This window comes from Ailuropoda melanoleuca, chromosome 13 (genome assembly GCF_002007445.2).
Source record: "Ailuropoda melanoleuca isolate Jingjing chromosome 13, ASM200744v2, whole genome shotgun sequence".
NCBI classification, from domain to species: Eukaryota; Metazoa; Chordata; class Mammalia; order Carnivora; family Ursidae; genus Ailuropoda; species Ailuropoda melanoleuca.
Genome location: NC_048230.1, coordinates 57,913,291 through 57,984,586, shown reverse-complemented (window position 1 = coordinate 57,984,586; position 71,296 = coordinate 57,913,291). Strand labels below are relative to the sequence as shown.

At 49.3% G+C, this 71,296-nt stretch overlaps 2 long non-coding RNA genes across 10 annotated transcripts; one reads left to right on the top strand and one right to left on the bottom strand.

The window, feature by feature from the left end:
- Positions 1–14,538: 14,538 nt before the first annotated feature.
- On the bottom strand, positions 14,539–40,579 carry LOC105234695. Of its 9 annotated transcripts, none has more exons than XR_004619719.1 (5): positions 40,158–40,579; positions 39,275–40,060; positions 26,526–26,719; positions 18,336–18,390; positions 14,539–16,101 (listed from the first exon to the last, which is right to left on the bottom strand). It is a non-coding gene; the product is annotated as an uncharacterized LOC105234695 (long non-coding RNA). The 9 variants fall into 9 exon arrangements; XR_004619717.1 differs by lacking the exon at positions 26,526–26,719 and adding an exon at positions 37,763–37,932 and having other exon boundaries at positions 14,540–16,101; XR_004619720.1 differs by lacking the exon at positions 26,526–26,719 and having other exon boundaries at positions 14,540–16,101.
- A 27,033-nt stretch (positions 40,580–67,612) lies between these two features.
- On the top strand, positions 67,613–69,964 carry LOC109488512. The gene is made up of 3 exons (XR_002141507.1): positions 67,613–67,714; positions 69,399–69,497; positions 69,736–69,964. It is a non-coding gene; the product is annotated as an uncharacterized LOC109488512 (long non-coding RNA).
- Positions 69,965–71,296: the final 1,332 nt, after the last annotated feature.

The following is a 71,296-nucleotide window of genomic DNA, read 5'->3' as shown; positions in this document are numbered from 1 at the left end:
AATTGAAATTAAGCTTTTTAATTTTTTGGAAATTTCAAATGAATGTTATTGGATCTGGACCTTTTCTGGGTCCATGCTTTCTCTTCTCATTATGAGCTCAAAACATTCACTCTAGTTTAACTTTTCATTCCTTCTGAAATACTGGCTTTATTTCCTGGGTGGCCCCATTGTCTACTGAAGACATTTTAATATGATACGTTCAAGGTTACTGATAATGTTTGAAATATTTCTTAAAACTTGTTTTGCTTTGGCAAGATTCGGAATCCATAAACACATTCTGTTAGGCATTCTCTCACTTAGTGTTTACATATTTCTTTAAAAAACAGTGATTTTCCTTCTGTCTTAGAGTTATGTTCATGCCTTTCCTTATTTGCCTCATAGCCTGCTGCGAAGACACAAAAATTTGTTTAAAAGGCAAAGAATCATTCGTATCTGCTTCCCCAATGGCCCCTAAATAAGTATTTTCCGCCAGTTGATGTATCTGCTATTACCGTATGAAATCTGCTTTTATCCAGAGGCGCACAAATGAATCCTTGCAATACCTATCACAACATGTGTATCTTAGGGGAAAAAAAAGGCCTTTAAACATTCATATCTTCCCAAGCAGTGGTTTTCAGAAGCTGAAGTCACAAGGACCAGGGTTGTCTTGAGAGAAAGATAAGGCAGAGCCTTGGCAAAGACTGTAAAATCACTTCTTCACTGAACCTGGAACTTTGTTTAACGGGAATCATGATGACTCCCCCTTTGTGTGACTGACGGTGTGTGATAGAAAGAAGCCGCCCGTGCGGGTCTGTGTGCACCTGCTCCGTTTTCATCATGTTCTGCCCCGGGGAGAATGTACGATTACCCTGCGGCCAGGAGCCCCGAGCTTCTCCACGCAGGTCGCCCTTTGCTCCCAGATGCTGTCGGGAGGCACGTGGAGGAGCTCCTGCCCCGGGCCGGTGGTAAGGGAGGGGAGCGCCCGTCCTCTTCCTCTGCTCCTCTCCACCTGTGAGGTGGCAAGGTGGGCAGCTGCCGGGCCCGGTGGGTCAGCGCAGGGACCTCACCTGGGGGCCCAGGCGGCGCTCCGCTGTGCCGGGTCCCTGCTTGGACTCCATCCAGAAGTTGAACTCGTGACAGAAAGCCAGTCCTGCCCTCCTGTGAACACTCTATTTATGTCTAGTTATGTCCCCTGAAGACCAAGTTCAACCAGGAGCGAATCATCTCTGTGCCCAGAATGTGGAACACCGGCTCCTCAGGCTGCCTTCTGGAAGGAAGAGGGGCTGGTGGATGGGGAGGTGCTGGGCTCCCATCCCTCTCTCCAGGCCACTGTCCCCAGGGAAGTTGTCCCTGTCCCTTCATGTTCCCTTCCAGCTGGGAGAGGGGCTTCTAGCAGCTCCTCCTTCTCCGAGCTCCTGGGGGGTCCCGTGGCTGACACGCGCAGAACATTTCCATCGGGCACACAGTGGGGCTCCTGGGTCTGGACTGTTCCTATGTAGGTAATCCCTAAAGCCAGAGCAGGGGTTTCTGGTGCCGATTTGAGAAAGTTACCCACGTCCCCAAAGGCAAAATGCAGGCAAGGGCGGTTCTCAGGAGGACGTTGGCCCCACACCCAACACCAAGCAGCACTAACGTCACAAGCAAAGTTGGCTGGTGGCCTGTTCATAGCCCATCGGAACGGACCTGACACTCCCGTTTCTCATGTGGACGCTAAGAGTCCTCTCCCTCCTTTGTCCCCTCTCCCCGCCTCCCTCCCTTTCTTTCTCTTTCTGCTTTTTGTTCACATTGCACCTAAAAATGCCTCAGTGGCTAATAGAGGCCCGAGCTCTCTGACAAGTAGAGGAGCCCGTCTAAGGGAGAATGGGTCCTTGATGAAGATGAGTTGCTGGGATCTTGACATTTTTCTGCAGGAAAGTTCCCCCCGTTTCCAGGGGTGGGGCGAGAGAGCAGCCCAGTGCATCCACACGGCGGGGTGAGGTGTTCTGTGCAAACCCACCGTCTAATGACCCCTCTGCCTGTGGTTCAGGGTCGGGAGGATCGTGACAGGGGAGGGCTCCTGGAAGGGTCGCTGGCCCCTCAGTTTCCTCCATGAATCTGGGGCCTGGCTCTGCCCAGGCAGCCACCCGACACTGGGCTTTGTGCTGCCCCCATGTCCAGATCAGGGTCAGTCCTCAGGCCGAGGCCTGGTCTGTGGTGACCGCACGTGGGTCCCTGACACGCACAGCCTCCTGGTCCCCTGGGCCCCGAGGGAGGCGTCCCCGCTGCTCCGTAGGCAGAGCCGCTCCTGCTTCCAGATCTGGTGAGTTTTCAGCACAGGTGCAGAAGACCCCGTGTGCCACCAAATGCCTGTCACTCAGGCCGGTGACCTCCACATGTGTCATCGTATGGGCCTCCCTCTTCTTCCAGCGCATGTCCAGTCCACAGAACTCAAACTAGCCCCTGTCTGTCCACCCTTCCATCCCCCTGCTGTCACCCACGTCCTCACTTGGGTCACTACCACAGCCCCTGACAGGTCCTCCTGCTGCCCTCCTCGCCCCACGCCCAGACCTACGCTCCACACACACCCAGAGTGAGAGCGAGCTCCGTTAGAGACACATGAGACCTGTCACCCTGAGTCAGTGTGTCGGTGGAGAAAGTGGGCTGCCTCCTCATCGCTCCCACAAGGCCCAGCACCATTCCCACAGGTTCCCCCAAATCACCTGCTACCACCTCCCCCTCACTCCCTCCATCACAGCCAACCGGCCTCCTGCCTCCCCCTGCAGACCCCAAGTCTTCCTGCCTCAGGGCCTTTGCACGTGCTGCCTCCTCTTCCCCAAGACCTGCTGTCTCAAGCCCTGCCAGTCTCTGCTCAGATGTCACCTCCTCAGATAGCGGCCCTGACGGCCTGTACCTTATGTCACGTCCCCATTTCCTGTACAGATTCTGTCACCATCTGAAATTGATTGACTCATTTGATGGCCTCCTATTGTCTTTTGCACCCACAGGAATGGCGACCACATGGGAGTGGGAACTCTGTCTGCTGTTGGATTCCCGTTCTGAGAACAGGGCCAAGGCCGAGTCAGTTCTTGATCTGCATTTGCTGAGGAACCGAAGGAGTGAGAAGAGTAATAGAATGGCATGTTAGGAATTCTAAAATACCTAAATCATAGACTATTTGAGTCAGAGGAAGCCCTTGGAAGTCATTTAGTCACACCCATTCATGTTGCCATTGGGTAAACTGAGTCTCAGGCGGACAAGTGATTTGCTGCCCATCTGAGGCCCCGGGGCTGCCGCTCGGTCAGGAGAGGGAACAGCCGCCTGTGTCGGGTGATGAGCGGCTGTCAGGGCTTCTTCTCCCCTTGACACGAGGCCGAGGGAAGCGGACACAGAAGGCACAGACACACCGAAGGCTAAGTGACTGAAAGCAGGGGGTTCGGAGGAGACGGAGCTGGGGGGGGCGGTGGCAGGGGAAGGCTCCCCTGAGCGTGAGGAGGTCAGGTGGCTTGGAGAGCAGGTGAACCCCAAATCTGCTNGCGGTGGCAGGGGAAGGCTCCCCCGAGCGTGAGGAGGTCAGGTGGCTTGGAGAGCAGGTGAACCCCAAATCTGCTGGTCACCCGTGCGAGTGTCTTGGGCAAGAACAGGGTGAGGCCCGTCCCTCGAGAATTTACCTCCCGGACTGAAACACTGCTGAGCGCCCGTCCCGGCCAGAAGGTCTTTCGGAAGGTCAATCAGCTTCTGCCGGCTTCTCCGTCAGCTTCCTGGGCTGCCTCCCGAAATCCCCGCAGGCTGGTGCTCGGAATCATGGAAACGTGTCTTCTCAGAGTTCGGGAGGCCAGAAGTCTGGAACGACGGGGTCGGCGGGGTGGGTTCCTCTGGCGGCTCTGAGGCGGGTCTGCCCCTCACTTCCCAGGCTGGCCAGGAGGACAAGGACTCTTTCTCGTTTGTTCTCTGGTGCGTCTCGGGCCTAGAGCTGGCCTGACCCATCACAGGGGCTCGAGGACACTGGCGAACTTATCGTGAGGAGCCTGCCAGGCCTCGCTCTTCAGGTGAGCTCCGTGCAGCCGCCCTGGCCGGACACCTGCCTTGCACACAGCGGCCTTGCAGGCGGGGAGGAGACAAGCAAACGGGTCCCTATCCCGAGCTGTCATTCCCTGGCTGGGAGACAAAGAGCAGAACAAGCAGGGATTAACACCAGGTGGGGACAGTGGCCCAGAGGCAGGTGCAGCAGGACGGTGAGGGTGCAACAGCCGCTGTGCAGGCCCAACAGGCCGTTCGGGCAGGGACTGGTGGCCACGGGGACAGGGAGTCCCGGCCTGGAAGGCAGGAGCTGGGGGCGGGTGGGTGCTGGGGGCTGGCTGGGGCAGAGGGCTCCGTGGTGCCAGGCCTGGGTGTGTGTGAGCGGCAGCGAGGGCCAGAGTGGCTGCAGGGACATGGGAAGGGGGACGGGGATTGAGGTCGGAGAGGCACTGGGACCAGCGCCTCAGATGACCCTGCCGGCCACTGAGAGGACGCCGGCTTTCCCTGAGCCTGATGGGAGCCACCGAGAAGGTCTGAGCCGATGAGTGTGTGTCACGAGGACAGTGGGACCCGGGAGGGGACAGTCTGCGGGGCCCCTGAGGAGCACGGGGGGTGGGGCAGGCAGGTCCGGTGTGGGGTTCCCAGGGCCCAGCTCGGGCCCCACATGGGAAGGTCGGGCTGGGGGCATCTGCTGCTCGAGGGGCAGAGGCAGTAAGAGCAAAGACGCAAGCCAAGGATGACCCGAGGGCTTGGCCTGAGCCGCTGGAGGACCAAGGTGCTAGCCTGTCAGGGGTGGGGTCTCGGGAGGGGCAGGCGGGGCAGGGAGGGGCCGAGGCGCAGGGAAGGGAGGCTGGTGCTGAGCCTCGCAGAGACACCTTCTGGAGAGGATAGGGCCTGAGCCCACTTGCCCCAGGTTCTAGAATGTCCTTCCTTCGTGCTGCGAGGACAGCCACCTCTGTCCTCAGGGAGCCTGAGAAGCCAGCCAGACTCTGCGCTTGTGTCTCCCTGTGAGGGACAAAGGTCAGTGTCACAGCAGTCAGCTCTGATGCTGGCTTCAGGCCAAGACCCTTAATATTCAATGAGAAATCTGCATTGATGAAATTTTCATTAAAGAAACATTATCCCTTTCACTCTCCTTGTTATTCTGTGGCTTTGAGTATCCGGCTAATTTGGGTTTGATTACCCCGATGATCTGAAGATTGGAGCATTATTAAAAATTTAGATGAGCAATGATATGTCTGGACCTCCCTCTCCTCTCGCAGCCAGAGCACAAGGGGCTCTGCTAATGACTGCAATGAATTCGGGGCAGCCGTAGCAATTAGAGAATTATCTATAGTTTGAGGGAGTTTCGACCCCTCTGCCTTCCACAGAAATGAGCTGCTTGGCTTCCAGGGCACATAGATTTAATTGACAAAATGCATCAAAAGGAAATTCCAGTCCTAGACCCAGTTTTAGGGCTAATGAGCTGTATGTTTGCCTGAGCAGTTCCCTTCCCCTTCCTGTGACTCACACGTGTCCCGTCTGCAGAGTAAGGAGGCTGACCAGGGCAGATGCCTAAAAGGGGTGGTCTGTGGGCTGAAATCAGCTCAAGGAGGGAATGTGTCCTGCACGCTGTTTTGATTGTTTGATTGTTTTGAATGTGTCCTGCACGCTGTTTTGATTGTTTGAAGACCTGCACGCAGGTCTTTCCCAGACCTGCGATTGCGGGTTCTATGTGTTTCGGGGATGTTACCTTGTCTAATTCTTCTATTCATGAGATAGATACACTCATTCCCACTTTACTGATGGGGAAATGCTGGCCAATGTGGCTTAAATGACTTTCCCTGGGTCACCTGCTTGGCAGGAGGAAAGGCAGGATTCGAACCCAGGTGGTCTGGCTTCCAGAGTCAGTGCTGTAAACATTATACATCTGTGCCAAACTGTTGTTTTTACAATTATCATTTTTGGAAGCACGCTGTTCAAAATAATTGTCAGAATTTTAATAGTGTGTATTTTTATATAAAACATAGCTTATGGGGCACTTGGGTGGCTCAGTCAGTTAAGTGTCCGACTCCTGATTTCTGCTTAGGTCATGATCTTGGGGTTCTGGGATTGAAATCCAGCATCAGACTCCATGCTCAGTGAAGAGTCTGCTTAAGGGTTTTCTCTTTTCCTCTTCCTCTGTCTCTCCCCCCGACCCCATGCTCAATCTCTCTAATAAATAAATAAATAAATCTTTAAAAAAACACTAAAAGCAAAAAAACATAGCTTATATGTCAAAATGATCGAGCTCTTTCAATACTCAGTCTACATTTCCTCCTTGCTATAAGCGGCTAGTACCAACATCCCCTTAGGATGCAACATTCTTCTCCAGGTCTGGCAAACCCCCAGTCCCAGAGTCTCCTCATCACTGTGGCTGAGTGCCATTTGCTTATTGAATTTTTCCTTTTAATAATGCTTGGATTGTTGTACTCTTTGACTTACCTGTCCAGTGCTGCTAGGCATTTGGGCTTTTAACCTCTGAGCTTGATGCTCTCTTTGTCTTTGCTTGTTGTTGGACTGTTTGGTTTCATGAGACTATAGCAACAAAACTAATTTACCATTTGTCTAGTTAAGAGATATGCAGATATTCTTCAATTATAGCTTTCTAGGTATTTATGTCTAATGTTTAATATGCAAGAAGGGACCCCTCTCTTTTTAGGTATGATGCAATAACATAGATTAGACCAAGGGAACACCTAGCAAAGCTTAGTAAACTGAAAGAATAGAGCGAGGAAGAAAGATACTTGAAGGCATCAGAAAGCAGCCCAGGCTGCCAGGACTTGGGGGTCCACGATTCCAGAGAGAAGTGATACACACGCAGTGAGCCCTTCACTTCACCCCTTCTCTCCTCCCACTAGCTGTCAGTTTGTAAGTGCAGAAAGGCCCTGAGAGCAGAATGTGGCAGCAGAGAACTTTATGCTAAGTTCACAGATCTGTTGAGATACAAGTTGGCATTTGAGGCTACCAAGAAATCCAGCACTGGGGGCCCAAGACATCAGAGAAAATAAGCCCCTTGACAGTATGTCTGACTTTCTGCAGCACTTCCAAGAAGTATTTGCTGAGTCCTAAGCTTATAGAACAAGATGCCTAGGAAATCAAGCCAAAAGGTGGTTTCAGAGAAGCTAAGAAACTTAGCTGCGTGTTTACCAATACCACATGTCCCTGACAACACATATTAGAGTTCAAGGCTTGAAAAACAGGAGTCCTGAAAAATGTGCAAGTCTTACAGTTGAGATCCTAGAAGGACTTACTCTAAGAGTAAGTTCAAACCAAAATAAACTAGACCTTGTAAAGACTGTCAATATGCCGTAAATGATCTTAACTCCAGACTTGATCAAGGAAATCTGCCCCCATCATTGCGGCTGGTGGAAGAATTTGCTCTCTAGGAGAAGACAACATCATTAAGGGACACTAAATTTTTCAAATAAGACATCCAGAATTCATAAAAAGTTACCAAACATAATAACAGCAGGAGCCAATGACCAAAACCAAGTGGTGAAAAAACAGAAGCTAGGAAAAGACACAGATGACAGGTGCTGGAATATACCAGAGAAGAACTTTGAAATAATTACTATCCATGTGTCAACAGTGGGAACATTTTATCAGAGAAAGGCAGTTTATACAAAGAGTCAGATGAACAGCCTGAAACTGAAAAATAAAATAAGTAAAAATTTAAAAAGCCACAAGAGATTGGCATGTCAACAGTTTAGTTAAATAAGAAAATAAGTTTGTTGAAAATATCCACACTGAAGCACGGAATAAAAACATGGAAAATAAGGAGTATTGTGAAATGTTCTAAGATGTGTGTAATTGAAATTCTAAAAAAAAAGGAGAGGGACTATGTTGCCAAACACAACTTAAAGAGATTTTGAGGATTTTCCCAAAGCTAATGAGGAACCACATCAAGCTGCAGACGGAAGAACTCCTACCATGATAAAAACAGGGAAATACACACTGGATTGCATCATAGTGACACTGCCAACAATGAGGACGAAGAGGAAATCTTGAACTCAGCTGGAGAAAATCCACACATTGCCTTCAAAGGAAAAATGATGATAAACAGCTGACTTCTCAATGAGAACAATGGAGCCAGAGGATAATGGAATACAGCTGAAAGAAGAAAACCTGGCAATTCACAATTTTATACCTGTCGGAAATACGCTTTGAAGATGAAATAGGGCATTTTTTTAGAGAAGCAAAAATTCAGAGAATTTATTGCCAGCAGGTCGGCACTCAAATAAACACTGAAGGGAGTAATCGAGATAGAGGGAAAATGATTTCAAATGAAAATTCAGAAACACATGGAAGAATGAAAAGCCATAGTATGGGTAAAATGTGGGCATGTTTAACGAGTTCACAAGACAATAATAATAATGATAATGTCCTGATGGGTCTATAATCCACATGGAATTAAATTGAGCTGTGATAACAGAAACATCCAGAAGGATGATAAGTGGTGGGACAGTGTCCTAAGAGTCTTTGTTGTTCAGGAAGTGGTAAGGTTCTATTTTAGGGTAGATTCTAACCAGCAAAGGATATATGTCCTAACCCCTAGTACATGCATTAAAATAATAATGAAGTCATCAAAATGAACAGTGTAATTGAAGTTTATAAAATAGAATAATAAAAATAACTGACAGTACAAAACAGGGCAGAAAAGGAGAGAAAAGGTGATACAAATAGAAATAGAATAAAAGAGAAGTCCAAATAGAAAATGAGTAGTAAGAAAGTAGACTTACATCCTAGGAATAATTACATTAAATGTAAACAGAAAGGCTGAAAGGCTGGTCTTGTTTTTTCATCCGTAGAGAAACATGGATCTCTTTCTCACCTACTACAGTGTTTCAGAGGTAGGTGTGCTTGTGAGTCACTCCAGGAGCTTATGGAAATGTGGGACTCCCCAGGCCCAAGTTCAATATTTAGGTGTGGGATTTGAGAAGTTGCATTTATGATAAGCACAGACCCGCCTTATGGTGGAAGATCTCGGATCCTGGGTCATTTGCATGAGGGCAAAGGTCCCTCACTGAAGACAATTCTTTTACAATTCCCTGCATTTATTTGTGTGCTTGTATTTCCCCCTGCTCAGCTCTAAGCGTCACAAGAACTAACGACGTGCTTGCAATCTATCCTCACCCTCCATCTCACCTAGTCAGGTCCTGACCACTCGGCACAGACCAGCTGTGAGGAGAGTCCAAAGTGGGCAGCGTGCCATCCCCGTATTCATCTATTTAGTGATTGCTGGAGCTCAAGCCCAGAAAGTTAATCCAGGGCTGGAGAAGGAACCTGACACTGTGTGGGGACACACGACTCCATCTTGTTCGGGATGCCGGCTCCCCCGGGGCCATCTGTGCACCGAGCCAAGGCCCTGCTGGGGACAGAATGCAAATGGGGAGTTTCAAGGCCAATGGCAGCTGGCCTGGCCACTGGCTCCTGGCTTCCCCAAGGGTCCCAGTCCTTGGCAAATGAAGGTGAAATAGGGATATCATCCTAGGGTAGGAGGCCTCACACCAGCCCTGATGTGTTGGGAAGCTCTTTCTGTGACCGCCCCTGACGTGCTGGCTGTGCTTCCGGATCCACAAGAGTGGACCTGAAAGGGGTGCCTTGAGGCAGAGGCCACACGGGGTTGGGGGCATAGGCCTGTCCTGCCTCAGGCTGCCCAGGGCACAAGTGCTGGGCTGTGAGTTTCTCCTGGTAAGTCTGCCGGGATTGGAGGGGCAGCTCAGAGCTCTAGGCACCACGGCCCCATGTCCTAGGTCTGACCAGGGAGGTATCGGTGGCGGTGAATCTGGCCATGCTAATTTGTCTAACTCCACCAAAAAAAAGGGTGGAATACAGGTGACTTTCTCCTTTTGTCTCTTTTCATTTTTACACTGATAACGGTTTTTCTTTTTTTGAGCAGTTTTAGGTTTTTTTTTTCTTTTTTTCATTTCAATACCATTTTAAAAATACAGCTGTCCTGCAGAGTTACGTTCATTTCAGGTGTACAATGTGATTGGACAAGTTTACACATTATGCTGGGCTTACCACAAGCGTAGCTGCCATCTGTCCCATACAGTGCTAGGACATTACCATTGACTGTTCCCTATGCTGTGCCTTTTCTTCCATGACTCATTCATGCCAGAACTGGAAGCCTGTATCTCCCTCTCCCCCTCACCTGTTTTACACAAACCTCCCCCCCCCCGCCTCCACCCGGAGCAGTTTTAGGTTTATAGAAAAACGGAGCAAAACGTACAGAGTTCTCAAGTCCCTCCTCAACCCCTCCCTTTCTTACTTTGCCTTATTACTAACGTCTTGTGTTGGTGTGGGGCATTTGTTGTAGTTGCTGAGCCAATATTAATGTGTGATTATTAACTACAGTTCCTGGTTTACACCAGGGTTCACTCTTTGTGTTGTATATTCTATGGGCTCTGACAAATGTGTGAGGGTCATAACCCTCATGCAGGGTCTTACAGAAGAGCGTCATTGCCCTAAAAATCCTCCGAGCTCTGCCTGTTCACCCCTCCCTCCTCCAAAACCCCGGGCAACCACAGATTCCCTGATCTACAGTCTCCATAGTTTTCCCTTTTCCAAAATGTCATATAGCTGGAGTAATACAGTCTGTAGCCTTTTTAGATGGGCTTCTTTTATTTTGCAATGTGCATTAACATTTCCTCTGTATCTTCTCCTGGCTTGATAATATTCCATTGTCTGGATGTATTAGTGTTTCTTATCCATTTACCTCTTGAAGGATATCTTTGGTCTCTTTCAAGGTTTGGCAATTCTGAATAAAGCTGCTGTAAACATCCCTGTGCAGGATTTTGTCTGGACTCAGGTTTCCTGTTCCATTACGTAAATGCAAAGGGCACTATTGCTGGGTCATACGGTGAGAGTATGGTTAGTGTTGTAAGCAGCCCCAAACCGTCTCCCAAAGTCTCTTTTGTCTTTTTCAGACTTTAAAATTAATTTCTCTGGACCCCCATAGCGCTCAGAAAAATTAATTTTAGAAGACCCAGCACTGGGGACATCATCATGAATTCACAAAAATCTGGGAGGAAGAGAAAACCCTAGAAGTCTCCAGAGAGAAGGAATTGCTCTCAAATTCAGGACCAGGACTCAGGAAACGACCCTGGGCTTGAAAGAGAGCAGTGCCTTCAAACTTCTTGGGAAATTCACTCCCAGTGTAGAGTGTGAACCATGGCCACATCAGAGATCAAGGGCAAGGTCAGAATAAAGACATTGACCCGCAAGCTCACAGAGAATCAGCTCCTCTGTGCCCTTTCTCAGGAAGCCATGGGAGGAGGATGTGCTGAGCCAGCACGGGGTGGGTCAAGAAAGTCGCCCCTATGGGTCCCAGACAAGGACGCAGGAGATCCTTCCTGGGGGAGAGGGGCGGGGTCTCCAGGACGAATCAGAGCACCGGGGGAACGTCGGGATCACTGCTCTGAAGCGGATCCTGAGAGCGGCCCTTCCCTGGAGGGAGATGCCAAGAAAACCATCACCCGGTCTCCTTACCTGACGGTGTGAGCAGGCCGAGGGGTGGGTTATAGGCAGGGCAGAGAACGTAGGGATGCATTGGGGACAACAAAGTAAAAATCATAGGAAGTAGGAGAAAGTCAATTGCTCATTTTAGAGACACAAAACAACACACAATTGTCCCTTGTGAAAGGGAGAGTTGAATTTCACACCACACAGCTCATCTGTGGACGCTTTTGCTCGACGACGGTAGTGTGAACCGTGCACAGTCCTTCGGCACACAGAGTCTCGATTTGACTGTCAGGATGCAGGGAGAGGGTGAAGGTGTGAGCAGGGCTGCTTTGTGGACGAAATCTTCATAATTCTGTTTTATAGCAGGAAGGCAGGAGGTAATGAACTAGCAAAATTAACAGGCAGCTACGTAAACATATTCCTGAGGAATACAGAAGCAGATATTCCCAGAAACACTAAAATTGCTGAAAATGGGTGTTTCTGGAGCACAGAAATCAGTAGCGATGGGGGGGGGGCAGGGGCCTGCAGGATTTTCCCTCTCAGTCCTGTACTCCAATAATCCTCTTCGACTTTGATAAAAAATTATAATTAAATGAAAAAAGAATCGGTATCTTGGGGTGTAGATATTATATATAAATAAAAACATGCAGTGTCACGGTCCTAATTGCTTTTCTTCTGCCCGGATATGGTTTTGGTTCTCACGTTGTCATAGGCAGTCCAAACTTTCTTTTGTTCACTGTATCGTATTCCTTTGCGATGGCACTGCCACCGTTCTTGATCCATTTGCCCGATGGACATTTGGGATCTTCCCGAGTGTTCGCTCTTATGGACAAGCCTGCCGTGAACATCTTGGGGTGTGTACGCATGTGTGTGTTTTCCCCAAGTTCGATTCTTAAGACCGTCCTTGCTGGATCAGAGGTGTTCGTGGATAATGCCAAGTCGCCGAGCACTTGTCTAAAGGGCTAAAGTAACAGCAAAACATATTAAAAAAAAGTTTATCTGATTCAAGCTAGATTTTCTTTTCTTTTTTCTCCTTTTACTGAGAATTCTATGGTTGATTGCTTCCACCATATGTCTCCTCAACCTGTCTGTACCCTCTATTTATTTCTTCCACAAACACTGACTGATTGCTCTATTTTCCAGGCCCTGGCTGTGACACTGGCCACATGGTGACAGAGGGTACAGGCCCTGTCTTTGAGAACCCGAGGCTGGGAAAGAGATGTGTGAAGAGATGATTAAGGGACAGACAAGGAAGGTCGTAGTGAAAGAAACAACAGCTGTGGGATCACAGGCCCGGGTGACTGCCTGGCCCCCTTCTCAGGGTGTCTCTGTCTCCCTCCCTCCAGCAGCTCCGTCCAGAAGCCTCTGGACCAGAGTCACTCCTCCTTCCTCCCTCTCCATCCTCCCATCCCCAATCTGGCAGCACACCTTCTTCCTCACCCCTCCTCCTCTGCCCCTGCCTGGCCGCTTCCAGATTGTCTGCTCCCTGCAGGGCCCCTGACCTGCCCACAGGTGCGTCACATCTGCCACCCCTCAGCGCAAGGTGGCCTGTGGCTTTTCATCTCCTTCAGAGTAAAAGCCAGTGACATTACAGGGAGTTATGGGCTGAATGTCTGTGTTCCCCCCAAACTCATATGTTGAAAGCCTACCCCCCCCCAACATGACAGTATTAGGATTCGGGGCCTTTGGGAGGGGATTGGGTCATGAGGGTGGAGCCCCCATGAGTGGGATTCGTGCCTTCGTAAGAGACACAAGAGAGTTTGCTCCTCTTCTCTCCTACCTGCCATGCGAGGATACAGGAAGTGTCATCCGCCCGCTGGGAGAGACACCAGAACCCGCCTTTGCTGGCGACGCCATCTCAGACTCCAGCCTCCAGATCTGTGAGAAATACCCTTCTGATGTTGACAAGCCACCCCATCTACGGTGCTCTGTCAGAGTGGCTCCAACCGACCGACACGCAAGGGTCCTCAAAGGCCTGTAGGATCTGGTTCTTTCCTCCACATTTTCTGTCTTGGAGTATGACGCCAGGTCAGTGCCAAGGAGAGACAAAGAGAGGTTGTCTGTTGACCAGAACACGAGAGGAGCTTGCCTCTCCCACCCAAAACAGCCAGAACAGAACATTCTTTTCCTGAAACGGTGACCAAGTGCATGAGGAGATCCCGGCTCTTGCGATCACTGCAAACATCATTATTCTAGAACAGTGAGTGTGTTAGGACTATTGCTGGCTTGTTTGGTGTTTTGACTCGATAATTGTACTGTTTTGAGTGGTAGTTTTATACACAGGAAGCAGGCTACCACCAGCTTCTTGTCTCCCAAGTGTGACGGAAACACAAAATGATGGAGGCTCCCTGCCCTTGGTCACCCGACAGGTGGCACCAAGGTGGACTTGAATCCCTTAAAGACAGCCTTGGAGGAGGAGACGGTCCAGGCTGGAGGGAGCTGACGTGAGGCCGCGAGGGTCTCCGTAGCAAGGCTCACCCACAGCTGAGTCCAGCTCGGGGCCCAAGGGCCCTGCTCCCCACGCTTGGAGCTCAGCTCACAGGGAGCAGGGACAGGGGCCCACCTGTGTAGGACCAGGGCCAGGCCTGAGGACAAGGCGGAGGGCTCTTGCCAGGCCGGCTGGAGCCGTATTCTTAGCTGGCTCCGTGTTCCTGTCATGGAGACTGAGGACAAAAGACAGAAAGCCCAGCAGGGCTTTTCGGGGTCCATGCGGCACGCCCAAGCAGCCCAAGCCGCTTTTCGTCTGGTTTTCTTTCTTTCCTGGGAATGTTCTGTAATGGCTGGAGCCCACTGAGAGCAGTACGGCTATTTTAGGGCTTTTGTCAGGTGTCAATTTTAATATCAAAAGTAATATAAAAATATATTTTATTAAAATGGAAATAGTTTGGAAGTATTTGGGGTAAAAACATCCCCCTCTTCCACAATTCCACTCCCCTTCTCATATTAAACTCTATGATGATTTCAATATGAATTTTTCTAGCCTATTTTGTAGGCACATACCTCTAGAAATGTGGGCATGCAAACACACACGTAAGAGATGCATACATTAATTATTCTTTATTTACTCTTCGCAAAACAGAAGTCTTGGCTGTGTAATTCTCTGGAAGTATGTATTGGCCTACCTCTCTCCTTTAAGCGTTGATGTAGTCATGTGTCGTATGGATGGACCATCAACCACCGAGTTGTAAATCTGTGGATGTTTTCCATTTATTTGTGTATCATTCATTCATTTACTTTCGCTGTTATTAATATTACCATAGAGAACATCTTTGGGCATATATTTTTAAATATTTAATGGCATCCTTCGTTATGCAGAAGTTTAAAGTTTAACGTAGTAGATTGCAAGAGAAACTCAACTTGAACCTATTTCGGCAATTCATATAACTGAAAAATTCAGAGGTCAGTCTCCAGGTACTGATAGATTCAGGGGCTCAAACAGTGTCATCGGGATCCTGTTACTTGCACTCTGTTCATCATAGTGTCATTCTTGGGCTCTCTGGAGTGATAAGAGGGCTTCTGGAAGTTCCCAAACCAGCCATATTTCTAGTCTACTTAAAAATTTGACTAGATTAATGAAACCTCAGTCTAGAAATGGTTTAAACACTGATGCCCCCCACTCCCCCGCCCCCAACACATAGCAAGAAGGCTAAAGGTAGTTAGCTCTGAGTGTGATTCCGTAACAAAATGTGAGGTCCAGGTGGATTTCTATGCAGTTCTGTCAGCCTCTCAAGTGTAGTCCTCACATGGCGGCTGCATCTCTAAGCCTGTTGTGTTCACACATAGCATGCAGTGAAGCAGGCAGGGAAACTTCTCGTCAGCACGTCTCTGTTTCAGCAGATCTGGCAAATCTTTCCCAGGACCGCCCCCTCCTCACCCACGCCCCTCAACAGGTGCTCCTCGGATTCCACTGGCTACAGCCAGTCATGTGCCCATGGCTCACTGCAAAGGAGGATGGGAGAGCAAGTCACGGGCCCCCTCTAGACTGGGCCCCACTTTCTCTCCACTCTGTCATCCTCTCCGAGTGAACAGTGGAAAGGACTTGTTAATGAGCTCTTTTCCTTTTCCTCTGCATTTCCCTTGTTCTCACCCCCTCACACTTGTGCCAAATTGTCCCTTTGTCTGGTAGGAGAGAATTCACGGTCACTGTTGGCCAAGTTGAGTGCCCATTAAAGCCACAAATACTTTTAAAGACCTCACTTCCAGCCTGTGCCTCCACAGGGCCTCTGCAGAGGTCGGTGTCAGCATGAAGGTTAATGACATCTCCCATCTTCTAGCAGAAGTTCTGTTTCTGCTGTCCTAAACGGAAGACATCCAGTGTTGCCTTATTCTCCCTCCCCACCTATTAGCTGCTTTTGAACAATCAGAGCTGCACAAAGGCTTGAAATTCGTGTGTTCAGCATGGGCTCAGCAACACAAGCCATTTGAATGTTCACAGCTTTAAAATGACTTGGCAGTCTGTTTCTAGAATGTCCTGTGGTCTGAAAGGAGGTGAAAACATGCCGCATATGTTAGTGATCCATTGATTGTTTCTGGAGCGAGGTAACCTTTGTGACCAAATTGAGGGAACGACTGGGACCTGAGCAATCAAATCAGCCATTAAGAAGCCTGCCTAGTTCCCAGGCCTGCTGTACGTCGGGATTCCTGGGGAGAAAAATGAAAGGGAAGGCGGTTTAGCCATAAATGCAGGGGACGTGCAATCAGGCTGGACAAAGGTTGGCGAGGTTGAGGACTGTTCATTGCACTGGTGATCTGTGACTTTCCCTAACCCCCTCCTGGGTTAAATACAGGGGAGCAAAATGCAAAGGGACATGGGGACTTGGAGACCAGGAGACACTGTGCAAGGTACCTGTCCTGCCATCTCCTGCCACTGTCGATCTCAGCACAGCAGAGGCACACGCGTGTGGTCGGGCAGATACGGAGGAAGGACCCTCTCAGTTCATCTCTTCTCAGTAAGAGATCCTGTGTCCATGACTTCCTTCAGGCCAGGTCTAAGGAGTCCCTGTTCCCAGGCCAGCCACTAACTGTGACTGTCTAATTCAACAGCAATGTCATGGGAAGAGTGGACAGCAATTACTGGAACTTTATATCAAACCAGAAACGATGGATTAATAAGCGGTAACGTGTATTGAACCTCAGGCATATTGGGTATTTTAGATGAAGTTTTATTTAGCAGAAAGCTCATTTTTACTCTTAAAAATGAAAGCACAATTTTGTGGAATACATCCTTTGTTTAAAAATCTAAATTTGAGGAGTGTCTAGGTGGCTTAGTTGGTTAAGGATCTGACTCCCGATTTTGGCTCAGGTCATGATCTTAGGGTTGTGAGATCGAGCCCCGTGTCAGGCTCCATTCTGGGTGTGGAGCCCTCTTAAGATTCTCTCTCTCTTCCTCTGCCTTTGCCCCTCTCCTCCTCCCTCTCTAAAAAACAAAACAAAACAAAGCAAAACCTAACTTTGAGAAAGACCCACACATATCAGAGAGGTGTGAAGATGTTCATCGAACCGCTGCTTGTTTTACAGAAAACGTCAGGACACATACCAGTTTCTTACTACTGCATGTGTAACAGATTACCACGAGCGTGGTGTCTCAAACACGAATTTATTCTCCCACAGTTGTGGAGGTCGGAAGTCCAGAATGGGTGGGCAGGGCTGCTCTAGGGGACAATCCATTCCCCTCCCTTTTCTGGCTTCCAGAAGCCACCTGCGCTCCTTGGCTCATGGTCCAGGCCCCACGTTCATGCCCAGCAGAGCGGCCTCTTCCCATCTCTCTCCACTTCTGAGGTCACACCCCCTTTTCCTGACTCTGACTCCCCCGCCCTCTTATGAGGACCCTTGAGATTACACTGGGCTCACCTGGATCTTCCAGGTTACTCTTCCAAGCTCAGGGCTTTCAAGTTAATCACACGTACCAAGTCCCTCTTGCTATGGAAGGAAGTGTATTCACAGGTCCTGGGGGTGAGGGTGTGGACAGCTTTGGGGGGCTGTTACTCGGCTGACCACAGAAGAATATGCATCCGTCAGGATAGACAAGATGCCGCCCCAGGAACACACAGCACCCGAGCCCCGGGGCTTAAACAGGGAAGGTCGATTCTCACTCATACTCCACGTCCCTCTCGGGCAGGTGGGAGCTCTGCTTTATGTCGTCCCCACTCAGGCAAGGGAGGGCGGCAAATGAGGCAGGTTCTTAGCGTCTGCCTTGGGGGGTGTGGGACCTGTGCTCACATTTCATTGGTCAAAGTAAACCAGGTGACCGTGACCACCTGCAGAACAGGGCAGAGAAGGGCATGTGCCGTCTGCCCAGAGGGAAGAGAACTGGAAATAGTCTGAAGCAAACGGCCACCTCACAACCTAGACACTCATCTCTCAGCGGAGGCAGTGTGACCTGGGGTTTCTCTGCGTTGTGTGTACTGTTCAGCAGACTGGGGGTGAGGGATCCCTGTGCGGCTGGGTGGACAGGCCTCTAGTGCATGGACCTGAGGGAGGAAAAGCGAAGGGCAGGACCTCACGGGATGGGAGGGGCTGTCTGTGTAAACATGTGTCCACAAAAATACCGTCTTGTCTTTGTGCAGAGTCATGTCTGCAGTATCTGGGAATCCGTTCTAGAAGCCGGCCCTCGGAGAGCAGCATGGTGACCATCTCTAAGGAGGGGTCAAGCCCAGGGCTGGGAATCGTTAGTGAATGCTACCTGTATTTATAACGTTTACATTTTTTAAAAAGGAGACCACCTTCAATATTTCTTATTTAAATAAGAATTAATTTTAACTTGATTTTTCCATAGCCCGAGGAGAATGCAGAGACCCTGCCTCCCATCCCATGGCTTCACCCAAAGCCCCAGCCTGGGGCAGGAGTGCCAAGACTCAGCCCTGCCACTTACTTACTCTGTGTCCTTGGGCAAGTCAGTTGGCTTCTCGGTGCCCCAGTTTATTTTTTCACCTATGAAATAAGATACGGTGGTCAGAATTCTCCATTGTGCCCCATTGCCCTGCCCTGCCCTCTTTCCAGGATCAAACTAGATGTCACATATGAAAGCATTTTGTGCAATTTTGTATAAAGCACTCCAGAAATTATTTTATTATTAATACATTGGTATCTAAGTATTAATAATAATGAGATGACAGTCATCCTCAATCATCCAATTGCATTACTAACATTATTGACAATTATTATTAACTAGGTAAAGGGATGACATAAATATATAACTAGAATGAAATTCAGGTCGAGAACATTGACCTCTCTGGGACAAAACACCTTGTCTGTAAACTCAGCTACTGCCCGACTAGACTCCCTGAATGCGAGTGCATTTCCCCCAAGGAGCCGCTGCCCTGGGCCAGGAACGTTCTGTGAGCTTCCTGTGTCTGCACAGGTGGAAGCAGCTGAGACTCTAGCAGTCGGCCATCTGGGCAAAGATGAGTTCCCGAGAGCCCCCGTGGGCCTCACCGATGACGGACTGAACCTGGCGCGTAACTGGGGGCCCCCTCTGATCCTGGAAGGAAACCCCGTAGGGCCGCAGCTGCCTCGGATCTCCTTGAGCTTGGAGACAGGGAGGGGGCACGAGGGAGCTCTTCCTAATGTAAACATCCTCAGTCCCCCCCCATCCACCACCGTGTTTCTTATTTTCCACGGGGTGGGGTTGACCATGAGCGGACACACCTTCTCCTTGATTCTGAGTAACGTCCCTGAATCGCAATTGTGGCATCTGGCCACATGGAGTCTGGGTGGCATGTGGCTCCCATGGGCTGGCTGGTGGAGGGGCAGCTGCCATCGCAGATAGGGCCCGTGTCTCCCTGTGCCCAGCCCCGAGCCCCTGGCCCACCTGGCTTCTCTCTGCTCAGGACCTGCCCAGTGCCAAGGGTATCGGAACGGGCCACCTCTAGGTTGCAGGTGGCTTCCCACAGTGGTGAGGTCTGAGCTAGTCCTCCAAGTGTGGCATGAAGCCCAAGGGAAGGGTCAAAGCTCGTGCATAAAGGCACAAATGCACGGCTGGATGACAGCCACTTAGAAGGATTATGCCCCAGCCATCATTTTTAAAGTGTTCTTTTAATTTTGAAATATTTTGAACAGATAAAGATAAACTCAGCCAAGTGTTAAAAGTTAAACAGAGAAGAGGCTGATTTAGAAATGTGGAAAGATTCACACTACTGATATTTCAGTTAAGTTCTGGGATCCTTTGAGGAAAAGTTTGCTGATAAGAGTTTCTATAATTTCATTAACTCTCGGGAGACAACTAATATAGATGTGATCTTCCTCTTTCTTCCTCTTTTATTTCTTATTTTTTTAAAGATTATTTGAGAGAGAGAGAGAGAGAGAGAGAATGCGCATGCAAGTGGGGGGAGAGGAGAGGGAGAAGAATCTCAAGCAGACCCCACACTGAGCGCAGAGCCTGACTCCGGGCTTGATCTCACAACCCTGAGATCATCACTTGAGCAGAGATCAAGAGTTGGCTGCTTCATGGACTGAGTCACCCAGGCGCCTCCTCTTTCTTCCTCTTCCTCTTTTAAAAGAAATAGGTGCTTTGCGCCATCCCCACCCCTGTCTCCTTTGCATTTGGGTTCTTGGGAAGAGCCCACATCTCAGGGCCTGCAGAGAATTCCTTTTCCACTGCCCGTGTCACCTGTCGTGTGGCGTTGTATGAATCAGGCTGAGACAACGACCCCTAGCTATGGCCTCCCTCCATTGAGCGCTGGTGGCTGTGTCTTGCCTGACGCTGGGCCGGTGGCAGGTGGTTCCCTCCTGCCCAGCTCTGGGGTGGGCCTCTCAGGGAACAACTGGTCTCCAAGCCCCTCCAGGCTGCCGTGGCATCAGTCTTTCAGATCCCCCAGATTCAGGGGCGCTGCCGCTGTTAATGTCGCAGATTTAAGCCATCGCTGATACAATAAGCCAACACCCAGGGCACAGAGTGACGCCCATAGAAGCAGATGCGCCAGGGTGACGTCGAGGCGGTGGAGCTCGTGACTCTGGAGACAGGCAGCTTGGGTTTGAATCCCGATTCTGCTGTTTCACTCTGTGACCTGGGGCAAGAGAACCCCTCTCTGCACGCCCTGGGCCCTTGTCTGCGGAGTAGGAGAGTAACAGTACCCACCCGTGGCATTGATAGGTGGCTTCTGGGAGATACTTCTGAGAAGCAGGCTTGCCACAGGGGGTACGTTATATAAGGTTTGTCAAGAGAACCCCCAAGTCGTCTTGTCTCCTGTGTGTTACTGACCCTTCAGCGGCCCCTAAAGCAGAAAGGTCTCTCCTCAGTGTTGTTTCACTTCTCCGATCCAGGGAGAGGGCAGATGGGGCCCCTGCCAAGAGCCACACAGCTGGGGTATAGGCAGCTGGACTCCAGCCCAAGTCCTGGACCCGACTCCACAGCCGTGACTTTCCCCAAACATGCACCCCTCCCGCTCCCCCACCCCCGTGTTATTCCGTCACTCTAAGAAAATAAATAACAGAGCCAGGCAGAGCTCGCTGGACGCCCTCCGCTCTATCTGCTTGCCAGCATCTGCTTCATAAACTGTTGGACGTCCATGTTCATTTTCCTTATTGCTGTTAACCTCGCCTTCCAATTATGCAAAACGTTCGGGCACAGCAGCCCCTTATTCCCGGGGCCCCGTCTTTGGCTGACATTTGCTGCTGTGTATCTTGGCCTTGACTGACAAAGGCAGTGACTTCTCACGTCGGCCTCATTTTCTTCAAAGTGCAAGCGACTCCATGACCAGACGAGTGTCTGGGGGGCCCAGGAGCTCCAGAGGCTGTGGAGCCAGCAAAGGAACACTTAGTAAAAAAAAAAAAAAAAAAAAAAAAAGTCAAGGCTGAAACTCTAGGTTTACTTGGTTTCTTCAAAAAAACAAAGATGGGGAGAAACTAAGGGAAAAAAATGTTTCATGGAACTCTGTGGTTTTGGCTCTTTTCCTTTTATGGGCATTCTAAAGTTCATGTGACCCATTTCACTTGGCATCTGAGGCTCCCAGGATGGCTCTGTTATACCTGGTTTCCCAATTAAACCTTGAATCATTCATTCATTTAAGATCTAGTTACGACTGTCATGTTTCAGCCACTGTTCTAGGCTCGATGTATAAAGTGGAAGACCGATGAAAGTCTTGACACTGTGGAGCTCACCTTCTGGTCAAGGACGATCAATAAAAAGATGACATGTATCTAGAGTGAATCAGGAGTAGGCTGGTGCTAAGGAGGAAAGTGTGGCAGGGAATGGTGGGGTTGCAGTCCAAGGGGGACTCCTCGGAGGAAGCTGACATGGAACAGAGACCTGAAAGCCGAGAGGGAGGGAGAGAGGCTAATGTCTGGGGGAGAGAGTATATTCCAGGCAGTGGGAACAGCAAGTGCAAAGGCCCTGGGACAGGAGCATGTCTGGCATGTCTGAGCAGCAGAGAGTGACCAGTGTGGCCAAGCAGAGTGAAGAGGGAGACCGGTGTACAGAAAAAGCCAGAGGGATGAGGAAATTAGACCACACTGGGCCTCGTAGGCCATGGTGAGGATTTGGATTTTATCTGAGTGAGGAGGACTTTGGGGGATTTTGAACAGAGGAACATGTATGAGTTTTCTATTATTGTGCTATTTGTTACCATATAGCAAATGACCACCAATTTAGTGGCTTAAAACAACACAAATTCATTTTCTCGGTTTCTGTGGCCTGGGAGTCAAACGCTTTTAGCTGGATCCTCTGCTCAGGGTCTCACTAAGATGAAGTCAAGATGCCGGCTGGTTGCGACCTCATCTAGAGTATGTATTAGGAAACGGTCTGCTTCCAAACTTCCTCAGACTGTTGACAACATTAATTTCCTTGTGGCAGAAGGACTGGGGTCCCTATTGTCTTGCTGTTAGCCGGACACCACTCTGAGCTCCTGGAGCTTGCCGTCAGGTCCTGGTTACCTGTCCCCCTCCATCATAGCTCATATCTGCTTCAGGGAGATCCTAACACCTTTAAAGGGCTGACCTGATTAGGTGAGGCCCACCCAGATCCTCACCCTTTTGATTCATTCAAAGTCAATGGATTAGTCACCCAATCATGCGATGCTATCCCACCATCTTCCCAGTTTTGGCCCTACTTTAGGGGAAGGGATTACATACCAGGGAGGCAGGAATGTGGGGGCCATCTTAGAAGACTTCCTGTGACAGAATGAGTGATTTGACTTAAAATTAATAGGATCACTGAGACCATTGCATTAAGAGCAGACTGGTGGAAGGGCCAGGGCAGGGGGCAAGGGCAGATCCTGGGAGATCAGTGAGGGAGAAGAGAGTTGTAACAGTGGCTTTGACCAAGGTAGTAACGATGGGGTGACAGAAATGGTTGGAGCCTGGCTGTAGAGGTTGTGAAATGGATTGGATATTTTTGTAAAATAGATTGAGAAAAACGTTAAGTCCGACGCGAGTCTCAGGGACGGCTCCAAACTCGTTTGGTCTGAGAAACTCGAGTTTTGAGCTGTGACAGCTTATCAAATTTATCAAGAAGTCTACAGGTTTCCAAAGGGTTAGTTTTGTGCTCAGGGAACTCGAGGCAGATCCTTTCTCCTGCTTTGCGATTTCTTCATAAAAATAGCAATGTATTATCTATGCAGATGGAACTTGTGTCATTAGGGTCCCAAACAGCCATTTTCATCTTTTAGGAAAACAATATAGAAAAAGTGAGATCGCCTTCAACTTCATCAGGTGTCGTTCCTCCCCCCCTCTCCCCGCTCACCCCCCAGCTCTTGGTTCCTGAAAAAATTGCCGCACAAGACAATCAGTGACAATAATTCGGGGAAGAGCTTCAGAGAGGCCAGGAATTGGCTCGCTTTGCTGGTTTTGACTCGAATTAGATGGAAGACAGATGAGTCGAATCAGGTCTGTTATGCAGCAGAAAGTATTACGATGGCACATGGAGCGATAAAGGTGCAAAAATTGAGCAGAAACATATGTTCTTCCGAAATTAGCTGTTAGCTACGTACCTTTCTCTCGTTGATGTTATCGCTTTGAAATCCAATATTATCCGAGGGAAAGGCAACAGGGCCGCTGGCCGTCGGATGACGAGCTGTCTTACACTTCATCGGATCCACTCATGGACTGGACACGCGGCTTGTCCTGCTCAGGACGACAAGAGGAATGAGATCTCTGCTTTTCCTCATGCTGCATTACAGAAGAGGGGCCAGCTTGGTGCGCCGATCGCAGGGTGTGCGGCCGTTCAGTACGGGCAGGACGTCGGCACAACGTTCTGGGTTTTTCCAAGTACAAAAGGCAGACGGCTAAAGCCGACACCACCGCTCTGGACTCTGGCGCCCACGGCTTCCTCCCATGACCACGAGATGTTTCCTGGCAGACGACACGGCGCCGTTGCTACCTGATGTCTTCTTCTCTTTGCAAAATGATGCTGCTGTATTAATTTCAGACGCGAGTTTGTTAAGGGTGCACTTGGCGATCCACTGCACGTCGGGAGCACGTCTTAGCAAGAGCGGATGCGGCCAGAGCCTCTCCCTCCCTCAGAGAAGCCTGCGTGCGCTGGGAGAGGGGGAGGCTGAGCTGCTCTTTGTTCCATCCCCAGTGTCTCCTTGACCCGCAGATGAGGGGTTTCCTACTCTGAGGCCTCTGGGCTGAAATTCTAATAGTAAAGGGACAGAAAGTAGCTCAAATATTAAACCACAGACGGCCTGCCATGTTTACTCGAGTGCTGGAATTTCTCAGTCGTGCCGGAGGAAGGGAGGAGGTCAAGTCCGCTGGCTCAGCAAACCATCATCTCTAGGTGTTACTGATCAGAGGCAAACCCCGAATGTGAGCAGAATTCAAAGGGGCTGCTGAGCGGGGAGGGGGGGCTTCAGTGTCTTGCGCTGCAATTGTGGTTTTCGGTCTTTATGTCTCTTAGTGAGACAGCGCCTGGAGGAAGAGACTCGTGTCCTAGTGCCTCATTCATCCAGGAGTTCTCCATGTCCAGCGCGGTGCCGGGTACCTCGGACACTCAGCACCTGGGGCGAGCAGGTGTCCTGGTCTGAATGGGGAGGTCCCAGCATGCTGCCGCTTGCCTCCGTCATTAACAGCAGCCCCTTCCAATCCCACCGATTATTAGGCCTCAGAACTGCCCTCTCACTAAACTAAGCAGAAGGCATTCACTGCAAGGCTATGGAGTGCCTTTATCAAGAGGTAATGTCTTGCCTTAGGTGATGAAAAAGTCAGTCACAAGTAGGGGGTTGTGGTTGGGGGATAAGTCCAGTTTGCCCAGTAGGGTTCCCGTTTATGCCTGTTGTTCTGGCGTAATTGTCCAGAGTGTCCCTTTTGCTCTCACACGTGTCCTGTGGACAGGATGTTATGTGGTCATCTTAGACACTCATTGGGTGCAGCTATATTCAGACATCAAATTCAGTGGTCATCAGGACATACAGGTCTTGGCTTCACTCTCCAGGACCAAATGGGGCCAGAATGGCCCGGGGATCCTCTTTTTGGGAGGTGGGGTTTAAACAATGGGCTATGGGGGCTCCTGGGTGGCACAGCGGTTAAGCGTCTGCCTTCGGCTCAGGGCGTGATCCCGGCGTTACGGGATCGAGCCCCACATCAGGCTCCTCCACTAGGCGCCTGCTTCTTCCTCGCCCACTCCCCCTGCTTGTGTTCCCTCTCTCACTGGCTGTCTCTGTCTCTGTCAAATAAATAAATAAAATCTTTAAAAAAAAAAATAAACAATGGGCTATGGTCGGCCTGTTTTCTAGTAGCTTTCACAAAAGCCTAAGATGAACTTTGATTGGATCAGCTTAGGTCACATGTCCACCCAGAAATGAATTCCCGTTGCCAGGGCAACACTGGTGCTGTTCGGTTTAACCTGGCTCATAGGTCCCACCTCCCGAGGCTGGGGTGCCTTCCCCCCGCACAGCAGATCGACTGGGAATTATCGACGGCAGGATAGAATCTTCTACATGAAAATCAAGTTGTTGTTATAAACTGCCCCCAACAGAATAGGGGCCCCTTTGAGACAGGGATTTCTGTCCATTTTGTTCGATGTTATCCTTTGAGCTTCTAGAATTGTACTTGCTTATACTAGAAGCTCTTTAAACAGCTGCTGAATAAATAAACACTGAGAAGACAAATCGCAAGTTTTCTCGATGCAGTCTCATCGTTGCAGATGCTTCACGAAGCAGCCTTGAAATAAAGGTCAACACAACGACCTTCCCCAAGATAATCATCCTTCGGCGTGGGAGAAACGTTTGAAAGCACTGACCCGTGGCCCCTGTGGGTCTCTCATACGCTGATGGTAAGACCCTCCCCAAATCTCAAGCACTGGACTTTCTCAGGCTGTGTTTACAGCAATTCCAATGATGTTTACAAGCCCTGTTTACCAGAGGACAGTCCCTCTTCTAGTGAAATCAGGGCGCCGGGCAGGAAAGAACTCACAGGAAGCTGGTGTCTCAGAGCCTTCCCTGTGAACTGCACACTTGGAGGATTTTCTCCTTTGAGCGAATAATGAACTCTGGTTCCCCCTGGGAGTTGAGCTGAAGCACTTACTAGAAGCTCTTCAAGGGCAGGGATTAGGTCCCTCCGTTCCTTGCACAGTGCCTGGCACCCAGAAGGGGTTGGAAAATGTGACCTTGTGGCTGAGAAGGTGGATTGGATCTGCTGTAAACCGCCCACCGGCCATCCTGGGCACATTCCAGGGACAGCTGTATCCATCGGCCAGGTTCTTGCGGTCGCAAGCAACAGAAGCTGCCTTGGGTCAGCCTTATCAAAACAGGAATCTATGGAAGGATGTGGGGTGACTCTGAAAAGAACAGGAAGGGCTGGGAGGCCAGCTCTGAAGGACAAGAACTGGGTCAGTTTGGGGGTCCAGGGAGCAGGAACTCCTGGGCAATCTCTTCTGGGCTTGTGTTTTGGGGTGATGACCCCAAATCATTCTTGTATCTTGCATCAGTCATCCCAAGATGAGAGAAGATTGAGCTTCAGCCTCATGTCGGCCCTCTGGCCAGAGCGCCGTGATCAACCGCTCTGTCCAGATGGCGGCAGGGTGTGTGTGGAATGCTCAAGGGAAAAATGGAGGTCCCAAGGCAGAAGAGTGGGAAACTGAGGCTGGCCAACCCCCAGCAGCAGAAACCCACCCCAACCAATTTTTTTGTTACCATCTAAGGATCCTCGCAGCCTTGGATGGGCCTGGCACTTAGTAGGTCTTCAGAAAATGTTGACTAGGCCCAACTTCTACCTCTGAGTTGGAATTGTGTCTCATTTGTTTCTGTTTCTTCAGTGGCCATCTGAGTTCTGGCCACAGAACGGAGCCCACTACGTGTTTGTTGAACAGATGAATGATCAGATGAGTCTGTTCAAGGGGGAGAAAGCTCCAGTCAGACCAACATACTTATCTTTGAGGGATGAGAGAACACTTCACAGGTGTTCAGAAAAATATATTCAAAACTTGGGAGCAAGGTATCAAGATGATTGTGAGATCTTTTCATGTCAGGGTTGAGGGCACCGTCACATGCCCGTGGGAAGGGACATCTGAGGCCAAGGAAATGGGACTTTGACTTCCTACGACTTTTGGCTACAGCTCAGACATTTCACAAGGCTGGAAAGGTAGAGGTTAACACATAGAAAACTGATAATATACAAGATGTCTGTTTCCTGTCTGATGGTACTAAAGATAACCCAAAAACTGTAGTTCTGTTGCCCAGGGAAGTCCTGACGTGGCTGCGTCTAACGTAGCCTCGTACCGCACCATCCTTCTGTTTCACCGACCAGACGCTTGTTCTCAGATCCTGCTGTGAACCACCTATGACGTCCTATGAATACCATCATTGAGGAGTTAAATAGATTTGACAAATGGTCACAATGTAATGCAGTTCATCAAAATTATGTTTTTAACATTTTGAGGATTATACTTTGACATACGCTCGCACGCACACACACATCCCCCCCTTCGGGAAACTAGAATCGCTCTCTTCTAAAACTGAACGGCTTTCGTTACACGAAAGTAGCACGTTCATGGCAAAAACACCTTTTCCTGGAATAACATCTGGAATTTATTCTGTGACTTTCCTCGACCAAACGTTAGCTCCAGCCTCCCAATCTCTCTCCGTCGGGGAGTTGGGAATTTAACACGGCATTTGTCACCACCCCGTTGCCAATTTTTGAAAGCTATGTGACTGTGGTCAACAGCAGAGCTGGGACGGCTAGGCTGAGAGAATGACTGGGGAGGGGACATCTGTCATGATGTGCAGTCATCCAGAACGTCTAGAAAGCCTTTCTACATTCGGGGGACTATTTCCCCTGATGTGTCTGCACATCCTCAAAAGAGAAGCCAGAAACCCACCTTCCCAGTCTCCCCCGCAGCCAGAGAGCAGGTATGTGACGGGGATCCCACCGGTCAGCTGGGAACCAAGAAGACTGGAGTGCCGAGGAGAGAGGTGGGCGAGGGGTGGCAGGGGCAGAGTGCATTCTGGGGTGGGTGGCCAAGAGATCTGGGGTTCTCAGAAGCAACCCGGGAGGCAGAAGGCTGTCCCCTTGTACCCCGTGCCCAGCACCAGTGACATGAGCTGCAGGCTCTGTGCCCAACGCCAGGGACGAGGAGCTTGCTTGCTCCTGGTTACAACCTCCGAGTCGGATTCTCTGGTTTTGTGGAGACCCTGGGAGCCGCTAAATCTCTGGCCGAAACAAGGAAAGGGGTTCGAAATATGCCACCTCTAAATACACAGCTCTGGTATATTGATGATTCTGAGCTGAAGGCATTTGTAAAAGCACAGTTGCAAGACGGGCTCTCTGCCTTCCCATTTTTGCCTAAAAGCAGGTCATAAAATTTCCCATGAGAAAGATGTCCTCCCTGCAGGGAGAAGAGCATTCTTATCACCAGAGCCTGGGAGTCCATGCCAGAATGGATCTGTCCAAACAAACCTATGAACATAACCTTTATCTTCCATTAGTTTCTCCCGTATACTTCCTAATCACCGTCTCACAATTTATTGCCTCTAGTCCGAGCCGCTTTGTCTTGTCACATCCCTACTATTTATCGTTCTTTGTTTAAAAAGGGGTATAAGCTTTCGGGCCTAGTGGCGTCTTAGAGTCTTTATTTTATTTTATTTTTTTTGGAAGACTCCCATGTGCACGTAAAAATATTAAAATGTGTACGCTTTTCTCTTGTTAATCTGTCTTAGGTCAGCTTAATTCTTAGGCCCCGCCACAGAATCTAAGAGGATAGAAGGAGGTTTTGCCTCCCCTGTGCTAGCTGGAGTGGATTCTGTTGTCAGCAATTCAGACCCACGCCTGATCCAAACTGTGAATAATTGGGGGGTGGGGACCTCAGAGGTGCCTGGATCAGAGATCGCTGGGGAGAGGGACAGGAAGCTCACTCTCCTGGATGTGTTCTAGCATAGTTGGGGTTTTTCATGGGACTGAGTGAAGCTTTGCGGTGCCGACAGATGACTTTGCTGACCATGCCGATAAACTTTCACCCTGTGACGTAAGCAATATCTCAACTCTAATTATTCTTGAAGTTCCATCCAGCTCTTTGACTTCCTGATTCTATGATGCTTCTTAGCAAGTGCATGCCAGTGAAGGTTATCTGAAGTTTGACGTCTATGAGTCTTAGAAGAGTGACAGGGAATTCTCCAGGGATTAGCATCCCGCCACCTGGCATGCCAGCAGGGGTTAGCAAATTAAAAATACATAGATTCAAAAATTTGATGATCAGGAAATTACTCCTGAGATGAGCTTTCTTGTTATTGACTTCAAAGAAGGGTTTGTTATTATGGCAAAAGGAAAACAATGCATTATAATTTTATGTTTTCCATGCAAATGGAAAAGTAGCAGAAATATCTGTCATTTCAGTTCAAGGGAGGACTCACTTAGCGACGGAAGAAATGTACACACTGTCACATAGGGAGATAGAGACTCGCGTACCCTCTGCCATCATCAGGATACAGCACGGCTTCATCAGCCTCGAAATCTCTGTGCGGCCCCCTTATAGTCCACCCCTCTTTTATCCCCCACCTACTGCCAACCACTGATCTGATCTCCGAACTCTGAAGCGTCCGTCTCAGGAATGTCCTATAAATGGCATTCTACGGCACGTGACTTTTTAAGCCTGGCTCTTCTTCTTAGCAGAATGTCTGTGAGATCCGTCCAGGCGATGCATCAACAGTTATTTTCCCCCTTTTTGTTGCTGAATGGTATTCCACAATCTGGACACGGCAGTTCGGGTTTGTTTCCGTAATCCACCCACTTCTATTGGGATCATTCCCACTGCTCGATTAATAGGAATAACGCTGTGAGCACTGATGTCCACGTGTTTGCATGGACATGTGTTTCCACTCGTCGTGGCTTGTGACTGCAGGAGCAGGGGTGCTTTCCTGGAAAATATATGGGGAATATTTTGTTACTAAAAATAGTTCGAGTGAATGTGTTGGGGGGGGGGCAAAATCAACACTTGTCTTCTACACTGAGCCAAATGTTTTTTTTTTATTTAAATAAAGTCAGTTTGGGTGTTTTATCCTGACAGTTCACCAACTCTCACATCTCTGTATAGATCATTCGCTATGAGAACAAAAGCAATGGGAGCAATGGGAGCAATGGGAGCTCTGCAGTTGTGTTTCAAGCATGTTGTCCAGCTTCCATGAAGAACATATTTTCTCTATGTTTTCTCCTCCCACTTTTTAATGGATTTAAGATGAAATATACTCACAACGAGGGTGACAGTTATGTAGCTCAGATAATCCCCAAATAGCACCATGCATCCAAGCCTCACTGGTTCATTGCTAGCTGTCACTAGACTCTTTCCTATTTCTAAATTTAGATCTCTTTTGACACAGCCATTAAAGTGCCCGTCCTTGATGCCAGCACTTTTAAATGCTTCTTTCCTGTGCATCAGATTCAATACTGGGGAGCAGCTCTGATTTGCCAAAGTCAGCAGCTATCTCGTCTCTGACACATCTAATTTTTTTTTTCCTGGAGGAAACTTGAACACCAATCAACTTTAGGGCAAAAGTTTAGAGGGATTCATGGGCTTTTAATGTGTCCATCTATAGGATACGGTGGGGGAAGATACTGGGTGCAGTAAGCAGAATGGGCAACGGTAAGTTGTAGTAACAACACCGAAATCTCCATTGGCTTAACACAACAAAAGTCTTCTCACTCCCACTGTGTGTGTAATGTGGGCGATTTGGGGGGCTCTGTTCATCATAGGCATTCAGTGACCCAGTCGGATGGAGGCCGCACCGTCTCAGGACACGTCCCCGTGGCCACCACGACGGCATAAGGGAGCAGAGCAGATCACAGTCCCGCTCTTGCACGCTTCTGCTGGGACACAGCATGTCACTTTCTTTTGAATCTCATTGGCCGGGAGTGGTCACGTGCCCATAGGCGGTGGGGGAGTCTGAGCCTCCCGTGGGCCTGGAAGAAGTGGGGCGCCAGGGCTGTTGGGGAGCCCCGGCAATGTCTGTCAAGAGGAGTGTGGGGCGTGCAGAGGGGAAAATCGACTTAATAAACAACTTTACTCATGTGATGATTTTCTCTTTGACTCTGGATCTCAGCAAATTATTGGGTCTCCGTGTTGATCGGTTAAAGGGAAGTATTATTTGAGGTTGGGCATTTTTTTTTGCACTCAATCTCTTATAATCTGATTTTTGTCTGCACGAAAGCATTAGCATACATATTCTGGGCTCAGAGCCAAGATGAGTCATTTTGTCTGTTTCCTCGTCTCCATGGTGCCCCGGTCCCTGCCAGAACCAAACAGCCACCCCAGGCAGGAACTGCGCCAGGGATCCTGAACCCCCTCCAAGCCTGGTGCCCGGTCACCCCTCCTGCTCACGGGATGGAGCCCACCCTCCACAAACGCCACCGGCGGGGCCAGGCGCCAGGGACAATGCTTCCTGGAATCTGATAAATGACACCTGGTGCCCTGCCCAGACCAACTTTTCATCACCTTGGAAGAGGGATGGGCTTGGGACCTTTCAGTCTCCACGGAAACCCTCAGGCAGGCTTTGGTTATAACTGGGTGGGATTATTGTTAACACACTGCTGGGTGGACCCCACCCCCACCTCAGGCTACGTAGAGATTAGAGAGGCTGAAAACGCAAAATGAAAATGTCAGATTTCTAATGGGGAGTAGGAAGCACTCAACTCTAACCAAGTTTTATTCTTCCTCTTCTCAAGGAAGAAAGACCGCAGCCTGAACTCTCCCGCCCTCTGCAGCATTCCATAAATGCATGAATTAAAAGAAGAAGAAGAAGAAGAAAAAAAAAAAAAAAACCCAAGGCAACCAGAATTTCTTCGCCTGAAGTGTTTTACTTTTCTATAACTTTGAGGTCAGCGCACATGAGTTTCTAAGACTCATCTCTGGTGTGAATGAGGGAATCCAGGAGACGGACACCTCCTGAAAGTGGGAAATAAAAGAAAATGCAGTCTATCAACCAGCCACAATTGATTCCATCAACCATCAAAACTTTGATCAGAATATTTGCTCAGTAAAATGACCACGTTGACCGATTCTTCTTACTCTGAAAGAGGCAGTTTCGAATTCGCATGGCTCCAATCAAGATTCACGTCATCGTTTGCAAGTATTTCTAGGTGTAAACATTTTCATTGAAGAAAACCCATTATAAAAATTCAATTTGTGAAATAAACCAGAAACAAGAGCTGCTCTGGGGGTGAGCCCTGCCCCCACACCCACCCAACCGTGGTCCCTGAATCCTGCAGACACAGTTCACACATTTTAAGAATCTTATGCACAGACTGAGGGCAGAGAGCATTCGAGAGCATTTGGAGTTTTCTAGGCGACTTCTGGATCGCCACAATAACTGATGGCTGATGTCCTTTCTAGCATTTAGTGTGCGTCAGGATGCTAGACTGTCTGACTTGCAAGGGAAGAGACAAGCCCTCTAAGCAAAGAATTGTCCTGATGAGGTTACGGAATATTGGTGAGGTTCAGTGGGGTGGAGTCCGGAGCCGACGACCAAGAAAGAATTCTTGAGGTGTCTTTGGTGCAAAATTGGTGGTTTAAATGCACGGGGACAGGACCTGTGAGCAGAAAGAGCTGCTGCTGCACTGGGATTGTGAGAGGTGACTGTTATATACCACGGGGTTGGGGGAGGTAAGGAAAAAGGGAGGTTTGAGAAAGAACTTTCATATGTTAAAGAAGACTCACAGGATTCCGGAGGCCTGGCCATTGTCACGTTCAGGTTGTTTTTCCCTCTAGTAAGATATTAACATGAAGATAGTTGGGAACTTCCAGCAAGATTATAAGGACATTTAATCGTATCTACATTCCCTTCTGGAAGCTAGGTTATTGATAGAAATGCTTCGTTCTTGTAAACTGCTAAGACATTTGTAAACCGAGGGAGACTTAAGTCTTGCAGGATTGTGGTCTCTATAGATTAACTGTTTCTTTGTCCTTCAGGGCAGCCAGGAGTGCCTGAGGAATGTCACATACATCCCATGGGGGGGGGGGTTGCAGGGCGTCAGTTTCTGCTTTGTCCTCAGCTTGCCTTCTGTTCCCTCATCAGTCCTGCCCAAATGTCCACACAACCCTTGTGAAAAGAGATCCAACTACAGGCCTTACCTGCCTTTCAGGAGCAGGAGGTAAGGGTCACCCACCCAGCTTTCGCCTCAGTTTCTCTGTCAGGAGGAACATGGCACTCCTCCCACCGTAGGGAACAACAGGCCAGAAACATCTCGCCCAGCCACCACTGCTGCCAAGAGTGGCCATGGGATCTGAGTCTGGCTAATGTTAACAGGAGAGTACATTTATTCTGGGGTCTGGAGAACCTTCTAGGAAGGTTTTCATCTTCAATAAAATGGATGCACAAGAAGAAACTCTTATTTCCTGGCTTTGAAAAGCATTGGTTGAGGACAAGATGCTAGGACCGAAGCAGCCATTCCGTGATCACGAGGAGACATGCTTAAGAACCAAGCCGAGCCCGCCGGGAGGGCGGAGCAGAAAGACAAGTGTGGTAAAGCTAAATCGATCATCACTTTTGTTACAGGGGACGTAAGTATGATTCCTTAAGTTTGTGTTAATCAGATATTTGGTTACTGACATCCAAGCACAGTTGAGTGGATGTATTTTCCCACTTCAGATTCATCTAGAAGTATAGAGCAGAGCTAAAGGGGATAGTCTACACAGACGTTGACACTTTGATTTTCAGTGGGGTTTTTCTTGTTGACTCAAAGGCTGTATAAACCTTTTCCAACAGAGCAATTGATTTTCCACTTCTGCCTGAGGGTAGCTGTCTTTGTTCTGTTAAGCAGTCCAGGAGCTTCTAGTTACTAACAGCCATTCTATACTTAAACTCTTCAGAATCTTTGATCTAGTCGGCCCGCCCCAATGCAACCACGTAGAATATGTGTTGGGAGGTGACATTCACTATTGACTTCGAGATCGAGCAAATCTCCCTCCGCTTCTCTCTCCTCCCAGTATAGACCCATGTATGCCCCAGGAAAGACAGGGAGGATGGGAGCTTGTGTGGTATCTCTTCCCTCCCGGTTCCCCAATTCTGCGCTCTGTTGCACCCCCAGAGACAGACCCGTGTGGTTGTCCAGAAGCCCCCTGCTACAGTGCAGGCTTAGCCATCCCACCTGGGAGAAAGCCCCAGAAGAAGGAATCTCTGATGATGGAGCCATCAACCTCCGGGAGGTGAGGGGGCTCAGGGTTCTGCCACCCCAGGCCCGGGGATGGAGCCAGGGCAGGGACACTGGGTCCCAGCTGCACCTCTCTCTGTGAGCATCAGTGCCCCCGTGTCCTCCTGCGAAGACCTGGGGGCCCCTCACAGATCCCAGCACGGATGGGACCTGACCATTGATCTCTGGTTCTGCGCGGCTGGACCATGTCAGGTCCCTGTGGGGAGGCGGCCGCACCTGCAGCTCCTTCCTGAATCCTGACCGATGATCAATAGACAAATTACAATGCAACCCAGCGCTGGGAGGAGGAGGGCACCTACACTCCCCAACAGCACAGCAAAAATACCCACAGGGATCCTGAGAGGTGGAGCAGGGGTGAGGCGGCTGCTGGGTGGAAGGAGCGAGGCTGCTCACAGTCTGAGCTATCAAAGGAAGACACGCAGACTCAGGAGACAGAAATCATTTCAGAGCAAAGCAGACAATGCCCTGGCCAGGGGTTCTATACTCACAGCCTGATGTTTGTTTTTTTTTTTTTTTTTTAAAGAAGCATTTTATACATACAGAAAGCGTTGGGTAACAAAGCATCTGGGTACTCACTGCTCTATGATCTGAAATCTGACTTCAGAAGTGCATTTGAACCTTCCTGTAACTAACAAAGTTAGGGGAGTGGCTGCTTCTTGGGGAGAGGGAGGGAAATCCATGGGATTTATACTTTCAGTGAATTTGCTTATGCTCCCAAATGTTACATATATTACTTGGCATGAATGGTAGTATTGTTTGTATTCTTCTGCAATCTACTTAGTTTTATTTAATATAATGCCTTTGAGCTTGATTCTTGTTGATATCTACTTTTTCTAGTTTATTTTAACCTCTGTACCCATGCTGTTGTCTCCAGTCAATGGATATTCAAGCGGACTCTGTGAGTTTTACTATCACAGACAAAGCTGCAATGAACATTCTGGGGGTATTGGTCCCTGGGCATTTGCCCAAGACTGTCACTCAGGTATTTACCTGGGAAAGGAAGGGGCTTGCTTTTCTGGACAAATCAAGGGGAGATGTAGAGTGGAGGTGGGGACCCAGAGCACGGGCAGGCCATTGTGTTTGACCTCTTGGGCCATCCACTTTCGCTAAAGCCTCCGGATTTTCTTTTGGAGAATTACCCTTCCCCATTAGGTGCAGCCTTGGTGGGACTATTTGATCAAGATGGCCTTCCTGTCCCCGCAAGCCAGGGTGGGCAAATGATCCTCGCTGGGTCAGTAGGTAATTTGAATCTCTGGGTGATTTGAATCTGAGAAGGAAAAAATGCAGTCTGGAAATGACTAGACCCACAGTGGTGCCCTGAAAAAGTCATCTTTATTTCTTCTTTGTGGAACCTCAGAAATGACTCAATTCTTGCCCTTTACTTCCTTTTTGGAGCTAACCCATATCATTCCAGGAACTCCTTTCTTTAAGTCTGTGGGTTGCAACCAAAGATCCCTGACTGATACAGCCATCCAGGGACTATACCAAGAGTGGCGGGTGGCCGAGTCTTCAGTGGACCCAAGACAGAAAGGTGTTCTCTCTCCCACCATGTTCACAGCCCCGCCTTGACCCATTCAGCCTTGAAGAGGGGCTGGGCATGACCCCTTTGTGAGGCAGCCAATCCCAAAGTAGAAAAATTCATTCCCAGCCATCAATTCACATTTATCCAGCACCAGGGTTGAACTAGGCACTGTGCTGACATCCTTCACTCTTGGAGGGGCCCCGATAAAAGCTTGAATTGAATTCTCATGAGGGACCATAGTTCATCACACCGAGAAAGCTCACCTATGTGTGTATTTTCCCTGGGAAATAAATGTCTATCTAGGGCGTGTCTCAATTCCTTCATCTGCAGAGGTCTCATGCAACACTCAGTTTCCACTGAAGGATTGTTCTGCGCTCTGGCCTGTCCCAAGAATTAGGGAGAAGGAATCGTCTCATCTTCTAAGGCAGATCAGATATTTCATAAATGCGTGCCAACATGTGAACTCACCGAACACCGCTGAATCGACAGACCCCATAAACAATAAGTCAGTGATTTCAAATCCATTTTTCCAAACATGAACAGATGAGTCTGAAAGGCACAGATGACACTTTGGAGGAGGTCACTGGGGGTTACATGTATTTTGATGGCTTGATGGTAATATAAGAAAAGAACTGAACTTTTCTCACATAGGAACCTGGGCACAGTGAATAGCTGTTTTTAAACTCCTGCATCTCTCTTTATTTTTTTTTTTTTTAAAGATTTTATTTATTTATTTGACAGAGATAGAGACAGCTAGTGAGAGAGGGAACACAAGGGGGGAGTGGGAGAGGAAGGAAGCAGGCTCCCAGCAGAGGAGCCTGATGTGGGGCTCAATCCCATAACGCCAGGATCACGCCCTGAGCCAAAGGCAGACACTTAACCGCTGTGCCACCCAGGCGCTCCTCTCTTTATTTTGGAAACAGAACCTTCTTATATCTCCCCACCCCGCGCTCCACCCTTCCACATTCATTTAGAAATCCTTCCTTCCAGCTCCTTCAATCCATCTGATCTGGGGAGTCAGAGAGGCCCAAGACCCAGAACTAAGCCAATCGCAGTAGCATTTTTTCAAGGCTAAGCCAAGCAGCACATAGCTTTTCTAGAGCTAAGCCAATCATCGCGTGGTGTGCCTGGCAACAGTGGTTCATCAAAGGCGAATACATGACCCAAGGTGAGCCGATCAGAATGAGTCTCAGGACTTGACTTGGATGCTCCTGGCTCTTTTCTGCTGGGTTGAACCTGGAGGAAGGGGCTGGAGATGCCACAGACCACTTGCTACCGAGAGCCTGAGAAGGAAGCAAACCCAGCCGAGGATAGCGCCAGCACACCAGGGAAACTGCGCCTTGGACTGAGTCCAGAATCGAGCCATGCCTGAAACGAGCACAACACCCAGATGTTTTGTTTTGAGAGCCAACAAACTCTCTTCTTGCTGAAACAAGTTGGTTTGCATTTTCTGTTGCACACTATGGTAGCGAGAAGAGATCTCACTAACACCCTGGGGGGCAGACCAGCCAATGTATGGAGGCCTCAGTTTCCCCATCTAGATTAAGAGGGTTTGATCTAAGGAGCTCTGCAGCCTCTTCCAGGATCGAACCTCAGTGGAAACCGAGTGTTGTACAAGACCTCTGCAGAGGCAGCTGTGACTCTGGGCAATGTACTTAATTAAGCCCTCTGTGTCTCTGTTGTCTTCCCCGTGAAATGGACATACGGATAGCTGACCTTCATAGAATCATGAGATGTGACTGTGTTACTATCTGTTGAGTGATTGGACTAGTGGAAGCCCTCTGCCAGCGGTAGCTCTCCTTACTGTTACCGTTAAAATTTATAGTGATGATCCCTGTCTAGACCTCTCCCTCCTTTCTTGCTGGTCGCCACCATTCCCTCGTGCCTTGCTGTCTTGGTCAGCACTGCACCTTGAGACCTCTTTCTTCCTTTTTACTGTCCAAAGTTTCCTGTTCCGTGTCCCAGCACTAGGGGATTTCTCTTTCCAAGGTCACAGGTACCTAATCTGAGAAGTCAAACCAACAAATTCGTTCACGGGGTCACCTTCAGCCAAGAAGAGAGTAAAACTTTGTGCATCCCACTTCAGTTTATAAATCTCTTTAGTGATTATGATTTTTGTAATATATATTAATTGTTTTGGCTTCTCAGAATCCATTGTACTACCTTTTGGTAATCAGATCCCTGGGAACTGTCCCCCCACTCCCTTTCTCTCACCTAAATGGCTTGACCAGCCCTCGGTGTCACGTGGGGTAAGATCATCGGGGCTTTCCTTTCCCGGCAACTGTGATTGGTCCAGGGACGATCATGTGACACACTCACCAATGAGATGCAACGAGGCTGTTGCAGTGGCTTCTGGGAGTGCGGTGGACTCTTTCTTGTCTGTCCTGCGGTCAAAGACAGGAGATTTGAGGAGCCCAGAGACCAGGGGACACTTGTCAGGACCTGGTGACATCCTCTGAACCTCTGGACCCAGCTGTGCCTGAGGCGAAGAACTCCTTGCACTTCCTAGTTTCCCGATGGTATAAATTCCTTTAATTCAAAGCTTTTAACTCAATTTTTTGTTGTATGCAACCAGGAGTCCTAACTGATAAAAATCGTTGAGTTATATGATGTATGCGTTTAAAAAGTAGTATATAGTGTCTCTGCCTGGAAGGAGCCGTCAGATAGGGTTGCAGACACACGGCAGTCCAGGGAGGAAGGCGATGGTTTGTGGAGGGTCTCGAACATTATGCAGGTTAGCTGGTTACTCTCAGTCTCTAGACTCAGCTGGTTTTGTGAGAAGAGACATCAAGTTATCAATGGTCTCCCTTCATTCCTCTAGAAGGTGTCCTTCTGTGCCTTTAAGTTAGCATGCAAATAGCTTAGGGTAGTTTAATTAGGCCAACAGTGGAAAAAATGAGAAGAACGAAAAGCCTTTGGAATGTGATGATGCATGGCCAAAGGGTTTCCCAGGTGGCATTAACATCATTCAGGACTTTGATGCTGGATTCGGTGGTCTGGTTTCCCTCAACTTTTTCAAAGTTGGATCCCTGATCAGCCAAGACCCCAGATAGATGGGGAAACATTTATGTGATGGTAGGAAGATAGCTTTCTAGGCCCAAAGTGAGAATTTCAGTTACTTTACCACCATTGATTCAGAAAATCAGTGTCTGAAATGGAGATTTCAAAAAGATGTGTAAATGAGCTGTTTGGTTGACTGAATGGAGCAGAGGTTCCCACCAGCCTTCAGGGCTGGCCATTCATCAAGTCAACTGGCACATACAGGATTGTGTCTGAGTCTGGGTGTGCTTTCGCGGAATAGGGGGTCATGGCCTTTTGACTCACTAATCAGTTTCCCTGAGTTTTCTGGGCTAATGAATCACTTTCTCTGGTCTCCATTAGCTGCACATGGTGTTTCTGTTGGAACGACCTTCATGTTTACATTCTTATTTAATAGAGAGCTTTGATGGACACCAGGCCTGCTTATGGATGAGACCCCCTGACCCTGGGTCAGAGCAGGAAATGGGATTTTCAAGCAATGTCACAAAGGTCAGAGAAGGCAGGAATGAAGAAGTGATTGCAGACACAATGCTGAAAGATCTATGAGAAGTACCAAACCCGGCTGGGGGGGGGGTGTATCCGTCAGGGCTCTCCGGATAAACAGAACTAGTGGGGGATTGCAGCGTGTGTGCGCGAGGGTGCGCGTGCACGCACGTGTGTAAGATTTATTGTAAGGAATTGACTCACGTGGCTATGGAGACTGAGAAGTCCCACGATCTGCCGTCTGCAAGCTGGAGGCCCAGGAAAGCTGGTGGTGTAGGCCCAGTCTGCCTTACAAAAGCTCGAGAACCCGGCGGCCAGTGGTGCCAGTCCCAGTCCGAGGGCAGGAGAAGACTGATGTCCCAGCTCAAACCATCAGGCACAAAGAGCAAACTCTCCCTTCTTCCACCTTTTTGTTCTGTTCAGGCCCTCAGTGGATTAGATGGTGACCATCCACGTTAGGAAACAACCTGCTTGCCTCCATCCACCGATTCAAATGCGAATCTCATCTCCCCTCAAAGACACACCCAGAAATCACGTTTAATTAACTATCTGGACGCTCCCTGAACAGTCACGTTGCCCCATAAAATTAACCATCACAGTAATGAATTCCCGGGTCCTCGCTGAAGGCAAGTCAGAGGAGAAAATGCATCTTTTTTTTTTCAGTTTGTAACATTTATTCCAAAAGGCAGATGCACAGATTTGACTTGATCAAAGCCTGCGGGTTTGGGAGATGAAAAGCCGTTACAGAAATGAGCTGGAAAGACAACAACGGTGCTTCCCAGATTTCACACTGGAAGTTTCTGATTTTGCGAAATGACTCTGGGTGCGACCAGGACAGGCGGGTTCCACTTCGGTAACGGGCATGACCCAGATCTCAGCGGTTCCCAAGAGGAGACAGTTCATTCTCTCAAAGGCCTCATTTCCATCTCAGGGACAGCTGGGACTTCTGCACACCGGGACCCAGGCTCACAGAGGAAGAAGATGCTATGACTTAACGGAGACTGGGTTTGAAAAGATTTGCCCAAGGGGGACACGACCACTGCCTCCCCCATGTTAGAGGCGAAGTTAGTCACATGACCGCACCTACCTTTCCAAGGAGACGGGGAAGAGTCTGGCGGGAGACAGGAGATATTCGGAGATCGGCCCTCAAAACCACCACACCCCAGGATGGGCGGCATTTGTAGCCTGTGGGGCCCGAATCCCTCTCTTGGGACAGCGGAGCTGCTGGTGGGCCCAGGCCTCCTCGCTCCTGGGAGAGGCCAGCCCACTCACTACCCAAGATCTCGAGGTCCTCCATGACCCAGGCTTCGCTCTCATCCACGTTGTATCATTCTCATGAATTGACACAAATGCAGATTATTTGTGAAAAATCAGCCCTGAAGAAAAAGCCAGTGTCGAGTCATGGAAGGAAAGTGCAAGAGGAGAGGTTTAAAGGAATTGTGCTCTCAGCAAACAGCTCTTCTGAAAAAAAAAAATTGAGAGTCCAATGCAAAGGACAAACATGACAAAGTTGTGTAAATGACAGAGCAGTGTGAGTATAGATAATGGTGATATTTTGGAATAAAACTGCTGCATCATCCTTATAAATGTTCTTTTAAATCCAGCGAAAGCTAAATATGGCTCTTTCTTACTCACTGTCCTTTTAAAAATGTACTGAGTTTTCTTCACCATTAGAAACGTGTATCATTCCCCTTTCTCCTTGAAAGATCTCTTCCACTTGCCCCGATACTTTATTTCAATATATATTTCAATATATTTTTATCCTGTCAATTACTTTACTTATAAATTAAGCAAGTTTAAGATGTCACCTGGATCGAGTTCTTGTTGGAATGATTAGTAACACCCACCTGATCACAACAGCACAAATGTAGAGTAAATCTGGATAAGTCGTTATGAGGCATCTAACAACATTTTCTGGAAAATGCACGTCATAGGGGGTGGGTGGAGGGAGTCCTAATTAGAGGGCACTTGTCCCAGACCCCAGTATTGCAAGCTGCCCCTTCGTGGAATGTGTGGGAGGTTCGCAGAGCTCCGAGCAAGGCACTGTGGGAGTGCTCTGGATGGGTGAGGTAGGTCAATCGTGGGAAGGCTAACCTACGGAGGTCGACTTTCTGCGCCCGTGAACTCTTGGGAAATGTGCCCGCGGGAGTAAGCCGGCTTCAATTTGGAAATCCTCTGTTCCCTCACTTGCTGGCCTGCCTTCCCTCTCTAAGCTTGTACAGGAACAGCTAATATTGGGGAAGGAGCGCCGGACTCTTCCCACGGTATTTCTCACACCGTCATTTGTCCCTCACAACAACGCTGGGAAGAACTCAGAGCAGAAACATCTCCACCATCCCGCCACGGGGTAGAGGATTAGATATATTTTTGTTTGCTCATAGATGCCCCACACCTCCCTTCCATTCTCCATCCCTTCTCTCCAAGATCCCACGTCACCATCACTTCCCTTCCCTCCACCCCCCACTCCTCCACTCCTCCTCCCCTGTCTCTCTCCTCTATTGTGTTCTCTCCTCCAGTCTTCTTTCTCCTGCGAATCATCATCACAGAACCAAGGCTTGGATATTATTTGCATAAAACCATTACAAAGGGAGCAAGAGTGACATTTCTTTATGGGCCTGGGTCCAAGCCTGTGACAAATAGAGGTGATCTCAGGGAAAACAAATTGTTTGCGTGTTATGGAAATTTCACTGCAGACACCACATATTTGCGTGAAGGAACCAAACAGAGCAGGGGCAAGGCAGATGAATTCCAGTCCCAGACCACCACCATGAAAAGACGGTTGCAAATTAGGTTTGAAATGGACATCCTGTCCTTAGAAGTTTCGCAGTGACAAATGGATTCATCCCCAAGTGGAATGCAAACCTACTTTGCTTTCAGAGAAGCAAGCAAGACTAATACGGGCCGCGTCTCTGTGCAGCTCGAGTCACCCGGGCCCTGTCAACTTCCGTGAAATAGCCCGGCGCTTCTCAGCCGTGCTTCTTAATTAAGTCGCGATAAGGCTTGGCCCTTGAGAAGCCCTTAAACACTTGAATCCTTGAGTCTGTTATTTAATATTTAATATTCTTTCCTTTAAAGTGAAAGGTGTTTAATTATTTTATTATTATTTATTATTTTTTAATTAATCTTGTTTCCAAGGAGTGGTCTGGAAAGGAATCCTCTCGTAACATCCATCAGTGTGCACTCAATGCCATCCCATTTATTAAAATGCTAAGAAGAATATATGCGGAGTCAAGTAAGGTCATCGTTAGGAAGCATTTTACCGGGCTTTCTGCAGGACACACCCTGCGGGCAGCCAGCCAATGCTCTGCAAAGGGCCTGGAGCCAGTATGCCGAGCTTCCTCCCCTCGCCCCCAGCTGCCCATCAGTCAGGAACCACTAGGTTCTGCCTCAGGAACAAATAACCCCAAAATGCTGTTGTTAGAACACACCAGGACTTATTTTTCTTCCTCGTGCAGTATCGAGACGACCTCGAGGGCAGAGTCCTGGACTCAGCCGTCCAGGGGGCTCCCGTCCTGCGGGGTAGACCTCACAGCACCTGCCATCATCACCACAGTGCAGGGCAGAGAGCCCTGGTGCTCCCGCACCTGCTGGAAGTGCTCCCGAGAAGTGACCCGTGATACCAGTTCCATGCACAGCAATTGTCTGGAGTGCGTCGTACGGCCGCACTGAGCTTCGAGGCGATGGGAAGAGGCAGCTCTCTGCATTTCCCTATGGAGGGGAGATCGGGATATTGCAGAAACCCTCAAGGTTTCTACCGTTCCCCCTTCCACAAAAAAATCACGGCCTCTAGACCCTCCTGTGAACAAAATTTTGGAGCCACAAATGCTTCTCACGATACAAAATAAACATTTTCCGAAAGAAACAAGCAATTATTTTTTCTTTTTCTCTTACGTAGGACAGGTCCCATGGCCTCTCACCTAGAACGGTGCCTGGCACGTAACTGGCATAAATATTTGCTGAAGGAATTAATGAATACAGGACTGGCCGAGTGAATGAATGAGGGCTTTGTTAACAGCTCTCCCACGGTCCCAGCGCGCCTCGTGGACACAGTGGTTTGCAGAGCACCGCCCTGGGAAGATGGACATGGTGCTCCTGGCCCTGTCTCTGCGGGCAGCTCTGGGGCGTGAAGCCGCATGCGTGCCGTGCAGACACGGGCAGGCGGGGGCGGGCAGAACAGAGAGAAGTACCTGGAAATTATCTGGAGTTAGGAACCCAGGAAGAGATTGAAGTTCCTATTAGGGAAGTAGAAAGAAGGAAGGGGCTGGCGGGTTATCTCATGGGGAAATCTGGATTACACAAACCTAATTGTGTGCAAATACGAGAAACCGGGAAACCAGCTGGGAAAAGTGACTTGGTTTTGATAATCCCACCCGCACAAGCTCGCAGACACTGGATAGAATAATACCAACGACATGCCCATGGCAGGACTCTACAGTTTGCAAAGCACTTTAAAATACGGAATCAATCCTCTTACCATTCCATGGGATGGAGGTTCCAGGAACAGTCTAAATGCCTTACGGTTATTTACTTTAATCCTCACGGCAAGACTGCCCTCATTTCACAGTGAGGAAACTGAGGCAGGGGAAGGACGTATTTTGCCAGAGGTTATAGAGTTAGCGGCAGAACCAGTATCTATCTTTCAAACCCAGGCATAAGGCTCTGGAGGCCACTCGGCCGCCGATCTCTGCAGCCTGCAGCCTGAAGAAAGTGAAATAAAACTCTTTTTCGGATGATGCCCATGGCTGGGATTCATCGTTTGCCCAGGATGGGAGGGCTGGCGTTTCTCAGAGGGAATGGTCTCTATATAGAGGGTGTTGAGGGAGAAATACTTGAGTTTTGTCTTGGTCTGGTCTTATCCCATCGCGTGAAGGCAATGTGTACTCTATTTTTATTCTTTCATTTATTTACTCTCCCATGAGCAAAATTTATCTAGCACTTTCTATGTGCTAGGCACTGTTCAAAGTTTTTGCAGCTGTCTTAGTCTGTGGGGCTCCTAGAATGAAACACGGTAACCTGGGTGGTTTATAAAAACACCCATTTATTTCTCACCGTTTGGGGGGTGGGGAAGGCCACGAAGAGAGTTCTGGCAGATTGGGTGTCAGGGAGGGCCCCCTTCCCGGACAGCTGGGTCTCTACACGGCAGAAGGGGTGAGGGAGCTTCCTGAGGTCTCTTGTAAGGGCGCTGATCTCATTCATGAGGGCCGCGCTTTCACGACCTAATCACCTCCCAAAGGCCTCGCTCCTACCACCATCACCTTGGGGGTTAGGGCTTCAACACAGGAATTTCAGGGGGATACGAGCATTTAGTTCATGGGACAATTTTATAGCAACTCTTCCTGCGAGGTGGGCACCAGGATTAGAATCTTCCCATTTTATAGGTGACGCACAGAGGAAACTGAGGCACAGAGAGACGAACTCACCGGTGACACCTCTGGGTTCGCTTTCGGATGAGGCTGCCTCACTCCCGAGCCCCCACTCCCAGTGCCACCCTCCACTCCAGGTCACATGTCACCACCTGCCTGGGGACATCCCCGGCAGAGTTCAGGACCTCCTCGGGGGCTCCCTGGGAGTCTCTCATTCTTGCATTAGGACACGGGTCACATGGTTCTGTGATTTTTATTTGCACATTTATCTCCCAATAGGCTGTGGGTTCCCGAGAAGAGACTGGCTGTGCTTTCCCTGGGACTGGCCGCGCTGGGAACGCCTCTCATCTCTGTGTGCGAGGGGATGACTGGGTTGACCTTGGTCATTCCTGGGAGTGTCTTAGGCACTTCCTGAGGACTAGCGCCCACGCGTGTTCATATGCGCTGCTGAGAGGGCCAGAGGGAGGGGGACAGACGCAGACCAAGGAAGAGAGTCATAGAGAGATGCAGGAAGAGATGGGGAGACTACAGAGATGGGACAGGCACAAAGAAACCTCAAAAGAGAGAGAGAAGGCAAAGAGGAAGGGTGGAGGAGCCCCCAGGTCAGGGGGGCCCACAGCAAGACGTTGCCCCACCCCCTCCCCCTCCCGCGTCTGTCTCCTTCCCAACTCTGCGCAGGTCACGTGCCTCCTGGCAGAAGACTGCACATGCACAGTCACTCCTACCGCAGGGCCTTTGCACAGCAGTTTTCCCCCATCCCCCCACTGCCTGGAATGCTCTGCCCTCTGGCCCGGCTCTTTTTCTCATTATCTGCATCTCTCACACATACTCCAGAATACTCCCTAAAACAGCTCTTGCTCTGCCCAGTCACATGCACTGTTGTATCTTGCAAAGCACTCGACACCATCTGACATTGTTTACTTTCTGTGTTCTGTCTCCCTCGTGTGTACACGGGCTTGATGGATGATAGCCGGCTGCCTCTGTCTGTTGAGGATCGCAACCCTTGTGCTGAAACAAGTGCGTGTAGTGGAAACGCAGCAGCTTGAAGGAACTGGAAGTTTGCAGGAAGGGAAAAAGAGAGGCAATAGGCGTGGAGGGATGGATGGAGGGAAGGAAGGACAAAAAACAAAGGAAGGAAGCCCCCTCCCCCTCCTACTCCCACTGCAGAAGGGCACGCGTGCACAGTCAGATAGAAATCCTGCTCGGGGAGCAGGCGGCAAAGTCATGCCCTCTCTGGTCCCTCTGTGTCACAAGGGTCAAGGTCTCCCTCTGGCAAAGGCTGAGGGCTCTGCTGAACCCTGGCTTCCAGCTCAAGAGGATTGTCATGGACTGGAGTGTATCCCCTGCGAATTCATACGTTGAAGTCCTAACCCCTGGGACTGTGTTTGAGATAGGGCTTTTAGGAGGTAATTAAGATTCAATGAGGTCCTAAGGGTGGGGCCATAATCCGATAGGACCGGTGTCCTTCTCAGAAGAGGAGGGGACACCAGGAATGTGCACACAAAGACAAGAGACCATGTGAGGGCACAGAAAGGGGTCGACCGTCTACGAATCAAGAAGAGAGGTCTCACTAGAAACCAACCCTGTTGGCACCTTGATCTTGACTTCAGCCTCTAGAACTGAGAGGAAGAAAAAAAAAATTCCTTTGTTCAAGCTCCCCAGTCCGGAGTACTCTGGTAGGGCAGCCCGAGCAGACTAAGACAAGGATGCTGTTCTGGAAGGAACGTTGGGTTTCTGAAGCAGGCGGGGTCCCTGGAAGGGGCAGTTCAAGGCCTCCCTGTGATCGATCACGTGGCAGACAGAGCACAGAACATTCCTCAACAACAGGAGAGAGGGGCACGCACGCTCAAAATCCAGAGCTCCAAGCTCATGCCACCTTCGCTGAAGGAGGCGGGGTCACCTTTCCCTTGGAAGGAGAGAAAAGGAGTCTTTTCTCTGTTTTCCTTGTTTTGAGGCGAGGAACTGCCGTGCTCTGTTTTCCTGCTGGGCAACCTTGCCCTTCCCTTTGCCAGACTGTTTCCTTTCTGTGACGCGGGGATACTAATCTGGCGGTGGGTTGTTGTGGTTTTCAAATGAAATAATGTAAATAGTGGGACTCTGTGAAGTAGGGTTCATTCATTTGTCCTTCATTCATACACTCAACAAGTTCACTGAAGGGCCTGTTGTGCCAAGCCCCGCTCTAGGTCCCCGCAGTTTGGACAGAACTAAGAACGTAGATGTTAAAGATACGTGTCTGGAACCAGAACGCCTGGGGTCAATCCTGGCTCCTCCACCTACTAGCTATGGAAGGGACAATGATATTACCTTACTCAGAGGGCTACAGTCAAGTTCACGTGAGTTAATATTTGTAGAGCATTTAGAATAGGGCCTGGTACAGAGTAAGTACTATAAGAGACTTTGATGATAACAGAATACTATTTTTGAAATGAACAACCAAGAAATTAACTTACAGTCACTATTTCTATCTAAGGAGTCATGACTGTATATTTTATCTTAAAAAAGTACCCGAAGAGTTAAAAGAATAGAACCATGATCATCAATCGGTATACCCTTTTAAAAAGATTTGTAACTAAACTTCTTTTTTTTTTTTAAAAGAGAGAGAGAGCTCCACTCGAGCGGGGGGAGGGGCAGAAGACAGAAGAGAATCGCAAGGGGACTCCATGCTCGTGACTCACAGCTCGATTTCAAGACCCTGAGATCATGACCTGAGCCGAAATCAAGAGTCGGCCACTTGACTGAGCCACCCAGGTGCCCCGTGCAACCAAATTTCATTAAATGTAAAATAAAGTTTTAACCCGTAGCCATTAACCATTAAGAACACACAGATATATCTAGAATGGTTAGTTAGTTTGGGTTAATGCCTTAATTTATTAGCCCAGATCTCTGTGGCTTAAAGCAACAAATTTACTTCTTGCTCCAATCCAGGCCCATCTCAGGGGGTGTGGGCAGCCCCAGGTCACAGTGCTCTCACTTACATGCCTGCGATGGCAGTTCTACCACTGAGAAATCAGAAAAAGGAAGAAAACCTGAGAAAGCAGACTGGATCCTGTAGACATCAACCCCAAGGTGACACCGACACTTCTCCCATGTCACTGGCCAGAGTCAGCCAAGTGGCTGTTCCTAACTTCAGTTATCCCACATGCCTGACTTCGCTACTTACTTCGTGGGACTGTGGGCAAGTCCTGCAATTTCACGGTGTCTCAGTTTCCTTATTTGTTAGATGGAAACAGACACCCTACTTTGCTCATGGCATTGTTAAGAGAATTAAATGTGACAGTAAACAAAAAATGTTAGCTATAATGATGATGACGTCATCTACCCTTAGAAAATAGAAAGTATTTGTGTGCTGGGTCGGTTTCATGTAAGTAGTATTACGCGATGCTAGTTTCAGTGCTAGTAGAAATCTGTGACCTGGCTGAAACAGTAACCTTCCGTTTTATTCCATAATTACACACATGCACACAATACATCAATATACGCTAGCCACCGTTTTGTTCCATTCCCATAAAATCTTTGATTTTGTCAGGGCTTTACAAAATGCTTTTGGCCTGAGGCCACAGCATGATTTAGGGAGTGGGTGCCTGCTTGGCATTCCCCCCCCCCCGCCCCCAGCAAGAGACAAGGGCTGTTCTCCACCGGCCGCTCTGGCCCAGGCGCCCACTGGCCCTTGGCGATCTGACGTCAGGGACGACACATGCACAAGGAGCTCGGATTCTCGGTGGTGACACGGCTGGGGACCCAGAGGCAGGGGACTGACAAACAAAGGAGGGTGAGTTGGGGTCAAAAGAGGGCCTGCGGGACACTCCCAGGGAGGGGGAGCTGAGGAAGTGCGGAGAAAGGGAGGCGTCTGGGCAGAAGCCACGTTCTGTAAGCAGAGGCTCAGGGAGGGGGCAGGTGGCCATGGTAGGGGGGTGGGGGGCAGGGGTCCCGGGAAATGAGGTCTAGGGACCAATGGCCAAAAGGGGCCAAGGAGCACAAGGGCTCTAGGCAGACTCTGTAGGACAACCTGCCTGGACGGATGTGAGGCCGGCAGTTGTCTCCGTGCCTGAGCTCGCTCTGGGGACCGAGGCTCTGCCAGTGTCAGGTCAGCTCCGGGGGGTGGCCATAGGACCCAAGCCTGGCCAACCAGGTATCGCCTGCTTCTCCCCACAACGATTGGCTCAGGAATAGCACGTGACTGCAGTCACAGCCAATCAGAGCTCACCCTGGGCCTTCGCAGGTTCTTTTGCTGAGGGGCTTAAGGATAGAAGGAAGTAAAACTCAAAAGACTGGAAGGTCCACACGGGGACGGCATCTCCCTGAGCGTGAAGTCAAAGAAAACCATGCCAGGAAGGAGAGAAAAAGAGAGTCAAAGTCCCTGGTTTTAGATATGCTCACAGCCAGCTCATCACTGGCCTTATCTTGGCATGAGCCACAAATGCCTTTCCTTTCCTTTGCGCGAATCAGATAGATGTGGGTTTTCTGTCACTTGCAACCAAATGTCTCCTAGAAGATAGAATGTGCCTCTTTGAAGATTAGTGTTATTTTTCTTTGCAATGAACACTGCAGTCTGCAAAGACACTTGACAGACACTTTTGACCTAACTAGAATAAATTCTATTGCATTCTCAAAAGTCATATTCCCATTCAGTTTTGCCCCAAGAAATCCAGTGTTAATTTACTCTTGAAGAACACTCGTCTCCAGCCTCTGATACCAATTTTCCTCTGGGTCATTGGTCTCTGAGTCATTAATGTCACACCAGCTTCATGCCCGTACAGCCTACACAGTAATCTCCTGGGGGCCAGTCATCATGTGGTCGATTTTGATGACAAAAATAACTATTGACACCCTAAAATTTGTTTACTCTGAATGTATTAAGGTCGTAATTTTCAAATCGGAAACTGTATCACCCCTTAAATTACCTTGAAAACAAAATCAATAGTTTATTTAAACACAGTCGAGAAAAGAAGAAAAAAAATGCCCCCAAGGAATCTCTGTTAGTTTTCCTTGGAAGGCAAAATGTACATAAGCTAAGAGTAAACAAGCTATGTGGTAACTTGAAGGAATCAACCAGCCCTCAGGTTAGGATTATTTCTTGGCTCCTTCTTACAGATCAGCTCAACAGGCCTTAGAAAGTTGGAACTTTCTAACCAAGCGATTAGAATAAAAGCACCGTCGACCAAACAGTCGGGCAGTGTGGATACTGACGCTATTTCTTTAAACATTTGGGATCATTAACACACTGAGCTTACCGGTGCCCCCAGATGGACTCCAGGAGTGACATTGGAGCAAACTCAGAGGCCACCAACTGAACTGCTTTTATTTACTTTAAAGAGTCTTTTCTTTGAATTTGAAATTTCTCAGGTTTTCCGCCCCCAAGTCATTGCTCTTCTGCCTTTAGTGGAATTGTCGGTTGGCCCTGGGCTGGCACCCACAGTGTAACTGCCAGCTGCCTAGACTCCAAGATGCCTGATTTGCTGTTCTTTTCAGAAAGCCTGCGAGCTCCCAGTACCCTTTACTACATTCCTGTTCCACTTAAATAGCTGGAGGGGATTCCAGCGCTAGCAACTGAGAGCCCCGACAGACTGCTGGCTAAGATCTCCCGTCGGAAGGGCTCACCCTGTCCATGTCTGAACAACCCGTGGCTGCTGTGTGACCACCCCCGCCAGGCGCTCCTGCTCACGTCCTCACGACAGCCGACAAACTAACCGAGCAGGAAAACTCATTTATTTATTGTTAAGCAGCTTTGTTGAGGTGCCATTGAAACACACACGAAAATGTACATACTTAATGTGTACCATTTGATGAGTCCGGGGTGACATAGGAAAGCAAATTTGTGAAACCATCATCACAATCGAGGTATAGATATAACCCCCTACCCCCCAAGTTCCCGTGTCTCTTTTTTTCTTAGTGGTAAGAACGCTGAACGTGAGATCTACGCTCCTACCAAGTATTTAAGTGTGTAATACAGTATTGTCAGCTTTAAGCAGAAAACATTTCTTGCTTCAAGATGGGAGAATTGTATCGTAAATCAATGGAAAGAAGTCTATGAACATGTGTTCACAAATGCAAAACATTATTAAGTCAGAGGAACAAGTTCCTGGGAGATGATATTGATTATTAGGTAATAGTAAAGATTTTCCTGGGGGGTGGGGGAGAAGGGCTGGTCACAGACAGGGAAACTCCGTGCCCTGGTCCTTAAGATCCACGGGAGAGTGGGGCCAGAGGGTAGGAGGTGGCCCTAGTATACGCTCTGATTGGAAGCAGCATGATATGAAGCTCCAAGGGCTGTGGACGGGGTGGTGTGACGGGCTGTACGAGACATCAGGATTTGGAGAGAGGTGGGCCCTTGGGGACTGGCTGGGACAGGTGGGGTTGGGAGCTGGGCTCTGAGGCTGGGGAATGAGGGGAGGAGAGCAGAGAAAGCAGGGTTCTCCTCCAAAGCTTGGAAAAGGGTGTTGGCCTTCCATTGGAGAATCGAGCCACACTGGAGTGAGGCAATCAGTGCAGGGGAGAGCGTACCAACAGTTCACGTATCTTGACAAAGAGATCTAGAGTACGCCGTGCACAGTCCGCTCTCAACAGTTACATGCTGAATGAAATAAAAGAAGGAATGGCACATGAATTACATCCTGACAGACAAAAGACAAGCAGCATGGGATCGTGGCTAAGAACAGATGCCAGAATCCTACAATGTATGTCTCCCTATCTCCGTATCTCAGGCCAATGCCTAGAAACAGTGTTCCACAAATACAGGCGAGTGATATGATCATTGCGGCTGTTGGGGTGGGGGTGGTTATGGTGGAGAGGAACAGGTGTCAACAGGTTAATCTGACTGTGAAAGACAGGATCCAGGGGCCATAAGCCAACTGACTGCCTTTTTCCATACTCCCCTGGGTCTCCTCCTTACCTAGGTGCACTCGAACCCTCCCTCAAATCCTGGGTTAGTCTCCGCTCCTCTGGGACATCTGTTGTGGTCGTCTCGGTCCACAGCAACCTGTCCCCCTCATCCCCTCGTCATTGGGCCCTGGATGCAGCTGTCTGTGGCATTGCATATGGATTTTACATATTTCCGTCCTTGTTACCCAGCATACGCTAGGCAGACCAGACCCTGCAAGATGCCTGACCCCTGCCGAATTTTGCAGAATCATGTCCTTGTGTCTCCTCCAGCTTTAAAACTCATGTCCGCACTCTCAACGTTTTTAAGCTCTCAGCTAAATGTTTTATCATAGGCTTCAACATGTATTTGGATATAATTATAGAAATTATATATTATGTTAATATATAAGTATGTATTACACATTAGAATAGAATATATATTTATTTTACATGCATGTTATATGTTTTATATATAAATATAAAAAATAAGTAAAATTAACATATGGGTATAATATGTGGCATGTTGTAAATATTGATATTTTAAAAAGGAACTGTAATATCACTTGCAAAGTATACGCCGTTGAAGCCCAAAACCATTGTGTTGTGATACCTTTCATTGTGGATTTGAAAGAAAATCACATACAAGCTTTACTTTCATTGTGAGAAATTCTGCATTGTTCTTTTTTCTCGCTGAAGTTTACTCCCCTGGCAGAAATTTGGTCTAAATGTATCATATTTTTATTTGTCAAAGTCCGTTATTAATGACTATTATACATCACTGACTGTGACAAAAATAGGTTCATGATTTGAAATTTAAATTTTAAGCATTTTCGTTGACTACAAGTCTTTAAATTTTAAAAAAAGTTATTTTTAATTCAGTTATCATTATGGTTCTTCATAGGACACAATTGATCAGAACAGGATAAATATGTCACCGTTCATGATAAAGAATGATTAATCCTAAAAAGGTAAGACACTTTGCGAGATACTTCTCTTAATATGATAGGCGGGACTGTTGTTTTTTCAGTGAATGCATTTATGAATGAATCTTGGGATTTTTGAAGAGGCAGGTGTCATCATGAATCCTGTTCACACCATTTTGTTTTTGTGGGTGTCAGCGTGGTGACACTGTGTACGTAACAGACGGGAATGGAAGAAGGGCTTCTGCTGTATGCTGTTTTGCGGCTCGGGCTCCTTTCAAGTTATATGCCCAAAATGACACAATGCTTTTTGATAAGCCACGAGCTGACAATGGTACTGGGTTCTTCTTCTCCCTCAGTGACAACGAAGACTTGAGAACACTCTGCCTCGTTAAAGGGCTGGTTCCTGGTGATGCCTTTTCTGTGGGAATGGCTTCTGTTCCTCACCCTTCTTCTTACAGCTTCGGGTTGGATTTGGCCTGTGGGAGGCCCTGGGAGTGGGTGGCAGGGAAGAGAAGAGGGTAAGTAAGGTCAGGCTTCATCTGTGGGATGGAGGGCGGCAGGGGGATGCACCTGTTCCAGAAGGCTATAGCTCCTTTGCATTTTACACAGCCTTCCTGTCAGGTTCTAGAAACTTCTCTGTCCCCTCACCCAACTCGGGCCTCACGAGCCCAGGGAGGCTGCATTACCCTTTGTTGTTTCCTGTGCCCCCCGCACACCTTTATAAACATTTCCTCTATCAGACTGTCCTGGAATTGCCCACTCTGAGTGCGCTGTCGGTTTTCTGCTGGTACCCTGACTGAGAAGCCTGTTTTTTATGTAGTGGAAGAAGGATGTGTGCGAAGGAGGAAGTGCCCAAAAAGGACACATGTCCGTGGAGGGTCTGGAAACTGATGCTCTTAATGTGTCCATGCCTAGGGACCCTTAGAAAATCTTCGTGTTCCCCCAGAAGTCTGGGTACTGCGAAGTGATGAAGGCCCGTCTAGCACCTGGCCTTTCCCCCCACTGTAGAAAAGTCAGGACACAATTGGGAGCCAAATAGATATTAAAGAAGGCTGGTGAGTTCTTTCTCTTGAATGCCATGTGATGCAGGCAAATCCAGTACAGCCCGGATGTGCATCCAGCACCTTCCATCCTTTGCTGCTGTCCAAACACCCCCACCACTGGCCTCACCGGCGGGGGAAGCAGATGCTTCTCCTGGAACTGATGTATGCGGCGGGGGCTGGCTTCACAAAGCCAAGACCCCATGATTGCCTTGAGTCTGGCATCGATCATCCCTGATGGGGAGCGTGCCTGGTGTATCCGCCAGGCTCTCCGCAGTGCTGATTTAGAAATTCCAGATAACCCACGGAGAGTTCTTTATTGCTGTGGCGGGGAACGGATCTATAATAGCATGTAAAGAGATAGGGGTCCCCAGGCCAGGACGGCTGCTGCCCTGTAAGTTGGAATTGGCGGTGAGGTGCGTGCGGGACCCATCTGCTAAAGGAGGAGCAATGATCTCACATCCCCCACCCCAGAGTTCGCTAGAAGCCCCCTGGGGGCCATTGCCCATTATTCTTGGTGCCCCTGGAACCTGAGGCCACCGGTACGTGGCCGTGGGCTGTGCTTGCATTAGCTGTCCCTGTGAGTTTTCCCTTCAGGATGGTAGTTCGGATTCTAGCGTGTACGGACGTGCATCCGTATTTGTTAGCGTGTGTAAGGCAGGGGCTCATGTGACACTGTGGATTATCTGCTAGCAGATACTCACTCTCTTCCCTTCCCATTGTGAGTGGCCAGTGCTTCCCACCCCTCTGATGTGGGCCTGGCTCTGTGACTGGCTTTGACCGATTACATGTCAGTGGAAGTGACAGGAGCAAACACATTAAATATGCCCCCGCAGGTCATCCTGCCCTTGCTCTCGGGGGTCAGCCACGAGAAGAGTGTGCCCCTTCCGATCAGGCCAGGAAGGACACGCGTGGAGCCGACCTGAGCCCCAGACTGCGTCGAGCCTGCGGGAGCCCAGCCGAGATCAGCCGAGCTGCCGTGGCCTCATGGGCCTGCGGGGAGCTCGTGCTTCTTGTAAACCACAGAGTTGCGTCGGCAGGGCTGACAACAGACGGAGTTTGTCAATTCTGCTCTGCTGAACCCAAGGGAAGTTGTTTTCAAAATATTTCTCCACTCACAATCAGGTTTCATTCATCCCGCATTCACTTACGGATGCACGTGTTTCTTCTGCAAACGCTTTTCAATCACCCTGGGTATCAGGCTCGGTTCTAGAGAGACTCCTATATCCCTGTGTGTCTGGGCCATCTCTTGATCCTCATGACGGAAAGGAAGTGATGCAGGGGCACATTCTCAAAGGGTCTGAAAGGCAGGGTATAAAGCCAGCCTGCTTCCCGGCCCATTTCTCCTGCTCTGCTCGGCGGCCTGATGTTGTCCGAGGCCGGGCTGGGGTGGGGTGAGTGGAGAGGAATCCTGCCCCTGCCTGGACAGGCTCAGAGGATCCCCCGCCTCCCTCCCCTGCATTACGTCAGAGGCTGTGGGGGAGAGGGGATGGAGGGAGGTGATGCTTCCGATCTCCCCCGAGGGAATCAGGTGTTCTCACCTCTGGCCTGGGTGAATTGGCTCCGCCACTTTGTGGTTGGCCTTGTTTCTGTTTCCAGAAAAAGAAACTGAGGCAATAACTCACCCAATTATCAGCACAGGGCGGGGGCCTTAAGTGTCATTTATTATTACGCCAAGTCCCCGCCACGAGAGGAGTTAAGAGCCTTGACCTGCAGGGTGAACTCTTGAATGTCTGTGCGGGAGACAGCCGCCGTAGGAGGCCTGACGCTGCGGCTGTGAAAGGCCTGGCTGAGAGGGTTGGCCCTTGGCTGGCGCCTGGGAACTGGGATCTGGGGAGGGTTCCCAACACCCTGACTGATAAGAGAGGCTCACTGGGCCTAAACTGTTTATACAAAACAATATGCTTCTGCCGAACACCTGCTCTCCTTCTGGAGTCTGGGATCTCGGCACACGCTCCGCAGAGGCTGCCGCACGACGAGCCTCCGGTAAAAATCACAGGCTCTGACTCTCGGATGGGCTTCCCCGGTGGGTAACGTTTCACATGTGTTGTCACAACTCGTTGCGGGAGGAATGAAGGGCGTCTTGTGTGACAACAGTTGGAGAGACCCTTGGAAGGCTGCTCTTGGTTTCTTCTGGACTTCACGCCAGGTGCCTTCTCCCTCTGATGATTAGTTTTGTGTCTTTCTATTGTAATAAATCAGAGCCGTGAACACAACTATATGCCGAGTCCTGTAGGTCCTCCCAGGGGACTGGGAGGTCTTGGGGACCCCCCAGCACGGCATCCCTTCCCTTTTCTTGGCTCTAAGCGTTTGCTGTGCTTGCTTCATCCCACCTGCAACACGACCTGGACTTTTAGGATCGGCTTCCCGACCCCCAGGACTCTGCCCAAATCTCACCTTGACCAGGGGCTCGGGAGGGTCTTTATCCTTCTTGAGCTTCTCGGCGTTGACTTTCACGATCACACACCAGGCACTGTGTGTTCAGTGATCACAGTTCCCTTCCTAAGAACTGTCTGAGCTGTGGGTTTTGTGACACGTGTCAATTTATCACCGCTTTTAGCCTAGAAGCCAAGATAAAACGATATAAAACGGATGTTTTGACATTGGTTTTGCCTTGTCCTCTGTGTTCACTGAAAAAAGACTTTTGAAGACAGAAGCTTAATAGACACCAAATTATTACCTAACTTCAAAATATTTTGACAGGTTTTCAGAGACACAGCTATAGCAAAGTATATCTCTCCGTTATGTTGCCTACAATTGGAATTAGCCCTAGGACTGTGAATCCTATTTTTAAACATGATTAGAATTTCATTCTCTACAGCCTGGGTGTTTTAACTCATTAATCCAGTCACCCGAAATTGATCAAGCGCCTACTCAGTGCCATTGACTGTGAATGTTGTGGAAATTCAAAAGGGAGAAGACCCATTCTCTGCTTTGGAAAGACATGTTTGGTAGTTTTTGTAGGTATTTTTTGGGTAAGATTTATTTATTTATTTGAGAGAGAGAGAGTGTGTGTGTGCACACACGAGCCGGGGGAAGGGGCAGAGGGAGAGGGAGAGAGAGAATCTCAAGCAGACTCAGAGCCAAGCACAGAGCCCGAAGCGGGGCTCGATCCCACGACCCTGAGACCATGACCAGAGCTGAAATCAAGAGTCAGATGCTTAACCGACCGAGCCACCCAGGTGTCCTGGTTTTTGCAGGTGTTTGTCATGCCCATCCAGTAGCTAACTGCCCATGCCCCTTCCAAGCAGTGCTCTCAGGATGCTCGCTGTCCTCCCAGGTACCCCATGTCTCTCAGGAAAATGGACCTCATGCCCAACTACAGCTGTGGGACCTGAATGTTCCAAGAAAACTAGAATAATTCCAACCTTTTGGCCACATGATTATTTCTGAAAAACCAGGTGTAGGGGCGCCTGGGTGGCACAGCGGTTAAGCTTCTGCCTTCAGCTCAGGGCGTGATCCCAGTGTTACGGGATCGAGCCCCACATCAGGCTCCTCTGCTATGAGCCTGCCTCTTCCTCTCCCTCCCCCTGGCTTGTGTTCCCTCTCTCGCTGGCTGTCTCTATCTCTGTTGAATAAATAAATAAAATCTTTAAAAAAAAAAAAAAAGAAAAACCAGGTGTAAGCCAATCGGTGTGTAATATTTTCCTAGATACAGCTTGGGCCATCAGTGCGGAACTCAGATCTTCCTTGGGCCCCTCCTCTGGAGGTGGAAGTGTTGGCAATTTGAGTCCTGGAACTGCTGGGCCATTTTGGGAAGTAAGGCTGAGGGAGAGGAGAAGGGTGCCTCACAGAAAATGAAAGATAAAACGTAGAGGAATCTTGATCAAGCCACTCCTGATGTCTGAACCTCTGGACTTACTTGCTCACATGAACAACAAATCATTTGAAATAATTAAGTAAGGAGGAGTTACCGCTTTTGATGTTTGCATTCGAAATTAATTTACATCATTTAGCTCCATTGCATCTATCTACCCATCTATCCTTTCTCCCATTGTTTACACTCTGATTTTCCTTTGGGAAAATCATGCCTCCTGTATTCCCAGACGCAAGTATTGGGCGGGACTGATTCCATGCTCAGATACATAGGGGAGCTCATGGAAGCTTCTGTCAAGTTTCACACTCTCCCCATTCTGGCTTTGATGATGGTTTAGGTTATAGCCCAATTTGGGCTAGCAAAGGGTAAAAAACTTAAGATTTATGCAGTAGATACTATGAGATCCCCTTTCTTTCCCTAGTTTGTGCCACATGATTAAAGAAGATCTGTGTCCTAGACACACAGGACTGTTCGTTGCTACCAGATGAGAGGCCAGAACCGGCAGAAGGTACAGTCCAAAGATGAAGTCAACATTATAGAAAGTGGGGGTGAACAAGAGAAATGGATTCACTCAAGATCCTGGATTAGACCTGCCATGAAGCATGCTACCCTTGCACTCTTCTGTTATGGGCACCAACCCAAGCCAAACCAAACCACAACAAAACCAGACCCGGGGAGGGGATGATGAAACCAGGCACTGGAGGTGGCAAATATACATGGGACCATGACACAAGGACTATTGTAATAAACATGTTGAATGAATGGATGGATCGTTCTTCTTCTTTTTCTTCTTCCTTTTTTTTAAATTTAAAATTTTTTAAATTTCTTTTTTATTTTTTTATAATAACATTTTTTATTATATTATGTTAGTCGCCATACAGTACATCCCTAATTTTTGATGTAAAGTTCCACGATTCATTACTTGGGTATAACACCCAGTGCACCATGCAATACGTGCCCTCCTTACTACCCATCACCAGCCTATCCCATTCCCCCACCCCCCTCCCCTGAAGCCCTCAGTCTGTTTCCCAAAGTCATTAAGTAGGCTCCATGCCTGGCATGGAACCAACACAGGGCTTGAACTCTCGACTGTGAGATTGAGACTTGAGCTGAAATCAAGAGTAGGATGCTTAACTGACTGAGCCACCCAGGCGCCCCAGTGGATCAGCAGTCTTAAAAAAATGATGTTGGCCCTTCTGGTTCCAGGTGAGATAAACAGTTTGCCCTGTCTCTCCCATCGAATAAATCTATAGAGCCTGGAAAGATTGCATGGAGCCGTGAACGCAGGAAGCTGAAGAGGAAATCGTTGTAGGTCGATCAGGGACGAAGCCCAGAATTTGAAGCACCACCAGACTAGTGGTGAGCCAGATTTCCACTTCAGGTATTAAGTGACTTGATCCCCAAACCCAGACACAGACACTAGGGCAAAGATGGGAGAGCTCCCGGAGAAGCCTAGAAGAGCCGGCTAGCCTTGTTCAGGGAAGCAGTTCTGGTAAAGGGAGCTGCCAACACTCAGAGAAAGTGTGAACATTCCCCATCCCTCTCCCCTTTTTCTCCAGTTTTTCATATCCAAACTCTTTTTTTTTTTTTAAGATTTTATTTATTTATTTGTCAGAGAGAGAGAGAAAGGGAGAGAGTACAGGCAGGGGGAGCAGCCGGCAGAGGGAGAAGCAGGCTCCCCACCGAGCAGGGAGCCTGATGCAGGACTCGATCCCAAGACCCTGGGATCATGACCTGAGCTGGAGGCAGATGCTTAACGGACTGAGCCACTGAGGCGCCCCTCTTATACCCGAACTCTTGAGCAATGCTGTGGTGCACAGGAATTGAACAAGACTCCAAGTCTCATGACATAATATATAAAATATCCAGGATAAAATCTAAAATTGCTTGATCTATAAAGAACCAGGAAAATCTCACCACTGATGGGAAAGACGGTTAACAGACACCAACAATGAAATAACACAGATACTGAAATTTTCCGACAAAGACCTTAAAGCAGCTATGATAAAAATCCCCCAATACACAATTACGGACACACATGAAACAAATGGAAAAATGGAATTGAAGCCAAGAATAGGAAAGAGCTTTGTGACCTGTGGTTAGGAAAGGTTTCTAGACTTGATACTAACAGCATAATCTGTAAAAGAAAACAATGAATAAAATTGACTCTGTAAAAATTAAAAATTAAAAGACTGTGAAAAGACGGCTAAATCAAGTCTGTTATTGGGAGAAAACAGATGCAAATCACATATCGGAATATATATTTGCAAATCTCTTATCCAGCACATGTAAAAGATTCTTCAAACTCAGTAAGAAGACAAAAAGCCCAATTAAGGCATCGGCGAAGACTTGAACAGACCCTTCGTAAAGAGGATGTATGGATGGCAAAGACTCACATGATGGAAATTCTCTCGGTCTTTAGGCATCTTTGGGAAATGCCAAGGAAAGCCACAAGGAAATGGCGCTGCGTACGTCTGAGAAAGGCTGTAACAGAGACTGGAGAGTGGGAGCGCGGGAGAGCTGGGGGCACAATGGGAAGCTCACACGTGGCTTTTGGGAATACAACGTGGTATGGTCACTCTGGAAAACCGTTTTTCAGTTTCTTCTACAATGAAACATACACTTGCCAGACGACCCAGGGCCCCCATTCCTGGGTATTCACCCCAGAGGAAAGAAAACTTACCCTCACACCAAAACGTGTTTATAGCAGCACCGTCCATAATTGCGAAAACACGAGAGCCACTGAAACGACCTTCCGCGGGTGATGGTGGACTCGTCTGGGGTTCATCCACATGACGGGAGATGACCCAACAATAAGAGGGATGACCTGTGGAGATCCGCAGCGACTTCTTTGAATCTGGAAGGCATTAGGTTGAGTGAAAGAAAACAGCCCCCAAAATTACATGCCATACATTTCCATTTTTATGACTTCCTGGAAAAGCAGAAAAGCCATCTTGATAGAGAACAGGACAGGGGCTGCCAGGACTTACGTGTGTAGGGGGAGGTCGTGACTCTAAGGCAACAGCAGGAGGCTGGATTTTTTTTGTGGGGAAGCTGATAGAACAGCTCTGTATCCTGATTATCGAGAGGTCGTTACGCAATGCGTACACACATTAAAATTGACAGCATGTACACCAGATTCTACTGTATACTGTTTTTAGATGGTAGTTAAAATCACGCACACAAAACCGATGTCTCTGAGTGCATGAGTTGGATTTCTCTTAAACACGAGACTCTCTTATAGGTCCCGCTCTCATCCAGGTATGGGCTGACATTCCAGAACCGAATCCCTGCAGAAGGACGGTGCCAGGAACCCCTTCTTCCAAGGTGACGTCAATGCCTGCGCCCACCCGTAAAAATACAGCGCAAGCCACGTCCTGGTCTTCGTGCTCGGAGTTTTCCTCTTCCTCCTCTCAGCCCTGACAGGCATATGGAAATAACGTTAGAAATGTGAACTTTGAGCATGAATGGGGATTTTATTTCTAGAGCTGTTCATAATTTTTTTTTCTCTTGGGTTGAAACCCTCATTCATATATCCAAATAAATTATTTGGGGGTGTTGATAAGAAGATAAATCTTAGAGGGTTTTCACAAAGGTCTGTATTCAGAAAACCCGTCCTTCTCAGGCTTCACTTTTTTATGGGGAGTTAGGGAGGGGTGTTGTATGGCAATCTGACTTTGCTGTGTTTTCTTTTCCTTTTTATACCCTGACAAACTAGTCTAGATACCAGAGTATCACAAGTTCATGGTGGGAAGGAAGATGGGCTTTTCCAGAGACAATCACCTTTCAAAGCATGTGGAAGGATTCAACTTACGCTTGCAGCCCTGCCAAGGGGGCGAGCAACAGACTGGGGGCTTTGTTTGCTTTTATTATTTTTATTATTATGTTCAATTAGCATTTTCTAAGCTAGCGATGGGGAAGTATTGGTAGCAAGGTAGGGGACATAGCCTGTGGGCTATGTTCTCCTCAGATGGAGAACCCGAGACCGTGAGACTTAAAGGAATTTGTTCCAGTCCAGCGTGACCATACATCGGGCTTGCCTGGGACACCCCCAAAATAATTATGAGCACCCCCATTGATTCTCAAAAGTGGTCTGATTTGGTCAATGAATTCTATGGTTATTCTACAAAGGTCACAGAGCTGGGAAGAGGAGAAGCTGGGACACGAATAGCCACGAATGGGGTCAGCTGACATCACCAGTCTCAGTCTCCCTCTCTCTCTCTCTCTCTCTCACCTCCACCTTCCTCTGTTTGGAGTCACCCCCAGTGGTCCGGTGAGATCCTCCCACTTCCAAGGCCAATGGGAAGAGGTACCTTCCCTACCCCTCACCCCCCACCCCACCAAGTTTCTAAAAGGCAATCACAGATTTTCAGCTCACTGGCCTAGTGCGGGTTTAGAACTCCCTTCTGGAACCTGGGCTGTTGCCCTAGGAAACTCAAGGGCTAAGAAGAGTGGGGGGTGTCACCGAAGAGGCAGAATGGATGTTGTGAGGGGACAAAGAGCAGATGTCCCACGTAACTGTCAGTGCCAACCGTCTACTCTGACACTTGTATATGAAAACGTGGAGGGCGAAATTAGATTCCCCGCATGCTCTGAAACGCCATGCGTTTACTGGTAACCACAGAGGATTGATTACATCGCGACGCGATCAGATGTGGCCATTGGAACCAATCCAGTAAGACAGGCAGGCAGGAAGGGAACAAAAGACCCTCCCTAAGGGCCAGGTAGTGACTATAAAATTTTACAGGCCAAATGTGGTCTTTATGGTGTGTGTCTATGTCTAATGTAAAAAAACACTGTTCAAGGACTGGACAAAAATAGGCCGTGTGGGCTGGATTCGGACCAGGGTACTGGTTCGCCAACCCCAGATCCATCAGAGAAAGCAAGACACAGACGTGTGCATAGAGGGCGCAGACAGCCTTATGTCGCCGTATTGGCCCCAAGTGTGTGCCTGCAGAGACCCTGTGGAAGGATGGGCATCGGGAAGGTTCCTGGACTGTAGACTGGGGGGCCGCTGGAGGGGCGCCCCGTGACTCTACAACCCGGAATCCCTCTGTCTGCTTCCTGTTGGCAGGATGGGGTGATTCTCTGGAGAACCGTTGCCCCCGGCTCCGCTCAGACTGTGGCCCTCCAGGGTCTCCGCCCCAGTCACAGGAAAGGTCCAGGAATGAGCACGCGGGCCCCAAAGTCCGTGAGCCTCCCTGCTGCCCGAGGGTCCTCTGGGTGCAGACCAGAGCTCCTCCCCCTGGTCTCCAGCCTCCCCTGGCCGCTCGCTCACAGGGAGACGGAGAGTCGAGCTCCTCCCACGCACTGATGGGGCTCCTGCCCATTTCGCCGCCCTCCCCCTTTCCCCTTGTCCCCAGCACCCCCACCTCCTTTTCTCACATGGACACACCCAGCAGTCCCTCCCTGGGACTCTGCCTTGCTGGTCCCTCTCCCTAGAACATTCTTCTCTCCAGGATTTACAGCCTGTTTCATGGAGGCCTTCTCTGAAGATGGACTTTGAGGGGCCTTCCCGACCTCTCTGAGACAGCCACCCCACTGTCCCTCTACCTCCTGGCCTTGTGTTCCTTTTCTTCATTATGTATGTCACTCTCTGGCATCTTTCATGCATTTATTTGCAAATCCATGTGTCATCGGTCACCTGCCTGCACCGTAAGCTCCAGGAGGGCAGGGATTTCCCTCTGCCTTGTCTCAGGTGTCCTCCGTGCCTAGAAAACGACCTGCATGAAGTGATGCTTCCAAATATTGCTGAATGAATACGTTCATGTTGGCACTAAGATGTTTCCAGAAGCCCTGCATCTGAGAGCAGAGGAAATATGCTGCAGCCACAAGGGGAAATTGATCTGAGAACAGAGCCAGGAGATAGAAACACCAGGTCCTGATCATGTCCTTTGAACGACATGATCAACCTGCTCCTGAAACCTGCTTCACCACTGCCGGGCTCGGTTACGAAAGCCAATGCGCTGTCTTTACTCATTGGCCATTTTGCATTGGAGGTTTTGTGGCTTGAATAAAGGAGACTTAAGAGTATCATTTGGCTGGTCAGAGAAGAGAGGACAGGGAGCAAAGGAAAGGAGAGGGAAGGGCATGCTGAGGGGCCAAGTGAGAGGCAGAGACCCCACGGTCCCAGCCTCTGATACAGCGAAGTTCTCTGTGCCCCAGAGAAAACCCCTTCAGGAACACAGCAAAGCGGGAGTCAAAGGAACCTAAAGGGAAGGATTTTAAAACAGGGTAATCAATCTGGACCTCCTGGGATGTATATTCTTGCTACAAGCCGGCGGAGCAAGGGGCACAGGGAGAACGCAGACACGGGGGTCAAGGGCGCGGCACGGCCTCAGGTCAGCACCTGAGCCCCAAGTTACCCGCCTGAAAAAGGAAAAATACCAATCTCAACCGTTTGTAAAGAGGATTAAATCAGGGCGTATACATATAGAGGGTGGCCCACGGCAGGTGTTCAATAAACGGGGGCGGCGGTGATCACGCCCTGGTGTGGACTGCCCCGCTTCAAACCGGAACGTCAGTTTGGGGAGTTGCTGAAAGGGCTCCCGCTGGAATCGAGGGTCAGACACACAACTGCTTCGCACGGAAAACAGGCTGCGTTCAGCCCGAGTGTGTGCCCCGTCGGCGATCTCCAGCAGCAGCCGCGACGAGGGGGAACAGTCCGACCCCGACGCCGTATTATATAGCTTTGTGCAAATGCCCTGTGCCCCGCACACCGCCCTCCTTCCCCCCCCCCCCCCCCGGCCCCTGGCAGGTCACAGAACGCTCTCTCGTCCACAGTCAGAACACACCATCTCCCCAGGGCTTTCTCATCTCCCAAAGCTCATGAGGGATGCTGTCGGGACAGGAATCCGAGTCGCTGACGGCACAGCCAATGCATCTTTCAACACTTGCGTGCACATCCTCTTATCAGATTAGCTAAATTCTCAAGAACAGTGTCATCAGAGATGAGATTAAATAGAATGGAGCGGTTTTTAGGGGAGAGACACAGGCAACTTCCCTGCAGGGCTGAGAAGCCTAGATGGAGGGTGAAAGCCTGGCCCCCCAGAAAAGTGGGGCACAGGGGGTGTGGGTTGTTAGACTGCAGGAATCCTGGGAGGTGGCCATCAAGAGAAGAGTGATGGGGACATGCTGATGCCACAGTCAGCCCCCTCCCTCACCCTATTTTTGTGGAGAGATGTCCAGACCTTTTCAGATGTTTCTGTTCCAGTGGAAAGGTGCACTGTGGGGACTCATGCCTGCCCCGGCTGCCTCTGAACACCTCCGAGTCTTCGGGCTGGCAGAGTCCCGGCTCCGACCACCATCCATCACAAGCTGGTGAGGGATCCAGGACCAGGACCTCTGTGCCTGGAGCTCACAGAGCCCATCTGTACGGGCTGCTTGGCACCGGGACACATAGGCCCGAGCAGACCGCCGGCGGAGCAAGGGCTGGGGCTGGCAGCCGTGCGTGTTTTCCCTGTCTTGCCTTTCTCTGTCCAGGAGCAGCAGACGGTGCGGAATGCACCCATCCAGAGAGCTGGAAAACCTGGCGGCCCCTGAGGCCCGTCCCCTCCCTTGACACATGGAATGAGCCCCAAGGAGAAGCCTGAAGAAGAAGGTGGGCATTTATCAGTGTCCTATTCACCTCTTCCTAAGGACACAAGACAACTTGTTTAGCTCCTTCTCTGACACCTTCCCATTCCATTGAGAGAAACTTCCAGCAGCTGTGTTTTAGCCAGCTGTCCAGGATGCAAGGTCAATGCTTGACTGCTCACACTCCTTCCTCCTGACACCTTCCAAGACATCAGCAAATCCCATGGCTCTACCTCCATGATAGGCCCTGCATTATCCACTTCTCTCTGTTTCCATCAAGTCCATGCTGGTCCAAACCTGGACCATTTTTAACCTGGACCACTCAGAGTCCCCTAGCCTTGTCTCTTCCATTTTGCACTCTTCAATGCATCCTCCGTAAAATGCAAGAGAGGTGATTTAAAAAGATTTATCAGAACTAGTTACTCATCTGCTAATAACCTCCAGGAGTTATTGCATCTAGAATAAAACTCTGCCTCCTTTCTTAGCTTTAACTCTGTATTCCTGGACCCCATAACATGCTTGCAACACTCCAGATGAATTGGGACACTCTCTGACCCTTGAACACATCACGTTTATTCCTGCCTCAGGACCTTTGCACATGTGAACTTTGCTTCCTGGATAGATGTCCCCCCCACCCCCCACTAGATCTTTAAAGGGTTGTCTGTCATTTTCCTTTCTAATTTCCCTCTTTGCAATATTTTTTTCATCGGGCACTAGAACTTGATAAACTTCTCTCCTAACATCGATCTCCTTTCCAACTGTCAATTTATCATGTTCTTGCCTGAGGGCTGTCCCTGCTCTGGCCTTGATGGCTGCTAATGGTTTGGCAATGGTAGCGACAACCCCAAACGAGAAACGGTCAGAGTTTCTTGAACAGAGGTCCAAACCCCCACTCTGCTACTTAGGTGGTTTGTGACCGTGCCTCATTTTCTTAATCTATAGAACATTGATTTTCCCCGCCCAGGGTTCCGGGGAGGACACATGAGCTAACAGAGGTGAAATGTTTTATAAACTGAAAAGTCCTTTGCAGGTGGTTAGTAACACTCAACACGTACTTATCGAACAGCGACTGAATGCCAGACAGGCCTAGACTAGGAATCCAAGGGACGGTATGTGTGTCTGCCTTTGAGTGCAGGGGGCGTGGTGGCAGTGTTTCAGCTTGTGGAGGCAAGCCAGACGCCGCCTGGATTTGAACCTGGCGTCACTCACTCAACGGTATGATGACTTTGGGAAAATGACTTGATTTCTTTCAAGTCAGCTTCATGCTTTAGAAACGGGTTTAATAACACCTCCTAGAGTAGCCGCTGTGAGGATCAAACAAGTTAATCTAGATAAAGCCCTTCAGAGAGTACTTGACAGATAGCAGGGAGGAAGTCATCGTTAGTTATCCAAACGGAAGACCAACGGATAAGCCTTATTCCCCACTTTTTACTCCCGGTCTACTCATCTCCAGTTCAAATTCTGCCCATTGCTCCAGGCTTGGGTCAACCCCCAACTCGCTAGCTGGACACTTCCCGCCTCCTAGCTGCCTCTTCCCCAGTATGAGTCTGAAAGAGTAATGTCTGCTTTCCCATCCGTCTTCCTTGTAAATATTTGAGTTGTCTGTCCCAGCCTCACCATATGTCCTGGGTCACAGAAAATTGCCAATAAATGTATCAGACAAAGGACTTTATTGTGAGAAGACGACATGCGTCATGGAGGTTCTCCGTGGGCTTAGACTACCCCTGTTCCAGGGCAGGGTTAACAAGTACCGTTTGATGAGTGTTTTCAAGATGTTTTCTTATATTCCAGGAGCAAAGCTGAGGGAGGGTTGGAAATCCCCACCGGGACCCCACAGGCACAGTAGCCCCAGCTCTGAGACCTCCCAGCTCCTGAAATGCGCATGGAGAAGGGAAGAGGCAGGGGAGGCTGGATGGTGCCAGGTGGGGGAGAGGATGGTGGTGGGGATGGAGGGAGCATGAAAGCACAGGGAGAGAGGGGAGGGGTGAGGGAGGCGCTGACTGGTGCCCCACCTCTGATGGGGGCTGTAGACATTATTTTATTTCATTCCTGAAATAAAAATTATGTTATAAGGAGATGAAAATTGGCTGCTCCATGGAGACAAGAGTTTTTAATTTAATTTTGTTTAGTTTGTTTCCTTTGTTTTTGTTTTGCCTTGGTCACTGTTGTATCGATAGCACATAGAACAATACCTGGCATGGAGTAGATGCCCAAGAAATATTTGCTGGATGGATGACTAAAAAATGAATGAAATGAGTAAAGAAGGCTCCAAGGCTTAAATGCACACGTCTCCAAAGGATAAACACAAACGGCCAATACGCACATGAAAAGATGCTCAAGGTCACTCATCATTAGGGAAATCAAATCAAGACCACAACAACACACCACCTCACACCTAACAGGATGGCTGAACAAAACCCAGGAAAGAACAAGTGTTGACGGGGATGTGGAGAAACTGGAACCCGCGTGCGTTACTTGTGGGGAAGTAAAATGGCGCAGCTGCTGTGGAAAACAGAAGGGAGATTCCTCAAAAAATTAAAAATAGAATTGTTATGTGACTCAATAATCCCACTTCTGGGTATATACCCCCAAAGAATCAAAAGCAGAGACAAGAACAGATATTTGTACGCCCGTGTTCCTAATAGTTCTATTCACAACGGCCAGAAGGAGGAAGCAACAGGTAGCCATCAAGGATGAATGGGTAAACAAACTGTGGTCTCTCCACGCAATGGGCTATTATTCTGCCTTAAAACGGAGGGAGAGTCTGACCCAGGCTACCACACGGATGAACCTTGAGGACATGATGCTAAGTGAAATAAGCCAGTCACAATAGGACAGGGTTGTATGCGGAACCTAGAGCAGCCAAACTCACGCTGATAGAAAATGGTTGGGTGGTTGTCATGGGGTCTGAGAAGGGAGAGTGGGGAGCTGTTGTTTCATGGGAATAGTTTCCACTTTGCAGGAGGAAGAGCGTCTGGAAGTGGACGGTCGGGTTGGTTGCATTCAACGGGAATGCTCTTCGTGCCATTGGACTGTACACTTAAACATAGCTCAATAGAAAATTTACGGTATGTGTATTTTACCACAATTTAAAACTTAATTAGAATTTAAAAATGTTTTGGCTTAGGAGAGAGAGAGAGAGAGAGAAAGCTTTAAGAAGTTGGTGCTCGGCCGCATATCACAATACTCGTCTTTGGCAGCTGTGGAATTGTCTTGGGGTGTGAAGGGATCTCAGGCTCAGAGGCACAAAGGGGAGGAAAGGGAGTGAGAAACAGGCTGGAAGGAGCTGAGCAGGGGCTGAGGGAAGGAGGCTGGGCAGTGCTGGGGCGAAGGGCTGTTAAGAGGACAGGTGACCGAGCAGGTGGAGCCCTGGGCCAGCAGATGTCCGCACTGATGGGAACCCCAGGCTCTCCCCACACCCTGTGGGCTACTCTGTGGATCTGGGAAGAAAAGCCACAAGCAGAAGGCTTTCAGTTTCAGGTGGCTAGAAGCTAATTCTAAGTGGTGTAAGACAACAAAGAATCTTGTGATGAAAGCATCTAGGGATACGTGGAGTTCAGGTACAGCTGGACTGGGGTGCCTGCCTTTTGCGTTCCATCTCTCTGCCTTTCTTTCATCTCTTTAGGCTCAGTTTGTAGGAAGGCTTTTCTCTCCTAATGGCAGAGATGGCCCCACAAGCTCAGGTTACATCTTACCAGTCAGTAACTCCAGAAAAACAAGAGGGAGCTCAAAGGCTTCTAGCAAACCTCTCAACCCAAACTCTCATTGGTCTGACCTGGTCATCGTGACCGTTTTTGATTCAAAGCGTGTCCAGGAGAGTGAAAGTCTCTGACTGAGCATGCGTGGGTCTCATGTTCGCTGTGGAGTCAAGGGTGGGCTCAGCCCCATGCCAACTTCAGGGGCTGAGAATGGGGGCATGGTGGGTGGTTCTCCAGAGGGGAGCCTACTGCCACTTCCTCACATGGGGGATGTCTGCAAGGCAGGGAAAAGCATGCAAGCCTGTTCCATGGTCTCCTTCCTCCTCGGACCCGTTAGATCAGGTGACAACAGGTGCCTGGGCTCAGACAAGAATAAGGGAGTGGCCAGTGGACAGCAGAAACACAATTTCCGTAGTATCTGAGGAGTGAGGGGACAGGGTACCCGTGGGCAGATCCCTCTGCGACTTGGCCCTGCCCCCTAGAAGCTGTCCCTGGGCCTGTTATGAGATGGTTGCCTGCCCACAGTCGCCTTGACAAGCAGCCCACTCTGCCCCAGGGAGCCCAAGGGCCTGCCCCGTCCTCTGTCTGCCCAAGAGGCTGGCATGTGGCAGGGCTGCCCAGCGCTAGGCTGCTGAGGGCCGCTGAGGGTCCGTGCCAGGTGGCGTGAGCTCGTGGGGCAGAGTGGCACTGGGGATGGAGAAGCAGGGTCAGAGGGCCGGGCCTGCGGCATACAAGGGCCTTTGGCAGCCTTGGGTGAGCGGAGATTAGTTCTACTCTGACCCTATCAGCAGGAGAAACTCAGATACATCCCCAAGGGGAGCTGCAGGGGGAAGTAACAGCAAGAGCAGGAGAGGGCAGGGAGAGGTGCAAAGGGGCAGCTCGAACCATCCCCATTCCTCCCGAGTGGGGCAGGCCCCTGGCCCCCCTCCTTGGCCCCTTCTCTCCTCTCCTCTCTCACAAGGGCGTTGACCTGACAGTCGCCCCAGGAAAGGGTAGCGGGGTGGTGGATTGGAGACTTCTGTCTCACAGTGACAGCACTCCCTACTTCTCACAGGCCGCCTGGCTGTGCAGAGTGGGGACTCCCTTTCCCAGCCTCCTTGGTCTCGGTGCGTCCCTGGGACCAGGCTCCGGCCAACCAGACTGAGCAGAAGTGGTGAGTACAACTTCCTTCTGGAACCCTTTGTCATGATCCTTCCTTGGGTGGAGTCCAGATGGAACAAGGGGCCATCAGGGGCCATGTGGATAAGGTCGATGCCCCATGGGTGGGGGAACCAGGAGACAAAGGAGCCTGGCCCCTGACCACTTTGCAGCATGGAGTTTCCCTGTTCCATGCATGAGAGAGAAATCAGCTTTTCCTGTGTTGAAGCCAACCTCGCTTCCGGTCTCTGCAGCCGAACATCTACAGCAGCTAAACAGCGTGGGTAGAGGAAGAATCCAGAGCATTCCCCTCAACCACACCAGTGCCTTCAGGAGAATGAATCGAAGACCAGCCCCCCAGGGAACACAGGGCAGGAAAGAATCAAGTCGAAGCTCTGCCCATCCTGCACCTGATGGGAACGGTCAGCGCGCTCTGGGCCAGGCACTGTCCCCAGCTCGGGGCTCAGGTCGTGGGACAACCCGCCACAGCCCCTCCCTCATGCCGTGACAGTCCCAGTGTGGGAAGACAGACGATAAATAAGTGATAAAAGTAAAGATGGTATTTTTTGAGAGTGGTAAGTCCTCGGAAGAAATCAGGCAGGCGCACTGGTGCGAGGGACCATTTTAGTTTGCACGGTCAGAGCAGGTGACACTGGGGCTGAAACCTATGTGTTGAGAAAGAGCTGCATGCCTGGAAGGGTCACAGGGAAAGGCTTTTCAGGTGAAGGAACAGCACGCACAAAATCCGAGAGGCATGACAAGCTTGGCATGAGTTAATAAGAAAAAGCTTGCAATATTGTTAACGTGGCGTGCATACCGTGTTAGGCTCTCTGCTAAGTGAGCACGTCTCTCACCTCCCTTAACCCCCCAGCCCGGACACTGGCTCGGTGATCCCCTTCCTTGTTTTCCAAAGCATGGAGCTGGGACCCAGCTGTAAAAGAAACTTGCCCTGGGTCCCACCACTGGTAAACAATGAAGCCAGGCTCTGAGCGCTTTTCTCTTTCCCTCCCCTTGTGCACTCTCATTTTGCTGCCAGCCTTAAAGCTTTCAGGGGTTGAAAATGTGGTCAGAGCTAATGAGGACAGGGCCTTATTATGGTTCTGCCTCACCCCTAATCCTGAGGCCGGTTCACTGGGAAGACGTAATAAAATATCACTGATGAATACAGAGATCGCTGCCCATTCTTTCAAGCACAGCCTTGCCTAAAAGGAGGGCTGGGAGTACAGAACTTTTCTCTTGTTCCTTATTTCGCCAATAGAAGGGAACTTCTTGAAGTCTTAGCTCCAGGAGACATGGTCAGAGTGCCTGGGGTGGGTCAGTCCTGTTGACAGGACCCTGGAATTAAAAGGTGAATGAACCACAGATCTCAGCTCCCTCCAGGATCCTGGTGCCCATCCCTGCCGAGCGTCTGTGGCTAGTATTTTCTGGAAAAGCAATATCTGAGCGGATAAAGGAATGACGGCTGAGGAGCACATTCCTATTGCAAAGGGTGCAAAGAAGACCAATGCACAGAGAGTAGCACCATTAAAGCCCTCCCCTGCACCCCACTTTCTTCTCACCCCAACTTCTTTGCCTGAAAGCCAGTCACTTGACACTTTGCATCCTTCCCTAAGGAGGTGTTTTTGCAATGCTCTCAAAGGTTAGCCATTCCTTTACCCCCATTTTCGCCTCCCTGATGGTTTTAACTCCTTATTTTTAAGTCCTGAGGATTCTCCCTCCTAAATATGTCATGGTCTGCCCCCTTCTCGGCATCTTGGCCACCACTGCCCACATTCAGGTCCCTGTTGCTTCTTGCTGATTCCCAGGGGTCTCCCT